At 37.5% G+C, this 60,948-nt stretch overlaps 4 protein-coding genes across 9 annotated transcripts; 2 read left to right on the top strand and 2 right to left on the bottom strand.

Moving 5' to 3' along the window:
• Positions 1-1,025: 1,025 nt before the first annotated feature.
• Positions 1,026-11,456, top strand: LOC311291746 (uncharacterized protein C1orf21 homolog). Of its 2 annotated transcripts, none has more exons than XM_084410970.1 (6): positions 1,026-1,167; positions 5,967-6,072; positions 7,042-7,127; positions 7,245-7,309; positions 7,408-7,468; positions 9,414-11,456. In XM_084410970.1, exons 2-6 carry the CDS (start codon positions 6,015-6,017, stop codon positions 9,450-9,452), a joined length of 309 nt encoding a protein of 102 aa, XP_084267096.1. In that variant the 5' UTR covers positions 1,026-1,167; positions 5,967-6,014; the 3' UTR covers positions 9,453-11,456. The 2 variants fall into 2 exon arrangements, with proteins under 2 accessions (XP_084267096.1, XP_084267095.1); XM_084410969.1 differs by having other exon boundaries at positions 1,051-1,167; positions 5,967-6,105.
• Positions 9,978-14,984, bottom strand: tsen15 (TSEN15 tRNA splicing endonuclease subunit). The gene is made up of 4 exons (XM_084410968.1): positions 14,459-14,984; positions 14,293-14,374; positions 14,070-14,205; positions 9,978-11,914 (listed from the first exon to the last, which is right to left on the bottom strand). The coding sequence occupies exons 1-4, from the start codon at positions 14,528-14,530 to the stop codon at positions 11,746-11,748; spliced, it is 459 nt and encodes a 152-aa protein (XP_084267094.1). The 5' UTR covers positions 14,531-14,984; the 3' UTR covers positions 9,978-11,745.
• Positions 14,985-15,161: 177 nt separating this feature from the next.
• acbd5b (acyl-CoA binding domain containing 5b) lies at positions 15,162-20,997 on the bottom strand (the record flags this gene model as incomplete). Of its 3 annotated transcripts, XM_084412491.1 has the most annotated exons (13): positions 20,940-20,997; positions 20,545-20,640; positions 20,328-20,448; positions 20,076-20,148; positions 19,838-19,979; positions 19,629-19,754; positions 19,351-19,485; positions 19,078-19,136; positions 17,949-18,138; positions 16,929-17,128; positions 16,411-16,458; positions 16,209-16,318; positions 15,162-16,105 (listed from the first exon to the last, which is right to left on the bottom strand). In XM_084412491.1, the coding sequence occupies exons 2-13, from the start codon at positions 20,615-20,617 to the stop codon at positions 16,087-16,089; spliced, it is 1,296 nt and encodes a 431-aa protein (XP_084268617.1). In that variant the 5' UTR covers positions 20,618-20,640; positions 20,940-20,997. The 3 variants fall into 3 exon arrangements, with proteins under 3 accessions (XP_084268617.1, XP_084268619.1, XP_084268618.1); XM_084412493.1 differs by lacking the exon at positions 19,629-19,754; XM_084412492.1 differs by lacking the exon at positions 15,162-16,105 and having other exon boundaries at positions 16,205-16,318; positions 20,940-20,991.
• A 634-nt stretch (positions 20,998-21,631) lies between these two features.
• abi1b (abl-interactor 1b) lies at positions 21,632-45,152 on the top strand. Of its 3 annotated transcripts, XM_084411498.1 has the most exons (11): positions 21,632-21,843; positions 28,882-29,049; positions 32,054-32,230; positions 35,305-35,319; positions 35,559-35,665; positions 35,827-35,967; positions 38,392-38,489; positions 39,677-39,886; positions 40,232-40,318; positions 42,142-42,327; positions 44,505-45,152. In XM_084411498.1, the coding sequence occupies exons 1-11, from the start codon at positions 21,688-21,690 to the stop codon at positions 44,678-44,680; spliced, it is 1,521 nt and encodes a 506-aa protein (XP_084267624.1). In that variant the 5' UTR covers positions 21,632-21,687; the 3' UTR covers positions 44,681-45,152. The 3 variants fall into 3 exon arrangements, with proteins under 3 accessions (XP_084267624.1, XP_084267625.1, XP_084267626.1); XM_084411499.1 differs by lacking the exon at positions 35,305-35,319; XM_084411500.1 differs by lacking the exon at positions 40,232-40,318.
• Positions 45,153-60,948: the final 15,796 nt, after the last annotated feature.

The following is a 60,948-nucleotide window of genomic DNA, read 5'->3' as shown; positions in this document are numbered from 1 at the left end:
CTCAAACTGGTTTCTTGAACATGACAGTGAGTCACTAAACTCAAATATCCTCTACAGTCACCAGATCTCAATCCAGCAGAGCACCTTTGGGATGTGCAGGAACGGGAGATTCTCATCATGGATGTGCAGCCGACAAATCTGCAGCAACTGCTTGATGCTTTCATGTCAATATGGACCAAGATCTCTGAGGAATGTTTTCAGCACCTTGTTGAATCTCTGCCACGAAGAATGAAGGCAGTTCTGGAGGTCAAAATAGCAAGGTGTATAATACTGTGTGTGTGTTTATAAACGGCTATGTGTATGTATGTACTTTTAGGAGAAGGGCTCTGACAACGATGCCATGCAAAGTGATAGAGCATAATTTAGGAATCATAAACCAACAAATTGGCTTGTGTGTTGATATGCGTTACACGCCACAGTGGATTAACAGGTTAATTTCAAACCCACACACATATACAAAGTAGCCTATATATCTATATATATATATATATATATATATATATATATATATATATATATAGATATATGGGCTTAGATCAGTCTCAAGGTTTCAACCAATTATTCACGTATGTGGACTGAGTCTTAAAATTATATTTAAATATTGTTTTATTTGATATCTTTTGAACAAAGAGTTACAGTATGGCTATTATACTATTTTTTTTTACAGGTTTACAGTATAAAGTAAAGGTTTAGAGTTTTAAAAAATAATTATTTGAATATAGCCTAATGCTTGGTTTGGTTTTCAAAAACAATAAATACAGTGGTTACTAAATCTGCTTTTGTGAATATACAACTTGGAAGGTATCAGTAAAAGATTAACCATAAAGTATTTTTTCATAAATAAAGAAAAGTGTTTGGTCATAAATGTACAAAAGTCTTTAAAACATATTTTATAAATGAACAGTCCCACAAGATATGTCACACACATATATTTTAAGTCTTTTAAACCCGTTTCTAAATATGTTTTTGTATTCTAGCAATCAAGTCATCCGTTGAACTAATCGCGCTCGACTGCTTCTGTCTGTGCACACTGATCGTGTCGCTCGACGATTCTGTTTCTGTATCGATTATTCGCGGCTGTGGGCTGATCTGAATTGAGCTGGTCCCGCTTGAGCGCTTTTTTCCTGATCACGAATAGCGCTATTAAACTCTGCATCTGCACTGAAGGTAAGATTAGCTGCATAAAGTGTTTTATCACGCCCTTACCCCATTCTGTGTTCATAATGAACAGAATTCGAGTCAAATGTGCCTTTGCGTCGCGACCATTGTTGTTGTCCTGTTCTGGTGAACATTACCAACAAAACATATCGCATCCGATTTGATTTAATGTGCGTCAATAACAGTTTGTAGCTGTAAGCGATGGTGACGATCTGCAGGGGAAGCGCAGCTAGTTTAATGGCTTTTTGTTTATGGTTTCGTTATGAAGTGTTTATTATTATGCACATTCGCTACTAGGCCACATTGCTCGTTTGCTACAAGATGCAATGTTAGTTTTGAAAGAAAAAAAACGTCACGGGTGCGCTCTGCTCTATGATGAATATTATTAATAATTCTGCTGTTAGGTAATGTTTCGTGCACAAACGTGTCGCGCTGTTCAGGATCAGCGCTTGGGAACAGTTGTCACTTGTTCTGGAGCTCTGTGGTTTGTACGTGGTGTGAGTTAACGGTTCTGCTCTCACCTCGGAGAGCGATTAGTTCTGCCTCGTTGGATTGGCTGCCGCTGCTTGCAGCTCTTTTGATGCCACACAAGGGCCCTTTATGCGCGAGCGAGGCTCCAGCTGGACCTGCTGCATGCGTGCCCTGATTGGATAATTCTCATGCACAAGAAATGACGTCTTCGAATTATAAAAGTCTGCTCTTTACAAGACCAATTTTTTTAAAATCACATTAGTATATATACATGACCCCTTTTAAAGAATATATTCAGATTTTGTATTTTTATTTAATTTAATTTAGTTTAGTTTTAACACTTAGTATGTGTGTGTAAATATATATATATAAATATAATTTAAAAAAATCATAAACCTGTTGTTGTCTTATTAGTTCATCCCACCATTTCTACTATTTCTAATGACATGCAATTTGACTACATTTAGGGGTGTGCGATATGAACAAAATCTTATTTCATAATATGAATTATTTTATTTTATTTTGCAATAAAGAGCTATATTATCATGATATGGTTATCTTTGTTTTTGTAATTTTATAAAATTTTTCAACATTTCCAATATCACAAAAAAACTAATCCTAGCAGTATTAAAACAAACTCAAGCTTACTAAAGACAAGTAAACAGTGATAAAGAAAAAGCAAAGAAACTAATTACAAGCATATAGGAAACCAAACCACAATAGAACAGAGTCAGACACAAATTAAATTTAGAAATAAGAAATACTACATAAATTGTATAAAGTAATCATCAATACTGCATAGTCTTCACTGTGTAAATTAGGCTAAATATACATTTATTCTTATTAAAATGACAAAAGTTATCTAGTGAAGAGCAGTGAGAGAATTTCTCCTTTTTGTTGTTTGATTAACATTAATAACAACAGCCGATACATTTGGAATGCTGTCACTTTAAGACCGACTGTACGGATCCATTATAGTCGTGCGTTTTCTATCTCAACTGTTAACGTTCACTTAAGACACAAATGACTCTGTTTACTAATACATGGTCACTTTGACACATAGGTATGGGTATTTAACCGTTCAAGCCCAATAAGGCAGCAAAAAGCATTCAGTTCAGGTCACACTCTTCATGTGTGCGCCTCAGACAGTTTCTCTGACAGCATACTGCGCTTCAACGGTTTAAAATCACTTGTTTTTAAACCGCAATACTTGAAAAACACATGGAAACGATAAGCTTTTGTGACCGTGTAGCACAGCAACGTCACATGAGCGTAACCGCGATAGAGACGATACTCCAAATTCAATACTGGTCGACAAATTTCTACCGGTATTGACCACCCCTACTTGTACATAAACTAAACAGAATAATATTGGTCATAAAGAGCTGGAATGTGGCCTAGTGGGAAAACTCAAGTGCAAATATTTATTTATTTTTTAAATTATACACTAGAAAAAATTTGGTTTCTGGATTTTCATTGAGAAATTGCCTGTAAATGTCCCAAATAATTACAAAGAAACAGCAAGTAGCACTAAATTAAATGTGAAATTTTGAAGTAGAAAGACTGAAATAGTCCCGAAGGACCACGATTTTAAACGAGGGGGACACCCCCCTCCCAGATTCTGGCGCTAGCTCCCACGAAAAACCTAAATGCCCTGGCGCCGACCCTGAAGCCATATAAAAGTCTTCAGCGTGAAAAGAACATTTCTAGCTAAAAAAAAAATAAAATAACAAATATTTGTATGTAGATGAACTCCCCAACAAAGTCACCCCACTCACTCTACATTGATTCATTCTTTCCAAATATACCTAGTTTCATTTGAAATTTGCCATAAGTAAAAAGCTAAAGTTAGGCTATAAATGAACTACCACGCTTGAATGACTTCAACATCACCATTACTGACACATTTTTTAAAGCTTTTTTTTTTAATTTACAAGTTGTAATTGTAATAGTTTACAAGGCTGTAAAAGTGGCTTGATGAGTACATGAGTTTTCCAATTTAACGTAATGGCGTTTCAGTTCCTCAACCAAGTTGTGTAGCCCCTTTTAGCCACTTGTTAGCAACCACGTTTTCATCGGTGGGGTATTTTATGTCATAGAACCACAGACCTTATTTCAGACATTTAACCAGAAACTCGTTCAAAAACCCACTGGCTTCAGGACAATGCAACCTAAAATACAAAAAATACTAACTCCAGGTTTCCAGGTTTAGTACTCATTCCTGCGGCACTCTATTGGGCATTTCAGTTTCTCCCATTCATTGTAATATCAGTGGTTCTTCTCAGCTATATATAGTCTCTGATTAAGCTCACTTGAATTTCTTTTAGATCATTAGACATGATCTAAAAGGAAACTGGTTTCTTTACCTTGGAAACCTGCCTGAAACCAGTTTAGGAGGAAACATTAATACATAGAAACAATGTTTAGCCTAGTCATTGAATGACTTTCTGGTTGTCAACTGTCCATAGTTAATGTTCTTAACTGCACCTGTGCTTACATCAGAGCCCGTCTACGGAGAGCCTGCCCACTCCCTATTAAGTCCTATTGTACCGAATTTTGGTTGTAGTTCCTCAAGAGTTCCACTGGGGGCGATCGCCATGAGTGCAAAATGAATGGGAGTCTATGGAGCTAGACGGCTAAATGTGTCTCTTTCACCCGATTGCCGTTGAGAAATCTCAGATTTGAGTGTAGGTTTTGCAAGTTCAACATGGGTTATAGGTCGAAAGTTGAACGAACGAGTACTTATGTCCTTTCGATTTCTTACAGGTTGAGTTGTTGTTGCCCATAACACGCTAGCATTCTGCTAATGAACGCTGATTGGTCAGTGAAGGACTGATTACGACCAGAGATACCGCTTGATGGCATCGTGGCATCCGAAGCGGGACCAGAAACAAACAAAACAAAAACTCGTCTAGCACGTGTGTTTACCTGTGTCAGCTGTGTTGTCGATGCCTCCAGAGAAAACAAAGTGCAGAGCGCAAAAGCACCAGAGTGACTGAAGGATTGCCGTAAAGCAGTATCTCTGGTCGTACGATGTGTATGACGTCATTGACACTTAAAAAAAAAAATTGAAGCAAATAAGTGACTCTAAAAAATCTAACACCCAGCAATGTGTAATTTCTTTGCATCTCCTTTCGAATACAACATTCAAATTACTAGACAAAAAATTATATCCTGAGAAAAGTGGATTTTGGTTGGTATAGCGCCATAGACCTCCATTCATTCTGCACTCGTCATGTGAGCGCCCTCTTATGGAATCAGAGTGGAACTGCAACCAGTTCAGAAGCCGGAAGTGTACTGAGAGTGAAACTTCTCGCCTTATTAGACATTCTCTGCTTACATGCAATGACATCATACATTTTGTGGCTTAGTGTCCAAAACTTGTATAAATCTGTATAGGAATTGTTTTATTACCCCAAATATCAGCTATTATAATAGAATATGCGGAATCTCGGAATCCAATCACCATTTTATTTGTGAAAACTATCATCATATACACACAGAAACTTTAAGGTCTTCACTACAACCCGCCGATATAAAAGTTTGGTTTTTAACTTGAAGAAATTGTGACAAGAATATATTACTATTGTACAGTAGAGGGTACTTCTCAAAGTAACAATACTTTAAAACTATTTTTCAAAGGAATAATCAAAAAAAATGTCTTCCATGTTTTAATTTTAACAGTAAACCTCTGTTGTTCAGAGCTTTAAAATCATGCTTTAAAATGTAACACCAATTTCTGTAATTAAGTTGTTAAAGGTTTATGAATTTACTTGATTATACATGCTTCTTGATTATTAAGACTTAATTAAACCATTAAAACTGAAAACAGAATTTGGAAAAAATTAAACATTTATTTATTTTATTTTGCTTAATTAGACTTGCCTTTTGATTGCTTATAAAATTTTATATAACCATTAAAACAGTAGCCAGAAAAATTGAGCACATGAAACCTCATACTTGTTTATGCTCTGTGCGCTTAATCTTCACAAACCTTTTTTTCTTATCAGTTCATCCCACCGTTTCTACTCTCTTTCTTAATTTCTAATGACATGCAATCTGACCTGAGATCAGGCCTCGCTCTTTGCACATAAACTACACAGACGTTACTCACTGACGTCCAAACACACCAACATCCACTGCTGAGGCCAGTGTCCTACTAACCCAAATTCATATCAGCTGCTCAGCACGGAGGAAACATAAATGTGACGCACCCAGATATGAAGGTTAAGTTCAGTGTATATCAGTACGGATAGACTAAGCTCCATGTTAGACTATGTAGATTGCTTTATTTGCTGCAGTTCTGTGCGAGCTCATACCTGTATTTGTTGTGTCAGGTGCAGTAGAGAGTGCCATGCAGGAAGGAGAGGAGAGGAAGTGAGGCGATGGGCTGCACCTCAGCCAAGCAGTTGTCATCTGTACCCAGTGATGAAGAGGGCCGGGGTAAGGCCTACAGCAACGGAGATGCCTTCTCCGGTCAGTGTCCCAGCTGTGCTCCCATCTTCATGTTAAAATAATCTATACGATATTTATGGAGCCAGAGACCGAGTTGAATTTAATTCAAAATTCCTGACTCTGAATTGGCTGTATATATTGATTGAGGTAGCGAACCGAACCGTAGTGATGCCGAAGACTGAGGTAATGGCTGCTGAAAATTCAGCTTTACTATTACGGGAATAAATAACATGAATTTAATTGTAATAATATTTCACAATATTACAGTTTTTACTGTATTTTTTCTATATGAAATTAGCAAATGCAGCGTTGGGGAGCGTAAGAGACATCTTTCAAAAACATTAAAAGCTTTCATTGATGTTTTATGTTGTTTATACATCTACATATTGTACTTCATCTAACTAAATTATAATTATTGTAATTGTAACTAAATGTTGACAACATTTCTACTGCTGCTGTAAATTGATGAGCAAAAAACCGTCTGAAAAACCCAAGTGGTATATATTTAAAGCTCTTAGTGGGGAATGCAGTAAATTACTAGGCAGTTTTTACATTCCTATTAGTGTAAGTAGTGATTTAGCTGGTGCTTTTTACCAAAGTGAATTACAGTTCAGCTATTATAGAGACAATCCCCTCTGGAGGAACCTGGATTTTAATTGCCCTTGAAACAGTGATCACAGGCCATGCCTTGTTCTTGTGGGGCTTGAACACGTAACCTTAAAGTCTATATCAAATAAAAATGTACTAAATGTACTTTTTTAGTTCCTGGTTTTATTGGACATGATCCATTAGGTCCCAAAAAAGTATGTCTTGTTGATCTGTTATCCACATAATCCACTACAAACGTACATTTTGGTCCCATCCTACGTTTTTGTTGAATATCCTGAAAAGTCAATTAATTGCTAAAGTAAAATGGATTAAGAATCCTGTTTCCAGTTGACTCTTTCTGTGTTGTAGATGAGTATAAACTGAAAGGAGTTGAGAAGGTGAAGTACATGCATGGAGAAGAGGAGCGGGCGAACTCACGAAACCAAGAGAACTTGGTAAAGATTGATACATCCTATATATATATATATATGATATATGATACATTATGTATCTCCTCATAATCATTTTATCTTCCTGGAGAACATTTATTTTTCCTCCTGTATGTGTTTCAGGAAAAGAGCACACTTTTGCACAAGGGCAGGCATAAAGATGCCACCGGAAATGGTAATAAGATAAGGTGAGTTTGTGTTTGGTTTCAGCTCTTGAGTATTACGAATTCAGCAATAGAGAGAAGACGACCAATGAGATGTTCACCAAGCCTTGACTGTTCCTCAGTATCCACTCTTCAGAGAGCCAGCAGGAGTTCTTCAAGATGCTGGATGAGAAGATTGAAAAGGTATGTGATATAGCATCACTCATACTTAGGGTGAGGCGCCATTTAGGGAAGTCCCTAAAGCCCAAAGTATACTTTTTACGTGTACACTAGGGCAGGGGTTCCCAACCTTTTTTGTGCCAGGGACCAGCATATTCATAAAAAAAATTCCAGGGACCAGTTGTCAATTTTAAGATGCATCGTTTGGAACATATCACTGTGTAAAACAGTAATAGCCTATCATTTATTTGCATATAATGAACTAGGTGGCAACAAAGGCTACTTGTATGAATATACCAATCTTTTTAAACTTTCAGACCGGTTCACAAAATGTTTCCCTTTTCTGCCATACAATTAGGCTAGGTCTACTTCAAAAGCAACTCACACAGCACTCACTCACTAGCAGGTGGCAGTAATGGCAAATTGTATGAAAATACCAGTCCATTTCACCTGTCAAATCTCTCCAGAACCACTAAAGACAATCACTTCAACAGCAACTTAGTGTTTTCACTCACCAACAGGTGACAACAAAGGCTAATTGTATGAAAATAAGAGCCAGTTTCAACAGTCAGACAGTTTCAGAATACAATAGCAAACACATAACTTAGTGATTTCAGCCAATCATTTTTAAAAGTATAAAATTAGAGATTAAGCTTTAACCTTTAACAAAAAATACCAGATCAGACCAATGAGAACAAAACTATTTTAATGTGAGCATGAACTGCTTATTGATATTACTACATAGCTGTGCACAAGACAAGCTGTTCTTCCTGAGCATCCATAAAAAAACATATGCATCCAAAACAATGCACACAAATTCCAGGATACAATAAAACGAAATTTAAAAAGGTCTGCTTCACAAATATGAACGAAAACCAGCTTACAGTTTTTCACCACAAATAACACAACGGATTTGGCGCCACGGAATCGCCTGTTGTCGTAAATCCAATGTACAGGTACGAGGTATCGTATATATGAAGCTTGACTTTTTTTCTTTTTTCAAGTTGGTCATCGCCTTTTCTTTTACCAGAACGGTCCGCAATGAAATTAGCCATTGAAAAAAAAAAAATATCGCGGCCCGCTCATCTCTCCACTTCCCTGTCACTTCAGGTGCAGCTCGCTTTTTTGCAGTCCGTTCAGATATGACGCGTTGCTAAGCAATCGCAAGGCGCTCAAATAAACACATTTTAATCTATTTATTGTTTAGTTTTTGGATTAAATAACATGACGTCATAGCACTTAAAAAGCATTTAAAAAAGACAATTATTATTATTATTAAAAAAAAGAAAAAAAAGAAACATTATTCTGGGAATATTTCAAGGCCCGGTACTAACGAGTCCACGGACCGGCGGTTGGGAATCACTGCACTAGGGCAGGGGTAAGGCATGTTCGGTCCTAGAGAGCCAAACTCTGCCTCCTTTGACTTGAGGAGAGGTCTGCTATTACTTTTCTAAAGGCCAATTCACACTGCACAGACAGGTCGGTCGAGATTTGTCGGATCAGTGTGTTACCCTGTCTGATTGCCATTGGACGGTGCATGTTTTCGCCTATTCAACACGTTGAATCTGCATTTGTCAGGTCGTGAAATGTCTGAGAATTGGCGTTCTGTAATCTGGTGATTGTCCGCGTTGGTCTGTCAGTGAAGTGCGAAATGGTCTTAAGTGATTTGATGAACGATTTTTGCCAAAGGCACCAGAATATCATATAGAGACTTTGAGATGGGTTATTTTAAATTAGCGCTAACAACCACATAGTCATCAGAACAGAACACCTTACACCGTGTCTAAACTCGGCACAGAGATAGCCTGTGGCCATCTACACTGGATGTGTCAAAGTGACTGTTGCAAATCCATTTGTCCTTTGTATCAGAAGTAGCAAGCACATGGAGTATGTCAGAAATAGAACGAGGCATCAATTTGTCACGTCACACTACATTGCCATTTATTCAGAGGTACTTTTACTTTTACAGGGACGGGACTACTGCTCGGAGGACGAGGATATGACATAGCATGCCGAGACGTTTGATTCGGGCCAACGTTGAGTCAATCCTGTCCCAAAGTTCCTTACGACTCCTTTTCATGCCTCCTTACCCGACGGGTACTAATCTTCAAGAGCGTGGGGTCAAGTGACTTTCAGCCCTGTTATTCACTCCGTTTACAGTCCACACTCTCCCAAATGTCTTACAGGTCAGTATTTGAGACTCTTGAGGACTAGTATTTAAACGGTAGGGGGGCACAGAAAGGCCGTGGTTAAGGAGACTTGGGATTTGGCCCAAGTTTTGAATGGGAAAGCCATTTTCAGACTGTTCCTCGATCCCTTGCCTTACACTACCCATAAGCCTTCTCCTACTCATAGACTACATTCAGTGGAGAGAGCCATGCAGAGAATCCTGGATTTCACGCTCCCTTTGACACGGACACTACACGTGGTGGACCAGCGGTGGAGATGATATCTCCTAAGGAGGACTTATTTACCGAGAGACTTGCGTGATTCTGTCCATGCTGTTGAGACACAGGAAGTGAAAGAATATGGACAGAAACACAAGGCCATTTCTAGCATTCCAGTTTTTTTTTTTTTATTATGTGAGCAAGTATTTTTCACCCACAGTGTTTTATGTACGTGTCTTTTTGACCTTTTTCTTTGAGTTGTTACAACGCTCAGGACAGCAGTGCTGTATGTATCATCACTAGATTTGTTGTTGGATGAGAGCAGTGCAGTTCCTTCAGGGCCGGTCTTGAGGACATGTTGGACAGTGGAGATAGATCACAGCATCTAGCCATGTTTAGCGACGCCAGTCACAGTATCTTAAGGTCATGTAGTTTGCAGATACTCATTTTGTTCTATATAACAGGAAGATGTCATACGTTCTCTTGACATTTATATTCACTTTTCTTTAGTTGTGAACCAGTACAAGTTTCAAAACCAGCCTTCAGAAAGTTTTACACAGATAAGTTTTATTATCAGGAAGTGCTTCTTCCTTTTACAGTATGACAGTAACTTGCCATAGCCTTAAGCACACAGTGTTTTCTTTTCTGATATGAGAGACAACAGTAAGCCATTAATTTCTGTATTTTCACGCTAAAGTGAATAATACCCCACATGTATGCTTAGGTTCTCTATGTACCTACCACAGTTGGGCCAAACATTAATGCCAAAAATGCAGTAAATGTGATGCAGAGTGAAAGAATGAATAAATAAATACACATTGACCAACTAACCAAGGACAAGCAATGGAAACTGGTTTATTGATGTATTTTCCAGCTCTGTATTGTTAAAAAATGAAAATGGTCATTTCCTCACACTGATAGAGCAAATACATGGAGCAAATCAAATATGGTAAACAGAAGCTGAGCCGAGCTTGCTTGACGTGCTAGAACAAAGCTCAGTGGTTCTTGCGTGTTAAAGGGATAGTTCACCCTAAAATGGAAATTCTGTCATCGTTTACTCACCCTCATGTTGTTCAAACCTGCATAAAAGATATTTTGAAGAATCTCTGTAACCAGACGGTTGATGAACCCCATTGACTTCCATATAATTTTCCCCCCATAATATGGAAGTCAATGGGGCTTTGAGCCTGTTTGATTACCAATATTCTTCAAAATATCTCCTTTAGCGTTCAGCAGAAGAAATAAACGTATACAGGGTTGGAACAACTTTGAGTAAATGATGACAGAATTTACATTTTTGGGTGAACTATCCCTTTAAGCAAGTACGATTGAGCTTCCGTTTACCATATTTTATGTGCTCTATGTATGCGTCGATCAATGTTTATATGTGAATAAAATACTACATTTATAAATGATCACGTCTCTTCAGAAGATTTGGATTAAACCCCTTGATTCATACAGATTACTTTTTTGAGCGTCAAAGTTTTGGTGGAATGGACTTTCAATGAAGACAGAAATCTATCAGGTTTCTGCTTGTGTTTCGAAGATGAACAAGTCTTCTGGATTTGGAATGACAGGGTGAGTAAATGAAGATGGTTTCAACAATAAAAACAATTTATTTTGCAGCTTTCTCTGTTTGATTTTTTGGGGGGAATTATGAAATGTGTAATTTTACACATCTGTCATTTCAAGTATTTGAGTAAAACAGAAAAAGCAGCTCATTGGTGTTGTCCAAGTGTAATACTGCAATACGTTGTCTTATATGTCCAAATATGGTCCGTTCCTTAGATTATCTTATCAATTCAGTCTCTCTTCAAGGACAATACAAGTTCATAAATGCATTTAAACCAGCCTCCATCAGTCATAATACTACCCAATCCACACATCAGATCACAATCTGCCTGGGTTCTCATCTCACGTCTGTAACCTCCGTTTGCGATGCTGTCGGCGGCCATGGTCTTGGATGTCCACTGGAGGGTCAGGGGTCAGAAGGCCATCACACAGCCTCTGGTACACCAGACTGGAGTCAGAAGCCACTGCGCACAAGAGCATCGGGACACCTCTGTCCAATATAGTCCGCAACCTATAAAGATTCAATTGTCACATTTATTAAAGCATAATAATCTGATTAAGTGATGAGGTTTATAAAGCAGTCAAGTGTATTCCTGAAGTTTCTGGTCTTTACCTGCAACTATCTTTAATACCTTATGATTGATAAATCTTTATATATTTCTTGTTAGTGATATGAGATGTCCATGCATCTAAAATGGAAAATCTATAAATCAAAGTTTCATTATTTATTAATGTTTGTAAATGCTATGAATAAAAGTTATTATAAAGCATTACCTTTAAAAAATAAGTAAAAAGAAGAGTAACTTTTAAGAAGAGTAAAAAAGAAATGGGAGTTGGTTCTCAGCCAACAGCGTGAGGCATGGGGTGTGGCTACCTGTTTGTTCGACCAATAGCAGACAGGGAGTCTTAATTCCATTTTGTGTTGCTTCTAGGGGCCGTGTAAATCTCTTAAAGGTGAACTAAGTAACTTTTTTTCCTTAACTGAACAGCTTCGGAGTCATTGGAATGGTTATATTACTTATTTCGGGTTGAATGGTGGTCGTTTCGCACCCCCCTGGTGCCCGTGAGCGGAAAATTCGCACTTGCAACTTTGAGCCGGCGGGCCACCGGCTGCCGCGTCAGGAAGTATCGCGTGATATCAGGTCTCGCGATGTAAACAATTGCTTTACGGCCAAAAGAAATCTGCTAAAATGCCGTCATTATTGCACTCCCTCACGCTGTTCGAACCCGAATGAAGAAGACGTTTTAAAGAATGTCCCATCTGCTTTGATGTCGTTGATCTACTAGCCTCTGGTGTCTGAGAATCGCCAACGAGTTTTTACAACAGTGTTGTCAAATATCTATTCCGAAGCTGTGGGGGAGCTCTAGAGAGAAACCTGCGAGCAAAAAGCGAGAATACAGCGAAGAAATCCCGAAACTACTGAGCCCCGCTTTAACAGCTAGTGGTGGGAGAAAATACACCTTTTGAAACTGAATCAATTAATTAACTGTTTCGCGAAACGATTCACTGTTTCGAAGCGCTCGAAAGACCACGTGCTGACAGTAGCTGCTGGTCAAAATGGTGTAAATGCAATGAAAACTAATATGTAACATCAAAATATGTAATAATAATCATATAATTAAATATAAAAAAGCGTTCTTTCTCAGGTCCTGGCAAACTAGGTCAATTAGAAGCAATTAAATATGCACCTTTTTGTATTATATAGCTTACACATAAGCATTAAAATTCAATAAATTAATAAAAAATTAAACCACATTATAAACACTTGATCATAGGTTCGCCAAACCAACACCATCTAGCAGAGTACGGTCCAATCGGAATTATGAAATGTTTCGAAACCAAGGTTCGTGACTTGCGAATTTGAAACAACCCAGCAAACAGAGGCCACGTCCGAAATCGCATACTCTCGAGTAGATACTTATTTTGAATAAGTAATTACTTCACGACCACTAAAAAAAAAAGTATGTTCTATATAGTATGTAGTGTGTAGTATGAATGTAATCCGGATGTACAACATTCGCCATGTTGTCATTATCATGTGACCTAGCAGTACGTTGCTTTAATGCCATTTACAAATCCTCTCCCGTGGCCTCATGGGATAGTAAAGTGTCCATCATATGCACGCTTCAGAATCTCACCAGGAGTAGTAGGTCATCCGGGTACTTTTTGCCTACTCTTGTAAAGTCCTGTAAATTCGGACATAATTCTTTTGTCACATTTCGCATACTAGTAGGGAAGTATGCAATTTCGGATGCAGCCAGAATGTTTCCTCCAATGCTCCCATATGGTTACCATTTTTATTGGAACCAAATAAGAAAATTCCGGGAACTTTCTTTTTTGGTAACGAAAAGCTAACCTTTCCAGAACGTTGCAGGGAGTTTTTGGTTTTGTTTGTGACAACCTAAATGGAACCTATACAGAACATCCCCTAATGGTTATTTTAGGGGTTAGTTTGTTTTTATAACCAAAAATGAACCTTCCCACAACATTGCCATGGAGGTTTTATTTTTGACCACCTAAAGGGGAATTGTTAGCTGGGAGTGATTTTGAAACAAGAGATGTTTTTTTAAGCGCCCTTCAGGAATTCCAGCAGCTTTGATACTTCACAGCCGAAGAGCTGCTTAGTAATGACAATATTACAGTAAATGCTGACGGTGTCTCCTACTCTCTGTGTTTGATGGATCTGTGTGAAGGCAGAGGGTAGATCATCTGAACTGCTTCTCCTTCCTTCTCTCGACCCTCCAGCAGAACCGCCTGTAACTCTGGCCAGGAAACTCCAACCACCTCTTTCCATTTACGCACTTCAAAGGGAAAGACAAAAAAAAAAAAAAACTTATTTAGTCTCTTTTCTATATTCCTAACTAACTACTACTTTGATTTTTCCTCACCCTCCGTCAGTTCCATGTACACCAGGAAAGCAGCATATACTTGAGCACTGTCACCGACATCTAAATGCATCAGGTCTTGGTACTAAAGAGGAGAACAAATGAAATGTCACTTGTCCAAACATGCAGTGCATCATTTTATCATAACCGGAATGTGACTCGCACTTACGACGGCGTGTTGCTGGATCCAGTTCGGAGGATCTGCTCGATTTGCTTCGTCCATCAAACCCTCCTCCTGCATTTTTCCATAAACCGCAAATGTAATCAATGCATGTAACAAAACGTGTGTTTTCAGATTTACCACGTGCACATACAATCTTCTTCACTCGTAAATTACGACTAACTGCGATGGCATGTCTTATGAATATTAAGTACGTTGCTTTGTAACTTTACTGGAGCGTCCAATCACGTGAGGAAGTTAATATTCATGAGGCAATATCAGAGACGTCCATTCGCCAGCTGACTGGCGTTTACATACTATCGTCTGCAGTGTTCTAGTAGTAAACTATCTGTCCTAAATAGTGTTTATGTCCGAAAAAGAAGATAGCTGTCTCGTTAGTCAATGACTTAACAGTTTTTTCATGGACGTCTGCTTTCAGACCACCTTTCAAATCGCCTTTCTTCCCTGCTACCACGTGCACAGCCTGATAAGTTAGCAACAAGCTTTTGAACAATCAGATTGTTATTGTCCTGTCTTTAATTGCGTCCGTGTAGAAAACACTGCAGTATCTCAATGGGCCCACATTAAGTCACTTTGATTTGAGGAGGAATCTTTCATATTTAGTCATCTAAAGATTGTACAGATGCGTGTCTGTCTGACTATCTACCGATCTATTTATCTATCTGTCTTAAGCAGTCAAACATACAAGTATCCTTTCAAATTCTTTATTCACTTTACAAAAGAATTGCCTGCTACAACAACAGACTTATAAGTACTGTATGCCTGTAGCTTATAAAAATAAACTACTTAAATTCTTGTACAATGGTCCACACTCCACATACAAAGTATAGCTATACTCTAGAAGACATTTATATCAGAAATATTTCAAGTCTGTGTTGTTTAGCTTATCTCTTTGGTACAGTGAATTAATCCACACATTTTATTTTTATTTTCAATCCCCCATTTGGAAAAGCTGCAACATATAATCTTCCTTGGCATTTGTTCTCTGTCCATGTCAAAATACTTAATTTTTCCAGCATTTCTCCTCTTTGAAATGTAATCTTTCGAAGCAAATGAAAAATGAGTAATGTGTTGATCTTTTAAAGGCTGAGATGGATTAAAACGACTGTCAACTAACTGCATTGAAAGTCATACAAATCACAAACACAATACACAATAGAAAAGGTACGATTATTATATACACGACAAAATACAGTAAAATCAGTTGTGTGAAATATTTTTACAATTCAACTATTTGAATATATTTTAAAATGTAGTTTATTCCTGTGAATTTTCAGCATCATTACTCCAGTCTTCAGTGTCACATGATCCTTCAGAAATCATTCTAATATGATGATTTGCTGCTAAAAATAAATAAATCACTATTATTATCAGTGTGCTGCTCAACATTTTTGTGGAAACAGTGATACATTTTCCAGAATTCTTTGATGAATAAAATGTTGAAATGAACAGCATTTATTCTGATGGAAAATCATATAACATTATGACTGTACTGGCTGAATACTATTAATTTCTGAGGTTAGGGTGACATCATAGCGTTCACGTTTATGATATATCCATATATATCCAGACCGTCTGAAAGTCCTCATGATGGTATACAGTTGGTATCTGATTCTTCACTTCACTCTTAACCATCTAAAACCACAACAAAGATGCAATGCAGACATGTTTTACTCAAAAAAAAATTCTGTTGAAAAAAAAAGTGTTGACATATAGCCTAGTTAACAGCACAGCTTACCTCCTCCTCCTCAGTAAGTAAAACTGCACCAGCCAGTGCACAGCAAACGGCCAGATAACTGTCAGCACCGCGGCGAACGGGGGCGAGTTTAAAGTCCACCAGGACCATCTCTGAAACACAGATACAATTAAACATTTCTGTTAATATAAAGCGGAATTTCATACTATTGCATTCCATGTATTTGGCGTTCACATAAACAGACCTTTTTTGATGGCTTGGAGTTCAAAGTTTTGAGAGGAGGGATTTCAGTCTAAAACCAAACATAAGCAAATAAATATTTAAATGAATAGCAACTTTAACTGTTCTCAAGGTTTTAGAATTATTGAAGGTGATTATGTTGTTTAATGGTATTTATTTACCATAAAATGTTATGTTAAGATGCTGAAAATTCAGCTTTGTCATCACAGGAAAACAAACAAACATTTGAGCATATATTAATATATATATATATAGATATATATTTCATGTCTCATCCACTTCCAGCTATTTTTTATTTTAGCTAGTTATGCTGCATGATTTTGCAAACTGGTATTTCTTACCATATAATTTTAATGCAATGTTAACAACTTCATTATAAACGCGCTGGTTTGTAACACAAATTGTTTTAACATTTACTATACAGAAAAAAATAAGGTGGATTAAACAGATCCAGTCTTCCAAATCTACAGTCTAGACTTGTGGTTACATGTATTGAGCCATATATTTTGATGCTGGTCTTACTTGTGATGCCGTAAGATGTTCCAGTGTGGTCAGTCTGTGCAGCACATCCTGCATGTTGTCCTGTAACTGTGACAGTATCACAGCAATCTCTTTGTTAAACGCTCTTTTGTCCGTTGTGTCTTCTGTCTCCCAGCGCTGACCATTTCCTTGGAAACTGCACTCATGTTTGTCAGGTAGGCTAGTTCCCATTAACCGATGGCCTGAGAGTATATATATATAAAAAAAATCATCCATTTATGCTTCCACTAATCAAATATCACATATCAAACATAGACACGGTTATATAATTAAACAGTATATACCTAAATTGTAATGACTAAGCATTTAAATATCATCTTACAAAGACATTATATTGAGAGATTTAGAGCAACAACTGATATATTTGTATTTTATGTAAGTCTATACTGTTATAAAGATCGTATCGATTTATATCACATGCTATCAGAATTTCATATTATCTTTCGGCCATATAAATATCAGCAACTGCACCAAATTGAATATTTTTGCTCAATTTGGGCCTCTGAATAAATTGAGGTGTTTTTTTCCTTGAATTTGAGCTCCATATTCTCCTGTATCATACTATATGAGCAATAAAATCTTATACTCAACAAAAAAACACATGCAAAAATAATTTTTCAGATTTTGTATAAAGATTCAATAAACTCTTTCATTTTTTTTAATATATATATATATATATATATATATATATTTCTGACTGTTATTTCATATCATTTACAGGGTTAAAATTATCTGCAAGTGTGTATTTTCTTTCTTCTTATAATACAGATACAAGCCCATGGTGATGAAAGGAAATAAATATCAATGCAAAATATAATGAATGCCACAATGCAATATTAGAGTCTTGCCTTATTAGGAAATTATTTCCTAGGATAAGTATAATAGTATTCACTCCCATTGTAAGTTATACAAATGCTGGTGGAAAATTGGCTTGTTGATCACATTATTGCTTGTTGACGTCATGGTGCTCAAGACTTATTCAAACACTGACTCGAGCCCAACCTCTTCCTCTGCCTGGGGAGATTCTGTCAGTTTGGACGGTTCCAAGTGTCGGCGGGTGGGGGACGGGGGGTGTCACTCCCTGTTGTTTTCCATCCTGACTCCCACACTGAGGCTCTCTGTTTCCCCCTTGTTGCATGTTGGCCCCAACCACGTTCACTTCTGCCAAATGGACCCTGGGAACTCCTGAACCCTAGGGAGAGCATCGCATACTACCATTTATTTAGCTCTGACATGACATGTCATGACAAACAAATGCCTTTCTCCCTTTGGTTCTCTCTCTCTCTCCAAAAAAATGTCACAAGCATATTCTTGTGCTAACTATCAACTGGTGGACTTCAGCTGATGTCACTTAATCCATGTTTTGCCAAGGATTTCAAGTCATACTTTGTTTTTTTGCCAGGAATCACACAACCCTTCCAAATCTCTGCTGATGTATGATGCATCAGAGTGACCTTAAATAGCATGATGGATTCAACCCAGTTATAGATCTCTTAATGATTGCTGTTTCAAGGGTTTGTGTGAAGTTAATCAGCTTATTAATAAGAACATTCACAACTGGAGTGAATCTCACAAAACATGGCCAGGTCACATTGCACGCCAAAATTAAAAGAAACCTTTTTTGTTTTATTTTATTTGATAAGCTTGATGATAAGTCATTTTAGCAGACTTTTACATTGTTACAAAAATTCGTTTTCAAATAAATGCTGTTATTTTGAACTTACCATTCATCAAAGAATACTGGAAAAAATTATTATTGTTTCCACAACTGTGATAATATTAAGAATAATTTCTTGAGCAGCAATTCAGCATATCAGAATGATTTCTGAAGGATCATGTGACACTAAAGACTGGAGTAATGATGCTGTAAATTCAGCTTTGCATCACAGGAATAAATTACATTTTAAAACATATTCAAATAGAAAACAGTTTTTTTTTTAATAAGCTTTAACTGTATCAAATAAATGCAGCCTTAGTGAGCATAAGAGACTTCTTTCAAAAACATTAAAGAATTTTACCAACCTTACTAATAAAATATGTTTTTTTTATTATGCAAAATATAATCTTTTTTGAGGTGCAATATGTTTTTGAGCCTGTGAAAGAATTGAAAACAACAGTATAAAGACTGTACCTTCTCTTGTGTTGCTGGTTTTTCCATTGAGCAGCTGTGTATCTCACCATCTGAGTCATCTGTGTGATATTTGGTAAGAATGATGTCATCAAATAATATTTTTTAAACACACAGTTTATAACAGACACGTTATTTACATTATCTGCCAATGTAATTTTATTAAATGGCTACCGAACCTTTTCTAATCAGAATGCAAAAACCTAAATTAAAAACCTAAACAGTATAACTTGGGCCCGGACACAAAAATGCAAACTAATGCAAACAAAAACATACCATATGCCAGTTCCTCGTCTTCTTCCTCAGTGTTGAGAGAACAATGAGTGTCATTGGTTGAGGAAGTCACACTGTTCTCCTCACTTTCATTAAACACTGGTAAACGTCCTCTCTCTGCTACATGGGTGCTCAAGTCTGCAGAGTACAAAAGTCCTTTAATACAGTAGTATGAATCATTTCAGGAGATTCAAACACATTTTACTCACAAAAAAAAAAAAACAGCTCTCTGTCTTGACAATTGTTTCACAATATAAAAGGCACAAAGTTGTTGCTTGTACCTTTCTTCTTCTCATCCATCTCCATGTCATCTTCTATATTTCCCCCATTACTTTCATTTTCCCCCTCTTCAACTTTCTCATCATCATGATCATCAACAACTTTTCCATCTTTAGTGCTTCCTGTTTCTACATTCATTAAAATGTTAATTAAAGGAGCTCAAATAAGGTCAGATCTTATGGTTAAGGAATTTAAATAATAGGAGAAGTACCTGTGGATAACAGTGCTGCTTTACTGGTCGCATCATCATCATCATCATCATCATCATCATCATCCTCCACTATTTCATAAAATGGATCAAGAGCGTCCAATAATTCTGCCATCCTGTCTGTGACTGGGAGGGTTTCTATTATCTATGATAAAACATTTGATTGTTTGTGGTTTAAACTATTTTTAGTGAAACCTCAATATGAAAGAGCTTCATCTATGCAATCTATACAACTACCAACCAATTGTATTTCCTGAACATATTCCATCATGGCTTGGTCCTTTGATATGTTTCCCAGGGCTTTCCATGCCTCCCTGCAAACAACACGTGTCTGGTTTTAATATGCATATCTGGCTTGTTGCTCAAGTTATTCTTTAAAGCATTCTTTAGATATAACAACATCAACATTTCTGTTCAAATAAACACTAAATTCATTAAGAACATGTAGTTATAAATAATCTGAAAAATCATTATTTCAGTGGATAAGAATTACCATTTAGCCCTGCCAATAGGATCCCAAGAGTTTGGTTTTAGGGTGTTACAAGGTCCTGCTGTAGCTTGTTTGTAGTAACTGTATAACATAACCAGCATATCATCGGACAGGTCATACGAGCCTGTGTGAAATGAGGAAAGAATGATTAAAAATATGTTTATTTATTTATAAATGAAACCATGAAGTTCAATACTTGGCATTCATATTTAGGTATTACCATCCTCAGGTATATTTCTGATGACTTTGACAGCTGCTTCAAACCTCCTTTGAATAGATTTGGGATCTTCCATTGTCCTTTATCTCATGGACAGGACTGCACATCATGATTGACAGATGTCAGCAAATTAGATAAACATTTAACAAATAGACGTGGATGAAAAAGCAAATCACGTTAATAAGGTAGTAATTTAAATGCAGACTTAATTCTTATATGATAAGTTAAATATATTTGATATTGAACAACTTTGGTTAATTAGTTTAATATCAGCAATTTCATTAACCTTTCGCCATACTAAGAAATCACCGTCTAAACTCTGAAAAATTGTCTTCAAGAGTAGGAGAAATGCCACTGAACAGCAAAAAATAACTCTGAATAACTACTGAATAACTCACCTCCTGTGTTTCGTCCATCTGAAAATGCTGCTAAGGTGTCCTAGGTATTAACTGAAACAGGTGCAGTTTGGGTGATGTAGTTTCCTATGAAGCTGACCTCCATAGTAATTAATAGAATGTAGAGTGCTTTAGCCTACAGGTTCCACAATGCCTAGCGAAAGGATATTTAAACGTCTTTTACTCGTGCTAAGATAGGAGCTGCCTCCACTAGATGGATCATTTCTGACAATTCAGAATATATAGTAGTATACAGAAGTGTTTCTATTATAAAACAACATCCTAAAGTTGTCTTTTATTTATTTTATAAGATCGCTATCACCACGGTATAGCAGTATTGTATTAATTTTATATTATTAGCCTATCATACCCGTTAGACGTGGTTATATTAAAGCTTAAAACTCCAACACATTATGTATGTATTATGTGCTTAAATGTTAACTAAAAAGAATGCCCACGAGTCCACGACAGTGGACAAAACGCATTTTTTAGTCTTCATTGTAAATCTGCTTCTCGTCAATATCACAAACTGCTCAGAAGTTGAACGGTGTTCTATTTCGCATCGCTGAGAAAAACGTACTCCTATCCCATTGGTCCAGAATTGCTCCTCAGAGCCAGACACCCAATCACAGAACAGTGCGTAAAGCGCCGCGTTGAGAATTGTCTCACTTCTGAAACAGAGGAGCCAACGGGAATCCCACAATGCCAGGCGAGGGACCTCCTGTCGGAGAGTGAAGCTCCGCTGGTTTCAATGAAAGAGGGGGAGAAGAGTAATGCAGAGGGATGTAAGATGGCAGAGCTACAAATGTTGTTAGAGGAGGAAATCCCGGCAGGAAAAAGAGCCCTTGTGGAGAGCTACCAAAACCTTTCAAGGGTTGCGGAATATTGCGAGAACAATTATGTGCAGGTATGGTTTGGAGAAATTACCTTTGCCTTTCATGTATTGTCTGAATCAGTGGGGATGTGATTGAAATGCGAGCACTGCATTTGTAGCGTTACAGAGGATTCTCATCAAACGGTTATAAGGGCGCATTGAGGCATAATACACGCGATCAGTACATTTAATCATAATGCTAAGCGTTTGTATTTGGATGATATTTGCGTTGTTTAACCCCGATAGACACAATGCACGAATTCACTTTCGGAGGGTGTGTCAGAGACGTGCCGCTTTCTCTACGATGGATGGAGACAGATTAGCTTTTAAAAAAATATATAATAGTTTAATGGTCAAAATATCGCCCAACAGATTGTTAGAAACCAATCTAGTTGTATGTTATCTAATAGCTTATTGTATATGTATCGGCGTCAATGTATCGACTGCAAATGTGTTTGAAGCCAAGACGTCATTTTCCGAACTAATACGTCATGCTCTGAACGTTCCAATGTTTGATTTGCTGAATTCTGCTGTTCGGTTTGTTTCGAGGTCCAGACGGGTGTCAAGCCCCATGGGTGACAGTGTGAATGTGATGAAAGCCCAGATATTCGATATTCATTTCAACCCCTAAACGCTATTGAACTTCATCCACGTTTTGGCAACGCTATAATATATGTCAGTGGAACGTGAAACCACCATAGGTTTGTTAAATACTTGCGGTAATATCTTTTAATATGTGTGTGTGTGTTGCAAATGTGTATTGGCTGAAGTAGAATGGCGAGACGCCTAGACGCGAAATGTCGATGATGGTGTGAATAAGTTATTGCTGACACACCTGTGTTAATGTGTCTCTCGCTGAAACCTTTTCACTCACACACCTACAGTAAAGCACAGAGATTGTTGGAAATGTCCAAATGTTGTAGGATAGCCTTTAAGCATATAGCTAAGTAACTTGTTATGATGGATATATTTAGTAAAATATGGGAATTATGTTATTAAGGCATGTGTGTGTGTGATGCATATTGACATTCTGCTATGATAATGAGTGGGATAAGAAGGAAAGAATCATTTGCTTGTATAATTCAATCACATTCAACAAAGGGACATTTAGAACGATGATGATCAGTGTTCAGTGAGAAATTAAACCAACATTTATTTAGTATTTATTTGTTTTACCTTCATAATGTGTAAGATCATCCCTGCAGTTAATAAGATGCTGTGATTTTGTAAAGGTAAGTAATACAAAACAAGTTCTTGAGAAACAACATTACCTCTTATTAAACATTTTCTCTTTGAAATTCATGATGATCGGTGGGATGTTCTTGACGCAGATGTACCATTTGATTTGATTTCTCTCATGAGCTGTTCTCATCAGACCTCAAAACTTCATAAAGATTAAAATATATATTGAATTTAGGAAAAACAGTATAAATATGTATCTTTTAAAGAAAGATTACTAATATGTCTTGACAGGAGGAAGAGGGTTATTTTAAAAAAATATGTATTTTATGAGGTTTCACAGCTATGTACCTACTTTTTGTCAAAATTATAAATGTGACATTGTTTTTGGGAATGTTTGGTCTGATATTTGGATTTATTAGGAAACTTATAGAAATATAATTTGATGAGACAATTTATTTAATGAAAAGTGTGTATTCAGACATAAATCTGACATTGATTCTTGTAGCCAGCAATACATTATTTGCCAATACCTCAAACCATGGCTTGATACATTTAGGCAGTTTGATTAGATTCAGGGTCCTGCTAATGAGATATCAACAGCTAAAAAAAAGTATTAACTCACAAATACACTGTACATTGAAAATATGGCTAACATGAACAATTGAACTCCACTGAATTAAAATCCAGTATCTCAATTGGGACATCCACAATGAAATATACACTTTAGCTTTGAAATAATATAGAAAAAAAAAGAAAAAAAAAATCAAGATCATCAATCATCTGATGACAGCTCATTATTGGATTGTGCTATGAGATGCAATGACAACAGTACAGAAACTCTTTCAGGGTCTTCTAAAATGTGCAAATAGGATCCCATTAAGACATACACAACAAAATTAGGTTTACTCAAGTTGTTGAAAAATATATATATTTCTGCAGAAAAATGCATGTAAAAAAAAAAATATATAATCAAAAATAAATATATTTGACATGCATTTTTCTTTGTTTTTTTGTGCAAGAGTAATGTTAAATGGGAGATTTAGTAGTGTTTAATGTATTGCTATGCACATACATTGTTTTTTGGGGGGTTACCATCATGGTGACGAGTGGAGCATGAGGTTGGTCTGAGAACAGATATATGTTAAATGTTTTTGTTTTATATTGCCATACTCATTCAGCAATTGTTATGCTATGCTAATGCTATCAAAGCATTGTGTTTTCAAATATCGCTTACCCCACCTTAAAAGGAACACGCTGACTTTTTGGGACTTTAGCTTATTCACCGTATCCCCCAGAGTTAGATAAGTCCATACATACCCTTTTCATCTCCGTGCGTGCCGTAACTCTGTCTGACGCACCCACCGCTAGCCTGCTTCTCAGGTGCTGCGAGCAAATCACAAAATGTTGGCATTATTTTGTCTCTTATTGGGAGCAGTATGCTAGCTGGAGCCGTTTACCTGCAGTCTTTGTGCTAAGCTAGGCTAGCGGTGGGTGCGTCAGACAGAGTCACGGCACCACGGAGATGAAAAGGGTATGTATGGACTTATCTAACTCTGGGGGATACGGTGAATAAGCTAAAGTCCCAAAAAGTCGGCGTTCCTTTAAAGAAAAATTAAAATGTATGAGTACAAAATAAAAATCTGCCAGTTCTGCTTACTTAAACTTTGATTTTCTTAACTTAAAAAAATTATGCAACTGATCATATATTTTGAAGTTTGCCTGAGGGTTTACGCTGTTGCATCAATGCACCATATGATTAGTTATCCATCAATCCATATTATCAATGTATCGTTAAAGCAGTCTCACAGAATGGTTATATGTTGGTACTATAAAGACTTTGTAAAAATGCTTTTAGAAAGCTACAAACCATATGAGATCAGAGATTAAGCATTTGGGAATCTAATGATATGTTTTGATATAAGCCAATGTCTTTGAACCCTCATGTGAGTTCGAGCAGGTGAATCATACTCAAAAAGAGGACCAAAGCAGGGATCTTTGGCACTAGACAGAAGTTAGTCATGTCTTACAATGACTTGCACCTCCATGCCCTTTAAATCGGTATCAAAACCATTTGTGAATGAAATCCAGAATGCTTCATGAGTGAATCATGGATTAGTAATGTGTTAATTTGGGCGTGACAAAGAATGAGTACACTACGATTCCAAAGTTTGGGTTTAATACTTTTATTCAGCAAGGAAACATTAAAATGATAAAAAATGACAGTAAAGCATTTTATTAGATAAACACAGTTTTTTAACTTTCCATTCATCAAAGAATTCTGAAAAAAATTATTTTCAACATTAATAATGATAAAAAAATAAATCTTGAGCAGCAAATCAGCATATTAAAAAGATTTCTAAAGAATCTTGTGACACTAAAAACTGGATTAATGACTTATAATATTACTTTTTAATCAAATAAATGCAGCCTTGGTGAGCTTAAGAAACTTTGTTTAAATACTGTACAGTAAAACTGATTTACCGACCTCAAACCTTTATATGTCTGTGTTCATTTAGAAATTATAGGAATCATAGTCTAGACTTGATATGATGTTTTGGACCTAATAAGTGAAAACCATGATAATTTTAAGAAAATATAATGTTATTAATTATTAAAACTTTATGCTTTAATGTCTTGCACCATCTAAATCAAGATATCACGAGTCATTCATTGTTTTAGAGCTGTTGGCCAACAGTCTAGGACATGGTGGAAAACCACAGGCAGGACGTCCTGTTCATGGGTCATTTATCTGAATCCCCCCGTGGCGACAGACACATGGTCTTAGAACAGCTGAGAAGCACTGACGTGTTGTAACAGGTGGTGTTTGAAGCAGACCTGGGGTCAGTGCTGCATGCTCGCCGCAGTCTAATTGTTAAAGTCCCCATAAAATCAAAACGGACAATTCTTGTATTTGTATGGAATATTTCAGTATTTATTACAAATTATTAATATTACGGGGCTGTTGAATGCTTGAATCTGATTGGTTGATGAACATGATGAAGGGGGTGTGCAATTATTTTCAGGGAAACGCACAGCTAAAGTAGTTCCAGGCAGGTCTTGACCGCATTACAGTTCAATATCACTTCGCCAAATGATTTTAGTCATTTCAAAGGTCCTTACAGACCACAACAGAAAAAGAACCAAAACCCACAACAACCACACTGACCAAGCAAATAAATATAGTAAACAATGGGATAAAACCGACAAATTATTTCCATGTTTTCTGCCACAAAATGAAAGGGTTGGTTCACACAAAAATGAAAATTCTGTCATTACTTACTCACCCTCATGTCGTTCCAAACCCGTAAGACCTTCGTTCATCTTCGAAACACGAGAAATCCGAGAGGTTTCTGAACCAGCCATAGGCAGCAACGTCACTGCCACTTTCTAGGCCCAGAAAGGTAGGAAAGTCATCGTTAAAATAGTCCTTTTCTCGTCACTTTATAACATTAAGGTTGAACCACTGTAGTCACATTACAGTGGTTCAACCTTAATGTTATAAAGTGACGAGAATACTTTTTGTGCGCACACTTTTTTCAACAATTTCTTCTCTTCCGTAACCGTAAACACAGTGCTTGCTTCAGTGTTGGCTGGCTCCTGCGTCAGCATCACACGCATGCGTCGAATTGTTGAATAAAGTCGTTATTTTTGTTTTATTTTTGTTTCTTTTGCACGCAAAAAGTATTCTCATTAGGGCCTACTCATTATTATTCTCGTTACAAAAAGTAAGCCTCCGTTACTAGGTAAAAAAAATTGCGTTTTGGAATTAGCAACGGAGGCTTGGGATTAGATTTATAAGCCCCCCCACACACACACACAAAAAAATAATTCAACTTCCCCTTCCTCTTGCAATGACAGCTCTTCTCTGGTGACGTGTTTACTGGCGGGAGGGCGGGACAACCTGTCAATCACATAACATCACAGCAATAGCAAATCACAACCATCCAATCAATTATGTTATAGTATTCTGACATGGAAACTATTAGTATCCTGAAAGCTAATTCCCTCACATTTTTTAAGTTCATGGAGTGCGAGGAGTGCATTGCTATTTATAATTACTAGATTCAAGACCAGGGCGATTTGGTAATTATGCAGCAAAGTGCTGCTTGCTGTTTCTCATATTTGAGGTTAGGGATTTTAACAAACCCCCAAATTAATTACATTAAATTAGTGAAGTGAACAATTATCATAGAGACTAGAAGATGGGCTTTTTGAGCCAAGAAACAACCACCCAAAACATCCAGAAACCACTTGTGCATATGTGCTAAAATCTACTCAAAATGTTATTTCCATATGTTTATTTGCTTTTAATGGCTTTAAAAGTGTTTAGTGTTAATGTTTGGTCATGCTTGTCATGCTAAGCTATCTAATCTGTCATTGATGAAACAGGAAATTGTTTAATATGTGAAATGTTTTGAATTTCAAAATATGGATTATCACTAAGATGCGGTCTCAGTTGCATCAGGCTCTTGTCTGAATACTGTTTAAACAAAGTTAATTGTTGCCTGTTAATTTCACCAGATTTTTTTAATAGTTTGTCAGATTAGTTTAGTACATGACCAAGGATTTCAGAGTCATTTACAGCATTCCGTGGTCAAGTATATTTGTATAATAATGACTGCTAAATTACATATTTGACCACCTATCTCATATCTTTTGTATCACAAACAATATTAACTCCAATCAATATATCCTGGACATTTATTTGTTTAAGTAGTCCTGATCACTTCACACTGGGGTTTCATCGATAACTTCGGACTTTACATGCTTAGACCAACTGTTATACATGTTTAACTGACCATATTTTAAAATTTGTAAATTTAAAACAAATGCAGCGTTCAAAAGTTTGGGGTCTGTACGATTTTTTTTTTTTTTTTAAGGCTTAATTTATTTGAACAAAAATACAGTAAAAGCATAAATAGTGAAATAATAATAATACAATTGTTTCCTGTTTAAATATATTTTAAAATGTAAAATTGGTATAGCAATTTTATTTAAATTTAGTGATTGCAAAGCAGAATTTTGAAAAGCAACATCATTATTTCAGTCTTCAGTTTCACATGAGCCTTCAGAAATCATTCAAATATGATGATTTGATGCTCAATTTCTTCATTATCATCAATGCTGAAAACAGTTTTGTTGCTTAATATTTTTGTGGAAACTGATACTTTTTTTCAGAACAAATTTCATGAATAGAAAGTTCAAAAGAACAGCATTTATTTGAATTAGAAATCTTTTGTAGCATTATAAATGTCTTTACTGCCTCTTCTAAACAATTTAATGTCTCCTTGCTGAATAAAAGTATTAATTTCTTTTAGAAAAAAAAAAAAACCCATTGGGCTCAATGGTGAAGCTCATATGTGTCTATTTTGAGATTTAAACTGAGAGTTTTGGTTTGTTTTAGGGTAAGTGTATGTAAATGCATAATGGCGATGGAGTAATTTCTGCATCCAGTATGTTTCTAACCCATCGCGCTGTGAATCACAAGCTTTCAATGGCCAGCAAATGTCTTTTTCCACATTTCCTCTGGAGTCCATAACGAATTTCAAGATGCTTTACATAATCATTCACAACAGCTTCAGTAGTGTGAGATGCTTTGGGAAATCATTTAATGTGTATGATTTCACAAGGAGCTTCTTACACGCCGTTATTTTGTGGAACATAAAATAAGATTTTTTTTTTTTTTTTTTGGTCCATGCAATGGAAGTCGATGGTGACAAAAACGGTTTGGTTACCAACATTCTTCAAAATATCTACTTTTGTGTTCTGTAATAAAAAGTCAATAAGGGTTGGACCAATAGGGTGATTAAATGATGACAGAATTGTAATTTTTTGTGTGAATTATCGCTTTAAAACTAGTGGTATCTCTGTTTTTTAATCTTTGTTTAGGCACAAGACAAGAGGAAAGCCCTGGAGGAGACCAAAGCCTACACAACCCAGTCCCTGGCCAGCGTGGCCTATCAGATTAATGCCTTAGCCAACAATGTGCTGCAGCTGTTGGATATCCAGGCTTCACAGCTGCGCAGGATGGAGTCCTCCATCAACCATATCTCTCAGGTCAGCCATGGGCACTGCAACACCAACAAAACACAACCAGGTGTTCCTTACCCAGCATGCTTTGATTCAGTGGTTCTCAACTGGTGGATCGCGAGCCCCTCAAAAGACTACTTATATCACAGTGAAAAATTTTGCATCTGGATTTCTTTTATTGTTGTGAATCCAGAACCTAAACCAAAACTTCATCTTAAACTACAGAGAGTGACAGAAAATACAGTGACAAAATCATGTAGGCTACATTTTCTGGATTGAACATGAATTCTCTAAGTGGCACTGTTTATATACTGCAAATGTGCAAATAATTAAATTGTCATTTCATTGATTCCTTCATTTGTTCAGTTGTGAAAAAAAAATATATATATATTGATGACTGGCAAATAAAATAAAATCATTACGTGTTAACCTTCTAGCAGCTTCCTGTTTACATTATTTAGAGATGTGAAAAACTTTTCCACAAAATTAGTAATTTTCAACCCAAATCTTTACCTTGATTCATGTAATTTTCAATAACAATAAGAAATGTCAGCACATTATAGTAATTTTGTAATTAAAATGAACCCTTATGCAGTGTTAAAAACCCTGTAACACATTTTGTGTTTCCAGTCAAAAATGGCCGGGCCTTTTAAAACTTGCTTGTAAATCATTTATCCAAATATTGGTTTCAATCTTTTTGTCAACTTGTTTTCTTTCAGTTAGGACAGGTTTTGTATTTATAGTTGAAACTGATTGATCACAGGCCTCAATGATCTGAGGATAAATTTCATCTCTGTAAAAAAAAAGAAAGCCTTTAATACTCAAAATAGTTTGTTTGTGGACATGACCGTGTGTGTGTGTGTGTGTGTGTAGCGAGAGTGTGCATGAACATGATGAACATGCTCCTGAACACTAAATGTTTTTCTTATTTTTGATCTCTCCCGTTCGTTTTTTAATGGATGGTCAGTTTTGACCAATGTAAGCTCAGATCAATGAGGCCTACAATCAGTCAGTTTCAAAAAGAAATACAAAACCTGTCCTAATTGAAAGAAAAAAGGTTGACAAAAAGATTGAATCCAATATTTGGTGATTAAAATAGCATAACAAGTGATTATAGGCCGGTCATTTTTGACTGGGAACACCACAAGTGGGAATTTGTGCTATTTTGTACAAGATAGAAGCATAACAAAACTTCAGAAAACTTCAAAAACTATCAAAACAAACTTCCTGGTTGAACACACAATTGTTTGGAAGATTTTTTACATTTTATTCGATATTGCCAAAATTACATAATTAATAAATAAGATTGATGTGCATAAGCTCAGATAATCAATCAGTTTAAAAAAGAAATTCAAAACCTGTACTACTTAAAAGAAAACAAGTTGACAAAAAGAGTGAATCCAATATTTGATGATAATATAGAATGAGACATTCATAAGCAATTTTTTGTAGGCCCATCATTTTTGACCGGGAACACCACAAGTGTAACAAGGTGGGGGGGAAAAATCACAAATAATTACAAAAATTCTTGGGGAACAAATGTTTAGGGAAGTAGTTATACCCTGTGTGAGCAAAGTCAGTCAATTTCGGTCCAATGCGATAATGTTAACTAGCATTTTCGGGAGAAAAGAAAATCCTTTCTGGGTCATCCTCTATATTTCTCAACACTTAAACGACTTCTTGGAAAATCTTAAACTCACATCTCTTTACCAACCAGCTAGTTTTCAGTTATGACAATTATTCATATCTTAATTGTCATTTTAGTGGCATAAAATTAAAATATTTACAATACAACCTTCTGTAAAGCTGCTTTGAAACGATGCGTGTTGTGAAAAGCACTATACAAATAAGACATTACGTTTTTCAATTTACCTGCCATTGAGTGCGGCAAAAAGTTAATCTTGGACCCTTGCTATTGTGTCCCATGTGGAGTCATATTTGCGTGTTGAATTCGAGAGAAACACCAAATGCAAAAATGTTCTAAATCTCAAGTTGACCCCACATGCTCTGCTGTTCCTGAGTGCCATCACTTATGTAATATGCATAAATAATAAGATTTACATGGGCTAGACTATGGATTATGCAGATGGTGATTAACTACATTGAATATGTTAGAAATTAAATAATCATAATGCTTGACGTGCCATAATAACTAGAGCCTGAGCTCAGTCATATCCAATGCCTAGTTTTATTGTAAGCCATGATTTGTAAAGAGCATCTCAGACACTTTTAGTTCTCTTTGTAGATATTTGAACACAATGTCAGAGTGATATTTTTTTCATCCTAAGTGGGGGATGGGGTGTATTTATTGAGGGTAATTAGAAATCGCATTCCCCCATCATGCACTAGAGTAGATTTTCAGAGCCTTAATGGAAACTAGATCTAATGTTTTGCCTTCTACTGAAGTTAAAAGGCTCCTGCAAACTGGTTTGCCACCACTTTTCTCTAAGAAGATAGGCAGAAATGGCAGGCAAATTCTGCTTGGATCCCATCATTGGTGCAGGTGATTTGACTGACTTTGAATATTATTACAATTTTTACCATTACTCCTCGCTTCAGCGTCACATGATCCTTCAGAAATCATTCTTATACGTGTTTAAGAAATATTTCTTATCAATGCTGTGCTATTGTGTACATATTACCTTTCGTATGCTCTAAAAGATGTACACATCAACATTCTTAGATTTGAATTGACCAATTTAAAATGTACAATGGACATGTTTTAAAATATAAATCATTTTACTTATGGACAACTTTAGTGAATCCTCTGTTTTGATTTATAGGTACTCAATTTTGGTTAATAGATACTACTGTATTCATAATGAATTGAGATTCATTACAAATGTTTAATAGCATTCAGCCTCATTTTACATATAGAAATGGCTATGAATATTAATTAGGTGACATTTCATCAGTATTTAGACACCTAATTTGAAGCAATATATATTAGCTAGCCTACATGAAGGCTATGATTGCGCACAAAAATTCTAAAACTTTACCCATTTTCATCCCTCTATTTTTTTTCTTTTAGACTGTGGACATTCATAAAGAGAAAGTTGCCAGACGAGAGATTGGGATCCTCACCACTAACAAAAACACATCTCGCACCCACAAGATCATCGCCCCGGGCAACATGGAGCGACCCGTGCGCTACATCAGGAAGCCCATAGATTACACCCTGCTGGATGATGTGGGTCACGGTGTTAAAGTAAGTCTTTTTGATTGTCAACATTTTTTTGATGTTTGCTATAGCAAGCATCATTATTACTACTGTTCATACTTGGGTTTAGATTTTCTGAATAAATAAAAAATCTAGACGTACATGCAGAAGTATTACTGACTTGTTAGCCTAGCTGTATTTTCATTTAGAGACCCAAAATATGATTTTTTTTTTTTTTTATAAACCAAGAAAACAAAAAGACCTTAAAGGGATAGTTCACTTTGAAATTAATTTTTGATATGTTTTAGCTTACCTCAAGGGCATCCAAGATGTAGGTGTCTTTGTTTCCGCAGTAGTTTCAATTTTGATATTTTTAGGTCAAACCGTTCTTGTCTGTCAGTCATATAATGCAGGTCTATGGTCACTGTCTCAAAACACAAGCACAGAGTCCAAATTAAAACAATTCCCCACGTCCAAATGAAACAATTCCCCATCATAAGTACACATTGATGGCCTAAGACACGAAACCAGTGGTTTGTGTGAGAAAACGAACAGTATTTATATCGTTGTTATCTCTTGAAAACAGCACACGTCCAAATGATCTGACAGCGCGGGCGGGTATAGACATATACATAGAAGTCGCATTGGCTACGGTTTCGTTCCAATGAACTGCAGTAGCGAAGGCGACATCTAGTGTATACATCTATACCCGCCAGCGGGCGGGTATAGATATATACACTAGATGTCGCTTGGCTACGGTTTCGTTCCAATGAACTGCAGTAGCCAAGGCGACATCTATGTATATATCTATACCCGCCCGCGCCGTCAGATCATTAGGACGTGTGCTGTTTTCACGCGTTTCATCAGGACGTGTGCTGTGTGCTGTTTTGGAAACAAAGACACCTACATCTTGGATGCCCTTGAGGTAAGCTAAAACATATCAAAAATTAATTTCAAAGTGAACTATCCCTTTAAGAGGACATGATGGATGATACAAATGCTTCTCAGGTAAAATAGTTTAAGCACACAGAATAGGTCAGATGTCTTAAGAATCCAATGCTTGAATAAAACACAGGATAGTTTACAATAAAATAAGAGAACATGTGATAATATCATGTTACTGTTTAATGTCAGATTTAGTGTAGTTTAAATAGTCTAGACTAGAGAACAAGGACTGGATAGGTATTTATATAACTTTTCCTTGATGAAATGCATGAATTTGCCCAAAAAAACCACTCATCTGATTGCTCTAGATATTAGTATTCAAAGTACTGATAAAGAAATTGATCCTTAGTCGTGTGTGTGTGTGTGTGTTTGTTTGTAGACCCTCTCTGGTTTCCTTCACTATATTCATGTTATTAAATTATTCATGTCCATCAGTCAGCTCTGAGCTGTTATAATGTCATCAGTTTGCTCTCTGAACCCTCGTACCAATGTTATCACATTAGATTGTCGCTATCTGAACTGAGAAGTAATTATGAAAGATGTCTTTGCATTTTTACGTTGACCTTTATGTGTTTTTACTGGCTTTTATGGGATGATGCCATGTTTGGTCTGGATGGTGTGTTGTTATGACATAATGTCAACATTATTCATCACTAGTTGTTCAGCCTTTTCATTCCCGATATATATAACTGAGCCAGATCTTGAAGCCATGTGCCAGCAGCTCACCCCAAGACCTGTTTTAAAAGCTTCATTAGTTTGGTGCTGATGTGCGCTGGCCTTTTCCCCCCTCGGCTGAGTAAATGCCCCGCAGGCTGCCCTCATACTGGCTCTGTAATTAGGACACTTAACTCCTCAAATGTTGCTCTGTGTGTGTCAGTCACCCCTGACTGACATGCCCAGAGGACATACGTCTCTCCTCAGTCGTCAGTCAGAACTTTATTATTGCGATTATCGTAATTGGTGGATGTCGAATTGTCACAATGCCAAAATTCCAATACGAGTATACCAGTACATTTTTATCAATATGAAGTTCATTATTAAGACAAAGCAGGGTCACAGAGTGCTGAGGTGCGTAAGAGTCGCCAACGTTGGTTCCATAGCTTTCACTGCACAAAAACTGTGCGGCGGGAGCTTCATGGAATGGGTTTCCATGGCCGAGCAGTTGAATGCTAGCCTCACATCACCAAGTACAATGCCAAGCGCTGGATGGACTGGCGTAAAGCACGCCATCACTGGACTCTGGACGAATTGCGAGGAACGTTACCTGGCCGACTGGGCTGTTTTTCAGGGGTTGGGCTTCCAGTGAAGGGAAATATTAAAACTTCAGCATATCAAGACATTTTGGACGATGCAATGCTTCCAACTTTATGGGAACAGTTTGAGGAGAGCCCTTTTCTATTCCAGCATGACTGTGTCCCAAAGAAAGGTCCATAAAGACATGGTTGGATGAGTTTGGTGAGGAAGAACTTGCATGGCCTGCACAGAGTCCTGACCTCACCCCCATCGAACACCTTTGGGATGAACTGGAACGGAGATTACGAGCCAGGCCTTGTCGTCTAACATCAGTGTCTGACTGCACAAATGCTCTACTGGATGAATGGGCAAAAATTCCCACAGAAACACTGGCTCTTATGGAAAGCCTTCCCAGAAGAGTGGAAGCAGTTTTTTTTTATGTTAATAAAGATGATTTAATGTCATGACATAGTAACTCATATTAGCCTAGCTAGATGAATGGATTAAATACAAAAAAACAAACAAAAAAACTGCAAGCTATGTTGTAAAGATGGTTTACATAGTTGTTGTACAGCTATGATTATGGTTGTGAGCTTTTAAAATGTATAATTCATATTAAATTAAATCCACATGTGAGCTATTTACTGACCAAATGCTTGAAATTGTCACATCGCTAGAAAAGACATTATGCATAATTTTGCTTATTAGCCTGATTAGATGGTAATTATGACTGACATTTATGTGATTATCATTCAGTTGTTTTGTGTAAGCAGCATTGACTTTTCTGCTTTGTCTCTAGATTCTTATCAGTCAAATTAGATCAGTATTTTTTTGTTCTTTATTCAAAGGTCTTTTGTTTCGCTTCTCCTCTCTCCCTTTTTCATTAAGTTTAAGTAATTAAATAACATTAATTATCTTCTCTCTTCCTCAATGCTTTCACTTAGTGGCTTAAAGCAAAGGTAAGCACACAACCCACAATGCTTTCTGGGTCCCATGTCACAACCATCTTTGCCTTGGTTCTTTATAATGTTGTGTAATGCACATTATAGTTCATTTCCATAATCTGATATGAGGATAAACATATTGTAGCTTACATCATGCTGTATGTTTGATAAACTGATAAGCATTTTGAGTAATCGGATATGATCATGACTGTGAAAGTCGTCTTAATGTTGTTTTCCCTGTCAAATGTTTTCAGCAAGGGAATAACCCGCCAGCTCGGGCAGGTGGAGGAACGTTATCCAGGACCAACCCTCCCACACAGAAGCCCCCAAGCCCCCCCATGGCAGGTAGAGGTACGCTGGGGTAAGTCACTATATTTCACTTATGTTTAAAATATGTTGTGCTGTCTCCTGTGAGTTTTGTCAATTACTGCCACAGTTAAGGGTCTGGCACCTAATAACACAATACTTTTTTTCGCATGTAGTTTGCATCTTTATTAACAAATATGTGTTTGTGTTTCTCAGACGAAACACACCGTATAAGACCCTTGAGCCAGTCAAGCCTCCTGTGGTGCCTAATGACTACATGACTAGTCCAGCGCGCCTGGGAAGCCAGAACAGCCCGGGACGCACAGCCTCACTCAATCAGAGACCCAGAACGCACAGGTACAGCTTCACATATGGATACACAAGACAATGCAGGCCTTCTAAAGCCCGGGACACACCAAGCCGACGTCAAAGAACTAGCGGCGATGAAAGCTGACTCTGTTGTCGCCTCTCGTCGGCTGCGTCTCGACCAGAAAGCTGCGCTTGAACACACCAAAATGACTGAAGCAATTGTCAACTAGCATGTGCGTTTTGCGCCTGCGTGTATGTTAATATCTGTCTATATCAGCAGGTATCAATAGTCTATTTTCGTCATTCAAAAAGGGAAACCGAAACTAGGACTGCAGATGTACGAACCGTAAACAAAGCAGCGCTTGCTTACCATTTTGAACATGAATCACGCTGATCACTTTCTTCATTCCAGTCGTCTCTTGTTATTATGAAAATATTCGTGCATTCGAATGCTCAGGTAAGATTATGTAAAATTATAGCAGCCTTCTGTCTGTGCCGTCCTGACTTCTTCGCTTGCTTTCATCACTTTCGCTTTTATTATCGTGCACTGACTCGTTCGCTAAGCCGAGGCCCGACGTCAATTCAGCATGCTGAATCGGCCCCCAAAAAATGCCGTCCGACTAGAGCCAACGGTGCGGAACACACCGAAAAAAACGAAGCCGACCGACACTCAAAAACGGCCGACCTTCATCTTTGTGTGTCCTGGCCTTAATGGTATGAGACACTGTGCTGGAAGAAATAATGCTTTTATTCAGCAAGGATGCATTAAATTGGTCAAAAGTGACAGTAAAGACATTTATAATGTTACAAAAGATGTCTATTTCAAATAAATGCTGTTCTTTTGAACATCGAAGAGTCCAAAAAAAAAAATCACGGTTTCCACAAAAATATTAAGCAGCACAACTGTTTTCAACATTGATAATAATAAGAAATGTTTCTTGAGCAGAAAATCAGCATATTGGTTTTATCTTACTGACCCCAAACTGAACAATGAATGCTGGTTTTCATGGTGATATATTAAAGTTGTAAGATAAAAGCCGCTATTACAAGAAATAAAGTCTTAGTTGTGAGATAAAGTAACATTGTGAGATATAAAATCACAATTATGAGAATATATATACATATTTCTATATGTTTCTATATGTTTCTAACCTTTAAAAATGACTTTTGTTAGTGTAACATCTCTAAGCTCTCTCATGATGTTGTTAGGCGGTAACAGTTCAGGACCCAAGGACCAGCTGTTTGAAAGAAGACCCGGAGTCAGAATTATAATAAATTAAAGAAAAGTTTTACTGAAGATAGTTTGCAGTTTCATCAGCAGAAGTCAGCTTCAAGACTCACACAGGAGTTCGTAGGACGCCCCGCTTACAGTTACAAAGATCGCAGCAGTTATACCCTTCACCAAGGTTTAAGCTACATCCTTGCTTCAGGTTGCAGTTTCTGATTGGCTAAGAACACATACAGTCTAAGATAATTTCCACACATGGATAGATAGGAGAGTATGTCGCCATTAGTCAAGATAGACGATTCCTAGATTAAGGTCTGCGGTGACCTCGGAGGTCGGAGAAAGGCGTCTTCGGGTCTGTTGTTGCATGCCGAAGTATCCTATAGCTCCTATACAAGACTTGCACAGAACATCCAACGCACACACAAAAGCACTAGGGAATCGCAGTTTCCTCAAGGTTGTAGAGGGCCTGAGCTAACTATCATCAGGACAAACTACCAAAACATAATAATACATTCCCTCCTCAGGAAGAAGTACAGATACTATTCACTTTAGTTTCTAGAGAAATACACATGAAAGAGGTACGATTCTGTAAATCAGGTGAAGTCACGTCTAGTCGGACCCCTGTAACCGTAACTCGTCTGCTAGAAACAGATATATGGACAACACATGTTGAGGGTCACATCAGAATGTACCTAAAAGCAGCTGGTTAACACTCACAGCAAACATATGATTAAAAGTATATTTGAATCACTCATTGAATAAATATAGAAATGATTTATGTAGAAATGCTTATCCTTGATTATTAATCACTCATTACATACACATTGAAGCAGCAGTGGATTCCAATCCACCCCCTTCAATGTCTATCTTTATTTCCATCAGTGAATTTATGGCATTCATTAGACTTTTTGTTTATTCTATGGCACTGTTTAAATATACAAGTATAAAGAATCTGGAAGTCTTCTTCTCTTTCTCATAAACTTGATTCTCCACTGTCATTGCTTTCCCAGTGGGCTTGTTACTAATGAAAGCTGAAGGTGAATAAGGTTAGAAATAACAGTAAACTGTTTCTTAACCTTTGGTTTATCACATTTATTCTCCAAATTCAAGCTACAAAAGCTCTTGATGGTGTCATAAATGACTTGTTTGATAGGCTCAATAAAGGATGCCACTTTGGGAATTTATGATGATGCATGCTTGTTGCTTTAATAGCTCTTTGTAACCCTATTGTCTGTGTGTCTCAGTGGCAGTAGTGGGGGCAGCGGCGGTCGGGAAAACAGCAGTAATAGTATGGGAATCCCTCTGGCTGTGCCAACACCCTCCCCTCCCAGTATGGCACCAGGTGACAGTTCACATTTTTCACATATTATATTATTTTATAGGGCTGGGTTGAAAATATTGATTTCTCGATTTTATTCGATTCTCATTTTGATGAGCTGTTCTTAAATCCCCAGAATCTTTTAGTCTAAGGTGTTTTCAGTTGATGCATGAACAAAGCGATACAAAACATTATTTGTAGCGTGCCTTCCACAAATTGATATGATTTTGATATGAAACAAAGTCTCAGCTTTAAAATTCTATGAACAATAAATACATTTTTGGCGCTCTTTGATGTGGCATGAAAGATCGCTTTTAACCGCTCAAACGAAGCGGGAACTGATCGTCTCTTCCTCTTTACTACTAGTTATAGCACAAAATGAACACCACAAGGAATGTTGAAAGATACAGTACAACTTACTGAAATGTATCATGTCTCATGCAATCGCTCAGAGTTTCAAGAAATACATCAATAAAACAGTTTGTAAACAATGTTATGTAACATAGCCATTCAATGTCTATTGCTTAATAGCATTTTTATTATTCATTCATTATATTTATACTTAACATGCCTTCATTATTTAATGTATGTTTTAATAAATACATCACAAAAGCAATTTTTATATATATAAAAAAAACTGAATTTGAATAGAAACAAAGTTATCAACTGCTTATGTGCGATTTAAATATTTGTTTACAAATCAGATGTTCATTTTAACCTTTGAAGTCAGCATGAAACAGAAGTTGCAATAGACATTATTTCCTTATTGTGATGTATATCTGTGTAAAACTGCTTCGTGAACAAGAAAAAATGTAGGGCGGGACTTGATTTTGTCCATGGGGAATTGATTGGATGGTTGAGGTTTGCTATTGCTGTGATGTCATGTAAGGGACAGGTTGTCCCGCCCTCGCGCCAGTAAGGAGGGGAAGTTATTTTAATTACAGTATTCCATGAAAAAATAAGAATTGTCAATTTTGACTGTATGGTTTACAGTATTGGTTGAGAGAGATGTACTGTACCTGATTTATATACAAATTAATCAATATCAAATCTAATTAAATTGAGAGTGGAATTGAACCAAATCACAAGCTGATTAATCAAAATTGATTCAATACCCAGCCCTATTATTTTGGTCATTCCACCCAGCTCCTAACGGAGTGATCTATTTCGCATTGGATTCATCTTCTGTGACTGTCCTTTTTTCCCTGTAGTTCCCCAAGGTCCAGGTTTGGGCCCAATCCCGATGTCTCAGTTCGGAACAATCTCCCGACAGATCTCCAGACACAATTCCTCCACCACTTCTTCCTCCGCCTCTATGGTGTCAGCCACCGGCACCTACCGGCGCGCCCCTGCTAGCTCCTCCCAGTTCTCTGTGCCTCAACCCCACCTGAACGGGGGTCCCACGTACCCCCAGAACACAAGTGAGTTCAGTTCTACTCTAGGGACTGCTAGTGGCCCCAAAAGTGTTTTGGCTCTTAAAATGCCTGTAAGCCATTACATTAAAAAAACAAAAACAAAGCTAAAGTGTGTAATTTCTTCACCACTAGCAGCACCAAACACTTTTAGTTAATAAATGAGGTTATTAGCAGACCTAGTAACCAATGCTTTTCTGCTATTCATCTCTTCATGTCACAATAACTGCTTTGACCTTCTGTCTGTTTATCTGCCTGTGTGTAACTCTTTGGGCTTGTTTTTGCCTGTTATCCTCTTTCTGTCTGGCTGGATATGTATGAATGTGTGTGTATCTGCGCTCCGTGTGTCTCCAGTGTCTGTCGCTCCACCGCCTCCTCCCATGGTGCAGCTGACGCCCCAGATTCCCCTCACTGGCTTTGTGGCCAGAGTTCAGGAGAACAGTGAGTAACGCTCACATTAGCATAGTGCTTTGATCTTCACATGTGGTCTCTGTTCAGTTGCAGCCTGCCATGTATGAATTATTCTCTGTACCTAAAATGTAATGTTTATTAAATATTTGTATGTATTAACATATGGGTATATTAATAGTTATAATTTAAAATGTGATAACATTTTGTGATATAGTGTTTTATTTTGGAAGTTGACTTATTCTATATAACTATTACTTATATGTAGGGCCAATGGCACACTATTAAAATTCAAAAATACATTTTATACAAACAATGGCTTTAATACACGTCTTCTGTGATTAAGCATGTTTTTAATTTCTAAATAAAAAATTAATGTTGATCTTTATTTGGCGGGCACAAAATGAAAAACAATTCAGAGTGGTACAACAGTTCTAATTTCATAATGAAGAATCAATTTTAATTAATTTTAATTGAAAGTTATTAAATATGACATTTTTAAAGAAGCTTGGGATATTTGCATCTCTTATTATTATTTCTTAGAAGAAGCAGTAAAGCAATTTTGTTAAAATATTATAAAAAATGTAAAAACGTTTCTTGGCATTTCGTTGTACCTGAGAATTATTTGATTGCATTAATTATTTGTTTAAATGGGTCCTATTATGCTTTTCACTTTTTCAACTTTAGTTGGTGTGTAATATTGCTGTTTGAGCATAAAAAGATCTGCAAGGTTACAAAGCTCAAAGGCCACTTCAAAGGGAGATATTTTATTTGAACAGAATCCACTTTTCAAAAACTACAACAAACGGATCGTTCGGACTACAACACGATTTTTCCGGGCTTTATGAAGTCATAATGTTCCTCATTTATATCATCCCCGCCCACGGAATACGCAGAAAAGTGGATGAGCTGCTGCTATGTCAAAGAGACACTGTTTTTTCCACAATTCATTTGTTTGACCTTCCTTAGGCTGACGAACTTAGAGTGGGTCAAATTTATTTTAAATACTGTTCCTGCACATTATAATCCCGATGTTTATCTGTGATCTGCTCATTTTACGAAGAACAGCTTCCAGAACCACGATGCAGGCATGCGTTTTCTATTAACAGTTCTAATTATAAGTTTTATGTTGTTGCTACGTTCGCCTGCTAGCCAACATTGATACATGTTGATACAGTGTTGTTTACTGTAGCTTTTGTAAGCTCTTGCTTTTGTAAGACTGTTTACCGCCCCTTTGGAAAATTAACCATGGTTTTGTGATCGATTACTGTTTGTATTAACATAGTTTTCCGACAAATATCATGATTACCACTCTGAAACGTCCTGTGAAATCCGTGCTTGCAAAGTCCATGCATGAAATCCATTCTGGATGCTCCTCTTGTTTGTTAACATTGTCAGGGTCTGAATCGGGTTTGAAATTGCCGCCATCCTTTATATTTACACTAGAGAAGAACTTGCCATTACGAAGGGCCGGGATATTTCCCGAACACACCCTAAGCGCTGCCAATCACAACACACTGGGCCAGCTAACCAATCACAGCACATTTCGTATTTCTTAAGTAGGGGCTTCATCGAAACCGGAACTAAACAACGCTTTCGGGACGGACTGGGGAGAGCAGAGCTGTAATAATGTAAAATATGTGAAAAATAATGTGTTTTTTGAACAATCAATCACGAAAGCATATTCTAGTACACCCCAAAAACAAAATTAAGACTTTGTTAAAGGGCATAATAGGACCCCTTTAATGCATACTGTGCCATTTTCAATAAAGTATTTCTAAATTAGGTTTCTGTCTTTAAACCTAGATTTGGTCATAGATGATCAGTGAGGTTTTCCTCCCTTCTTTATCCTCCAGTAACAGACAGCCCGTCTCCTCCCCCTCCTCCTCTACCTGAGGACACGCTCATGTTTGAGGAAGCAGCCCCGCCCCCTCCACCTCCACCTGTGGATTATGAAGAAGAAGATGCAGCTCTGGTGCACTACAATGACCCCTATGCTGATGGAGACCCCCACTGGGCCCCAAAATCCTATTTAGAAAAGGGTGAGTGAGCGCCCTCTGCCCTCGAGTTTTCATTTTGAGTTTTCACTGTCAGATTTACTTCAAAGACACAACAATACGACTTATTTTAATTCATTTTTGGGTCTTTTTAATGTAAGAATTTACATTTGAGAATGCCTTTTCCAACTGAGACTGTAATCAGGATGAAGATAGTTAGTTAGTTAGTTAGTTAGTTAGTTAGTTAGTTAGTTAGTTAGTTAGTTAGTTAGTTAGTTAGTTGGCCAGATAGATAGATAGATCTTCTATCTTCTGAAAGGGACAGTGTACATTATTCAACATTCAGATAGATGTAAATATACACAAGTTTTAATGCTGTAAACTATACAGGGAATATGATATTAAAGGTTAAAATTAAATGATTTGTAGGCTACTTACATTTAAATAAGTTTTCATAATAATGTTATAATACATTTTGAATGACATAATTATGTTTCTACTCGTTTTTGAAGTATATATTCAAACATATTAAATATTGAAGAACAGGTAAAAATATAATGAATATGTAATCCAGTGCATATATTTATCAAAATGCTCCTCTCTAGAGTTCTTTTTTTTTAGCTAACTATTGAGTTTATGGTCATTGATTGGCTTTTCTGAGGTAAATGTGACGTTACGTGACATTGTTCACAAGATGTTTTATTGACACCTTTCCACGGTCGAAACACTGATTGAGGGATTACATAAGACATGATTAATTCAGGAAGTTATACTGTATCTTTCAACATTCCTTCTGATGTTCTTTCATGATTATTTGCTGCTGTAACTAGTAGTAAAGAGGAAGAGATGATCGTGTCACGTGCGCTCCGTGCTGCCGCTTCGCTTGAACTGAGGCGCTACAGCACATTAAAGAGCGCCAAAACGGTATTTATTATTTGAATTTCGTAATAAAATTGACAGAATTTGAAAGCTGAGACTTTGTTTCATATCAGAAGTAACAAAGCACAAAGCTTATTGCGATTTATTGGATGGGAGGCGCTACAAAGCTTTGTTCATTCATCAACTGAAAACACCATACACTGAAAGATCCATTCTTGGGATTTATGAATCGATATCGGTTCTTCAAAGCGAGAATCGATTAAAATCGAGAAATTTCTATTTTTTACCCAGACCTGATAGATAGATTGAAAGACAGACGGATAGATAGACAAACAGATCGAAAGACAGATTGAAAGGATGGATGGATGGATGGATAGACAGACAGATGGATAGACAGACAGACAGACAGACAGACAGACAGACAGACAGATAGATAGATAGATAGATAGATAGATAGATAGATAGACAGACAGACAGACAGACAGACAGACAGACGGATGGATAGACATACAAGATAGACAGATAGATGGATAGACAGACAGACAGATAGATAGACAGACAGATGGATAGACAGACAGATAGATAGACAGATGGATAGACAGACAGATAGTCAGATATAAAGACAGACAGACAGACAGACGGATAGATAGACAGACAGACAGACAAAGTTTAATGGATAGATAGACAGACAGACACAGATAGATAGACAGACAACGTTTAATGGATGGATGGATGGATGGATGGATGGATGGATGGATGGATGGATGGATGGATGGATGGATGGATGGATGGATTGACTGACAGACAGACAGACAGACAGATTAATGGATAGATTGACATGCAGATAGATAGATAGACAGACAGACAGATGGATAGATGGATGGACAGGCAGACAGATGGATAGACAGACAGACGGATGGATAGACAGACATACAGACAGACAGATGGATAGACAGAAATATTAATGGATAGATTGACAGGCAGACAGACAGAGATAGATAGACAGACATGGATGGATGGATGGATAGAATGACATAGATAGATAGACAGACAGACAGACAGACAGACAGACAGATGGATAGATGGATGGACAGGCAGACAGATGGATAGACAGACAGACGGATGGATAGACATACATACAGACAGACGGAGGGATAGACAGAAAGATTAATGGATAGATTGACTGGCAGACAAACAGAGATAGACAGACAGACACGGATGGATGGATGGATGGACAGAGACTGATAGATAGATGGATGGATGGATGGATGGATGGACGGACGGACAGACGGACAGACAGAGACTTTCTAATCCATGTCATACTAACTCTACTCCTCTTTCAGTGGTGGCCATCTATGACTACTCAAAGGACAAAGATGATGAGCTGTCCTTCATGGAGGGCGCCATCATCTACATCATCAAGAAAAACGATGATGGCTGGTTCGAGGGAGTGTGTAACGGTGTGACCGGACTGTTTCCTGGCAACTACGTTGAATCCATCATGCACTACGCTGACTAATGCTAAATCCCAGAGACATCATGCAATGCAGCCAATCAGTTACAAACATTGCAAAGTGCATTAGAAAATGGCTGAATGTTTGTTTTTGTCCAATCACAAATGTATCAAGGCATCTACAGTGCTCACTGTTTGAGGAGACAGGGCTCGTATTGCCTCTACAAAGAATATGAAAAGAAACAAACAAGTCTCACTACTTTTTGGTTAGGTTGCCTCATACATTTTGTACATATATTAAAGCGAGACGTTGCCTGTAGGCTGTTGCTAGTGTTTGTTTTTGTGCGTGTTTTGTCATTGTACTGAGATCTGTATTTGCCAAGTGTCAGCTAGGGCTAGTTAGTTTTTTTTTCCCTAAAACTTGTCTTTTTTTTTTACTAAACTGTCAAGCTCTTCCTTTACAGGAGGAAGACATTTTGAATGTCATTTCTGGAATATTATTATGCCTGGAAAACAATTAGGCAAAAAAAAATAAAAATGACAATTACGTTTTTACCTACATTTCACCTTAAAGATTTGCTAATATTTTATATAATTTTACCTCATGACTGTAAGGGAAAAGACAGATGCAGTAAAGTGCAGAGATTCTTCTGCATATCAAACAAAACTTCATATGAACATGTCCACGTTACATATTTCACCCCAAGATTTAAAAAAAGTATATTTCTCCTATACAATTATGGCTATTTTTAAGATTTTTTTTTTTTTTATGACAAGCACATTTTCCCCAAATTATTATTATTATTACCGTAATGCATTTTTTAAAATATAATTCTCATTACTGTAATCTGAATATATATATAAATTTAAATCATTTTTATACATTCTGATAATATTTATTATACTGCCAATAATTTATGCTGATTTAAATATAAAATACATTACAGTAATGATAATCACTATTGAGTGTAATGGGAATTATTTTAAAATAAAACTCAAAAGTAAACTATTAAATGCAGAAAATCTTAGTGGTCCTATTGAAACTGGTTGTTTCCTTTATGCAAAATATATATTTTTTCTTTTGTGACCTGGACATGTTTTCATGAGATTCACCCATATACTGTGAGTTTAAACTGTGCCAAGCTGGTCTTTGATAGTGTTTTCTGTTTTAAACTGCTGAAGTATTGTGAACTTGATTATGTTGCACTGACCGGGCGACACTGGCTCACTAGCTGAACGAGTCTCATTGCCCACAGATAAACATTTGTTACATGAAGTAGCAGAAATCAGTTTCGTCGTTGTATATATTATGTAGAGGGACCATGCAAAGCTGAATTTGTGTCTTTCTATTTAGACCAGTTCAGAAGTTTTGCTGAATTTAGGCGAAAAACCATAGATTTCATTGAAAAAAAAAATCAAGTTTAGTGTATAGTACTGACGAATGTGAGCTCATAACTGTTAGCATGGCACAAACATCAAGGTGATTCTGGTTTCTGGTTTTTAGAAGCGTCTCAAACTACTGTTGAAGGCGAGCGATGTTTTAATTTATTGAATCCAATGAAATATCTGTGAGAATGTAACTCGCATAGAGCTGTCTGAACAATGACCACTTAATGTTAAGCATTGCAAGGCCTTGTCATAAGATGTGCAAGTGATCTGTAATTTAAATGTTCCTTTGCGGAATATCTGCAAACAATATAATCTCTATTATCGTTTTGTATATAATCTGTTTTTCTTTTTATGTACAATCTCTTTTTATAATAAAGCACCCTCCTGTGCAAAGCATTGTGTTAGATGTGTTCAGGTGCTGGATGACAAAAGTATATTGATTTGATGATTTTTCATTTTTAACATGAAGACATAACAATAACACATTTTAAGCACCAGTCCATGACAGAACTCAGTTAGTGGTCAGGAAGAGAATCTATTCATCTTTGTGGACAGCAGAGGGTGATGTAGGTCTGAAAAAGAAAATACATTTCTATCACGTCACAGGGGCTGCATTCGAAATCGCATATTTTTATGTAGTAGGTGTGTGAAACAGAAGCATGTTCGAATCATAATTCGAATTCACAGTGCTCATAAAAGAGAAGACAAAAAGAACCCGGATGACCTACTACTTCCGGTGAGATTCTGAAGCGTGCATTTGATGGACACTTTACTATCCCATGAGGCCACGGGAGAGGATTTATGAATGGTAGTGAAGCAACGCAACTGATGCTGGTCACATGATAATGACAATGGTGAATGTAGTAGGCCTATGTCTGGATTACATTCTACACACATTTATACTAGCCTATAACATACTTTTTTTAGCGGTCGTGAAGCAATTAATTATTCAAAGCAACCTACTCGAGAGAATATGCGAATTGTGGCAAACGAATTTCTTACAATTGCAGATATCTCTAAGACAAGACATGCGCATAAACTACGTTCAAAACACCACATAGCCTAAATCACTTAACATCCAGTATGCGGCAGTCCTGTGGGCGAAAATGCCTTGTTGATGCTAGAGGTCAGAGGAGAATGGGCCGACTGATTCAAGCTGATAGAAGAGTAACTTTGACTGAAATAACCACTCGTTACAACCGAGGTATGCAGCAAAGCATTTGTGAAGCCACAACACGCACAACCTTGAGGCGGATGGGCTACAACAGCAGAAGACCCCACCGGGTACCACTCATCTCCACTACAAATAGGAAAAAGAGGCTACAATTTGCACAAGCTCACCAAAATTGGACAGTTGAAGACTGGAAAAATGTTGCCTGGTCTGATGAGTCTCGATTTCTGTTGAGACATTCAGATGGTAGAGTCAGAATTTGGCGTAAACAGAATGAGAACATGGATCCATCATGCCTTGTTACCACTGTGCAGGCTGGTGGTGGTGGTGTAATGGTGTGGGGGATGTTTTCTTGGCACACTTTAGGCCCCTTAGTGCCAATTGGGCATCGTTTAAATGCCATGGCCTACCTGAGCATTGTTTCTGACCATGTCCATCCCTTTATGACCACCATGTACCCATCCTCTGATGGCTACTTCCAGCAGGATAATGCACCATGTCACAAAGCTCGAATCATTTCAAATTGGTTTCTTGAACATGACAGTGAGTTCACTGTACTAAAATGGCCCCCACAGTCACCAGATCTCAACCCAATAGAGCATCTTTGGGATGTGGTGGAACGGGAGCTTCGTGCCCTGGATGTGCATCCCACAAATCTCCATCAACTGCAAGATGCTATCCTATCAATATGGGCCAAAATTTCTAAAGAATGCTTTCAGCACCTTGTTGAATCAATGCCACGTAGAATTAAGGCAGTTCTGAAGGCGAAAGGGGGTCAAACACAGTATTCGTATGGTGTTCCTAATAATCCTTTAGGTGAGTGTACAATGTTGCTCACAGTCACATGCTACTTGCTCAAAAAGATGATGGGAGTGTATGATATTGATGACATCACCACAGCTCTTCTCTGACTGGTCAAACATCTTACCGTTAGTGAGAGAAAATAACTTCTCCATTATGAGGCAATATTTGCCCCCTTAAGTTCTTTTTTCCCCTAACCTTTTAAAATTTGTCATCTTTTATAGCTATCAAATTCTTAAATTTAGGCTGTTACCAATCAAATGAAATCAGATTCAACAAAATCCATCTTTTTACTGCAGAGGCGGCACAGGAGCTGCATCTGAAGTGGTATCATTAGTGTAATAATGTAACCTGAAATCACTGAAAAATCTGTCTAGAACCCGCACGCAGAGGTAAAAAGTCCTAGTGCTAATGGTGAAATATCAGCTCACTTGCAAATGCAATGCCTCTCGTCCAATCAGATTTGAAGAATGAAATGAACTTTGTGAGTGCATATAAACCTCAGTGAGTTCAGCTTGTGCTCCTAATACACTAATTACATCCTCAAGTTTTATAAGCAAACCTTAATCACACGCTTAAAGCTTGGCTGATTTTCTCATGAAAGCAGTGGGAGTGGTCCTACTTTGATGTACATGGAGAGGAAGCTTTATAATGTGTTTACTTTTATGAATCATTAGGACATTGTTTTCATTAGACAACAAAGAGCCTGTCAAATGCATTGCTAGAATGCACATTTTCTAATATAAAGTAATGTTTTGTTAAAATTTCAAATTTTCATACGTCGAAAAGTACAAAATATCAAAGTAAGATGTACAATTTGGTACAGTGAGTAAATCAAATAGGGAACAGAATACTTTTTATTGCATGGCACAGTACGTGTAAGACCACAGAATATTATATAATATCAAAAGAAACCAAATGCTGTGGATCAATGGAATGTATTTGATCATAGTTGATAAAGTCAACTGAATTAGGCTATAATCAAGTATGAAATGTGGAACAAACCAGTTAAGGTCAGTTCACTTAAATAATTTCCTGTAAAATATGAAACAGTTTTATTTTTACCATACAGTCATACCAAGAACACATGCAAAGAATGCAAGAGAAAACAGACATCCATTAGGTTTTAATGATTTCTTTTAAGAGAAAGGACAACATCTATTGTTACCATATGAAAGTGAAAACAGGATGTAAACAGCCAGGTCTGGTTTCTCCTGCGTTGCCAAGAGCTCGGCAGCCACATCTGTTTGTTCTAGTGGGGAATCTCTGAGATCCTGGGTTGAGGTGTTTAGGAGCCTCTGTTGACCGCATGCATTGTGAATAAAAATGCATGTATTTTACTGAGAAATTATGAAAAGAATCATGAAACACAAAAAACAATCATTTGAATTAACATACAGAAAAATATGATTATATTACTAATCATTTGCAGTAGTGTGCCTGTGTAGGTTATTATATGCAGTGCATCTGCCAAATCAAATGCATAATGAAGATATAAGCATATAATATATACATATAAACATTCACTTCACAGTTACACATTAGTTGCATTTGAGATGTGTGCATGGCTAGTCGTATGTGTGGGAGCTGCTTCTAACTAACACCAGAAGCTTTAAATGATCCCACAGCAGGTAATGGCTGGCAGATGAAAACAAACACATGTCAGTTGTAATTAAAGATGTCGGTTGTAATTACAGATGCTTAAGCATAGAATTAACCCTGTACTAACGTGTGAAAGGGCTCAAACGGTGATTTATTCTCATTGATGTATTTCTAGAACACGGTTAACTATATACATTTATAATTTATGTTTTATTTTTGAATTTTTTTACAAGGGAACAGAATTGGGAGACAAATATATCAGTGCAAAAATAGTAAAATATACTACATTTTCAGTTTCATCTGCTTTAATAGATTGGAATAAATATTTATACATTACCAGACTGGAGACTTTATGACCTTCAGTTTAATATTTGTGAGAATTAATGTGATTTCCAATTATTCATTTAAATAAATGAATGTAAAACCTAAACAACAATAATAACTGATGAGAACGGTGATGATTTAAATTCTCCTTTGAATCTGTGTCCATCACACACCATGATAAAGCTATGCTCTCTACATTTACCTGTCTAACATGGAGCAGATTTTTAAATTCTTAAAAAATCGTACATGTAAAAGTATCATGGGAACTCTATGGGTTAACTGAGGCTTGGAGAAACCTGTTGCCAATTAAGTGTGTGGAATGCCACATATAGACATTTCCTCAGAACTTCCACCACAGGTTGCAGAGCACATGTTCCCTTCCAGACAGAAAATATTACTGCTTTAAATCTTTAAAATGTTTGTTTTATTCAGATTTTTTGCTTTCACAGTTTGGAAACAATTGTCGAGACTCACCATGTGTTTGACTCCGTACTGATTCATTCTCTGGATTACAAGGGACCCAAGTTTAAGTGTCTTTTAGCATTTTCCTTTACACAGTGCACGAGCTGCGATGGAAACTCAAAGGTTTTTGTTTCTCATTTGTCTGATGATGAGTGGATTTTGCACAGGAGTGCACTGCCATAGGTCTCCATTTAGATCAGAAGATCACCAGAGCAGATATTCAGTTTATGCTCCAAGACGCCCATCGGTTCCCTACACAGTAATACATCCGCAGAGCAGCAGAAGTGGCAGTCCGAAAGAAAACCCAAGGACCATCACGGCTGAGGTGTTCACCCCACAGGGATGCACGGGAAGAGGTTGCCATGGCTCGCCCAGACCAATAAATAATGATACTAAAGAGTGCAAAGGAATCGGTTGTAAACTGCCTGCAAGGATGCGACAAGATCCCAAACAGCATTCCTGTGTTGGAGATGCCTGCATCACAGGGTCAGATGTTGAAAGAAGCAGACTGTCTTTTGTCCATATGCAGGACAGAGCCGAGCAAGTATTGGGGGAATTTCCGGAGTTGGGAAATCGAGGGGGGCCGTCAACTGGAATTCAGTTAACATGCGACATTAAACCAGGTAAACAATGATAGAATGATTTATTCCAGGATGCTGGGTATTATGATACCAGTCCTGTGTTTTCATAATAGTGATATTACACTTGCATGCATTCATGGCCATGCAAAATTGATCACATGTTGGATTGTTGCCTACTTCCTCAGACAGTTTGTGGAAGCATGTCAATTCCGTTACAATATTAAAGCATGCATGAAATGTGACTCAATGACATGTTTTTCCTACATTTTGACCAGGCACAAATGAGGTCCATTCTGAAGATGCATTGGTGTTGCATTTGCATTTGGCAAAAGGTCAAGATAAACTGGTGGCCCAGCTGCAGGGACAGCAAGCTGAGGTTAAGCAAATTCAGAGCACACTGAGAGAACAGCAAAGTGCTCTATTAGCCCACCAAAGGGAAATACTGGACCAGCAACGGATTATGTTTGAAAAGATGGAGGAAGTCAAGACCCAATACAGTTTTCTTCTCGACAGTGTCAAACAGTTATCTGTACAAGGCCCGCAGGGAGTCACTGAGAGCCATTTGCATGGTCTCCAATCCCAGGTTAGAACCTATTCTCCGGAGGCCTTCACAATGCATAAGATGAACATGGATGCTAGTGTTACGGATGCTGACAGACCTCTACTTGGCTGTGGATCCTGCCGAGCAGATGAGTACTGCGACTTCAGTGCAGACCGACCGCGTTGTGAGAAATGCACTGTCTGCCCTCCAGGATTCTTTCTGGTGGCTCAGTGTTCGATTCATGCCGACAGGATTTGCCAGGTATGTTGTTATCATTGAGGTTTATGTATATTTAAAAAAGCTCATTTTGATCAGATACATAGTGCACAGGGCTTGACATTAACTTTTTTGCTCACCAGCCACTATGACTAGTGGTTTTTCAAAGTTACTAGCCATTCCGCATTTTCACAGGTCACAATTTTGACATCGATACCATGGGGGAAAACTGCCATATAGATATTTTTAATATTATCTCATAATTTGGCAGCAGGTGTATTAGGCTGCTGTCACTTAAAGACATGCCGCACGGATCCATTATACCGTTACACTTACACGTGTTTTCTTTCTCAACTGTTTACGTTCACTTATAACATATCTGAATGTGTTTACGTGAATACTCGGCAAGACCAGCATTTTGACATTATTTCGTGTGTATTTGACTGTTTAAGCAGCGAAAAATAACTCATTTAGTACTGAGAAATGGCTTTATGTGCATGCACTTTAGGTGTGAGCACAAAATCTGCAGTAATGAGTCAAATTATGTGCAATACGTGCAATCCCAATGCGAAATTCAAGCCCTGTAACACCAACAATATTCATCCGGAGCAAATGAAACGAGTGAGGGGAGGCGGGTTTGTGTGTTAACTCGCTGTCGGAGAGATCATGAGAGAGCGAGAAACCGCAGCTGATATCAAGTACCTATTCTGTGAGAAATAAGTATTGGAAATGTTTTTGATATTTCAGTATTAATATGTATCAACAAATCTATATTTTTGACAACACTACATTGCACTTAGTTTATTATTTAAAAAAATATATATATTAAATATAAAATTCAACATGCCAAAGTGGCTAGTAGGACTGACTACGTTACACGCCACTGCTGGTGATTGTTAATGTCAAGCCCTGATGGTGTGATCAAATTAAATTGATGTAATTTATTCAAACAAATAAATGTGTCAACAACACTTGATGTCAAAGCTTTTAGTCAAATTACAACTTAAAAAATACAATATGACAACAAAAATTGTCCAATAGGACAGAGACGAATGCCTAGAGATGCCAAACATATGTAAAGAACGCAACCAGTGCCTCAACACACCAGGTAAGCTGCCTACCAGACTTCCAGATTTGTTTAAGATTAACTTCAAGAGAATAATCATAGTGCGTTGTTTCAGGAGGATTCCGCTGCTCCGGCGTGTCGGAGAGGGAAGCAGCTGCTGGGATGTGTGGGCACTCTTATTTTTACAATTCTGAGTTGGAAGAGTGTCAAGCCTGTACAGAATGCGATTCCCAGCCAATGACGTCCCCATGTTTGGGCACGAGTGATGCGGTGTGCGCCAACCCCTCTGAAAGCAGACTCTCTCTTTTCTGGTCTGGTAATGTTGACCTATCCAAGGGTAGTGAGTTTCCTGATAAGCAACTTCATATCCGTGGCAATAGTGACGGAAGCCTTCTTTCCAGCACTGATGGTTGGATAGTGTTCCACCAGCATGGTCTTGTTTGGGTCGACCATAACCTTGCTTTAAGACATGGCTGCCGCAGCTTTGTCCAAGCATGTTTGCGACTGAATGCCAGTGAAGGTGAAGGTCGGGATCTGAGTGGCATGCGTTTGGAGCAGCGGGAGGGGAAGTCTCTCCAGAGTGCCAGTGTGAGTGCAGCAGCCGCTGTGGAGCCAGGTCATGTGCTCTACCTTTCTCTCAAGAGTGTCACCAACCAGTGTAGCCAAGACAATGAAGATGTGCACCTTCATAGCAGCCTAATAGCACCATTCAGCCTGCTCTGGTTGTCCCATGACACAGGTGCAGTTGCTATGACTGCTCAGGCCGTTGCCTCTGCGCATTACCACACCAACTACCGTCCTGCCTTCCGTACCTCATCCATCTCCGACCCTTACATGGTCGGCTTGACCCATGACAATCGTGGGGTGCGCTTCAGGGAAAGTGGCACTGTGAAGTTCGTCCTTCAGCAAGCATTGTACTCAATGGGTCAAGCCTGCATCTCAGAGGGCTTCTACTTACTTGCATACGTGAACCACAACGGAAGCAGTGCTGAGCTGACCCGTGCATTCAAGCCTGGTGTTCATTACAGAGATACGTCTATATCTCTGTCGGCTGCCACCACCGTGGATTCTGGGGATATGCTCACCTTCGAGATCCTTGCACCCGCGCAGTGCAATGTGCGCTACTTTGGCGACGACTCTGGGATTAGCATGCTCAGTCTGGTGTGGATCCCTTCGGCTGTGTCCACTGCCCTGTCAGCCTCCGTGTCCAGGAAGAGTCTCCCCTCTGGTGCAGTGCGGAATAAGGCCTTGTTCTTCCATCAGACAACTCCAGCAGTTCCACAAGTTGCACTTGCTGGAACCAAAGATCACAGAGACTTCATCTTTCGGGAAGCAGGGACAGCAAGTGTGGCCTTAGATCTGCGGCTTATCCACTCATGCAGTTTAATCAAACTCACCTTGCTCCAACTGAGTGGGTCTCAGGAGGTTCAGCCAGCCCCTGTAGCTCAACAGATTAGTGGACACATGCCGGAGGGAAGTGTATGGGCAAGCGTGGGACTGAGGGGATCATTCCAGGTGCGTAACGGCACTGTAATATTCGCTACAGTGGACTGTGTGAGAGGGCGCATCAACCAAATCGCCCATGATGCAGGAAGTAGCATTTCTATCCTCTGGACAGCTGCATGATCATAGCATGATTTAGCTAGCATGATGTCAAGCTGCCATGCTGATGTTTTTACTGTCTTTATGCATTTAGCTGAGGTACTTTTGGATTATTTAGGCATCAATTAGTCATTGATTAAGCTAAATTTAACCTAACCTGTACAACCAAATAGTACAAAAATAAAAGTTTGCTTCAGAGTAGATTTCTGGGTTTTAAGTGGCATTGTGTCATCACGCATGCTTTAAAAAAAAAAGTTGAGAAAATATGATTAATTTACTCTTTATTATTATTATTATTATTATTATATAATCTTTGTGTGATAGGTTGTTGTATGGTTTAATTTTAAAATGTTATTAAAATGTTTGCATCTACCAGTTCTGATCAGGTATTTTCTTTTTATTATATTTGCACTTCATAGCATTCAACAAATTTATTATCTACGTATATTTCCTTAATTATTTGCTTAAATGAGGGGACATCTTACAGCATGGTTTGTATCTTGCCTGTATCTTTGAATAAAACTTTCAACTATATGTTGTTGTTATTTTATTTTTTACCAGAAAAAGGTGGTAAACATTTTCTGTTGGTAGTGGGAAACAAATGCAGGTGTCTGTGGCACACAGAACCAGATGTCTCTGATTGTGCTATTTAATATGCAGGTTTTGTTAAAACAGGTTAAAAGTAGCCCTTTGGCCTCCTTACTTTTTTGTGTTAATATGACAATAAAATATGACATTTAATTTATCGCAAATAATAATACAACAAATACAAATACACCTTAGTTTTTTAAGGTTTCTATAAAAGTCCCGTAATAGAAACCGTATACTGAAGCCAAACTAGGGCTGAAAATAGGTTTATAATCTTAGGAAGCATGTACACAGACTTGCGGTTTTCCAAGACATTTGGTTAATATTAAAGCTTTACTGGGAGCAGGGGATGACGTTGATCTAAAGTTATTCCATAAGGAGAAGAGTGTGATAAACTGAGCCCTTCAAAGGGCTAACGTGAAGCACTGAATTACGGCTACTTTAACAGGGTCGGGTCAGTTCTCACAGATGGCCCTCACCATACAGCCCAGCCCCCTCTAAAATTTCACACAGATGGGAATTAATCAGTGGTTAAAAAGCGAGAAAAATATGCTTAACATAGAAAATCAGACATGCAAATATCTTTGTTTAGCTACAAATATCTACCTCACTTAGAATATAACACTGAAATGTTAGCAACATAATGTATAGAGATTTAGATTGCTAACCTGAGAAATGTGAATCAAGAGTATATTTTTCTCTCTGTCAGGACAGATGAGATGAACTTTAATCCTGTCTCTCAGTGCAAGGGTTAAATGTCTGGCGAAGTGACAGTTCAGGTGTTCAGTGTTAGAGGATGTAATAATACTACTGTTGTGTTGAAGCCTGTGCTTGACTTAAAGTGAAACACCTGGAAACATTTAAAGTTCATTGGGGGAGCTTAAAGCTTATTTTTAGACTATTCCTATACATTCCTATACGTAAGACTGAGAGTAGATTATTAAATTATTCAAATATTATTAATTTTTTTAGTTGATGTGTCAGAGAGTAGAGGCTTTTAAAGTGATGCTTCGTCCAAAACTAAACATTCTATCACAATTTACTCACTCTTATGCCATTCCAATCCTGCATGATTTTCTCTCTTCTGTGTGACACAAAAGAAGATATTTAAAAATATATCTCAGAGACTTTTTTGACAGTTAATGGAGTATAGTGTTGTTTGGAAGGAAAGTCATACAAGTTGAAAATTAGATGAAGCAGAAATTTTCATTTGTGAACTTACATATAACGTAATGAATATAATATTTACAGCACTGTGCATCCATACAAATGTTTTCCCATGGGATCTCCAACTCAAACGCTCAGCTAACCCTATTTGAAAAGAGTTACATTTGGTTAAGCATTATTTTGATAGTCCGCTTTAGACATTCTAAGTAACTTTGCAGCTACATCCACTAACTCATTCATTTGCAACATGTCAACTAACTCTCATTAGAGTATTAGTGGACTGTTAGGGTTCAGCTTCGGGTTAGTAGAATAAGTTGACAAGTCGTTGCAAAGTTACTTATAGTCAGAATTTTTAAAGTGGACCATCAAAATCAAGTGTTACTCTACATTTTACCCTAAATTTTTAACTTTCATTTGTAATATTAACAAGCATTATAAACATTTATGTTATGCAAAATATATAATTAATTAATGTTCATATACCTTTTTAGCTTTGAATTTTATAAAAAAATAATGTAGGCTATATTTTTTTATAAATGTACACTGCCCCCTATGCTATCTTTTGCTAGTCTCAAAGTATGAATAACGAAATATTTAAATTAAGAAGAAAAAAAAACACATTATTTCTAATTCAACATGCTTTATTGATAATTCACACTCAATATGGCAGGCAGAATTGGCATAGCCAATATGGTTTGACTATCCATTAATATTTCTTAGTTAAAAATGTATTTAGATGAGTCCTAATTATAATTTGACTAGTCAGAATGACAATTAAACATATCTACAATTATAATTGCACTAGTGAGAATTTCAATTCGAGATATCTCTAAATACGTTTTAGCTAGTCTAAATACTATTCAAGATATCTTTAATGATGTCATAGAAATCTTCAACTGACATGTCATACATACACAAATGTGATTAGACAAACTGTATCTCTAATTCAGTTTTGACTAGTCAAAATTATATTTTCAGATCTGAATAGTACCTGCTACTATGGCAGGCTGAATTAGCATATATGGCAAGCCATTTTAGTATTAAAAACCCCTGGCTCTAGTAGTAGTTTTGACTAGTCAAAATTCCAATTCCAGATATCTATTCTGTAACATTAAGCGGATCATCTCCACACATAAGCTGTGTCCCAATGCGAAGGCTGCATCCTCCGAAGGCCGTATTTGAAGGCTGATTGGCCGTATTTGAAGGCCGATTGCGTCACCGCGGCGCTATGAAGGCTGTCCCAATTCAATTCTGCATCCTTCGAAGGCCGTATTCGAAGGCCGGTTGCGTCATCACGGCGCAACGAAGGCTACCCTGATTTAATAGCGACGCCAAATGCACCCTTCGTTTCCCCGTTAAAGGAAGGATACATAAATGGATCCTTAGAGGCCTATCCTACCCCATAAGTCATTGCGCGCCAGTGACGACAGCATTTTTATGTAAAAAAAATTGCGGCCGAGAGTTCAGTGGTGGACGGCAAATTCACATTTAAATGTAAGTATTATGTTTTCATTTACTCAAATAGCTAGCGAAACCACAGTTAAAAGCCACAAGTTTTTCTTTATTTTAAACTTCATCTTAACTCCTTCATCACCATTGCGTGGTGCAAAACTTGTGCTAATATTAGTTTAATAATTGTTTCAGGGAGCAAGGAGCAGACAGCTCAATTTATTAAATTGCGGTCTGAAAATTACCATTTCTGAAAATTACCAAAACTCCACCAGCGTGGCTTGAAAGCAAGACAACAACCTATTTGTAATATTTGCACTAGTCTGTCTCACTTGTGTATAATAAGAAATATCACTCACCCTATAAAGCCCACAACAATAAGAAAAGCAGTAGATAAGGCAATGGGGTTTCACTTTTATGTGTTTTTGTAGTGCTGTCATGCAAGCTATGTCTACAAAGGTTTTAACCAAATTTGAGTATCCAGAAATATGATTTCTGAAGTATTTTGTATGCATGTCCTGACTCCTGATGTGTCATATTTTGCAGTGTTAACAATGCACTAATGTAAAGATTGCACCTCTGTGTTAATATTTTTCTGCTTTTTTAGAGCAATTCTGGAGAAAATGGGTCTGCTGGGGAGGGTAACTCCCATACAGGCAAAAAAAATTATAAAAAACATGGGACAATAAAAAAAAAAAATTAAGAAAGTTAATACACGCGTCTTTGCTGAAATGTATTGTGCTGTTGTTGTTAACAAGCCATGCCATGGTTAATTTGCTCTGCCTAGGATTGCAAGTGTCCTGGGACATGTGAGGGTGTGAGTGGGAAACCCACTGCTGAAACTTGGCCCTGAGGTCCTCATGGATTAGGTGTTGGGATAGAGGCATTGAACCAACCCCCCGTCCTCATTGCCTCAATCCCTGAGTACACACCAGGGCAGAGTTCAGCAGTGGGTGCCCACGGTGCGGAGGAGCCAGGGGCAGCACCACCAGAAGCACCAGCAAGAGCACCAGCAGCAGCACGAAGGCGGCGAGACAGAGAGGACGAGGTTTTGGACTTGATCAGAGAAGACGAGGAGAGGAGAGTAGGGAGAGGATGGACAGGCTGTTTTCTCTTCTTGAGAGAATAATTGACATTTAAAAAAAATTCTTGTTGAACTTTTTTTCACTTATTTTTTAAAAGGAAAGAAAAATGTACATTATTTATTTTTATGCAACTTTAAATGTGTAAATAAAAGAGAATGAATTGTTCTGGACATTGTTTATTTTTGTAACTACAGTCATAATTTCTACATGAAAAATTCTCCTTTAAAAAAAATAATAATTGGTAAATGAAAATCATTTGTTCTATAGGCTATTTACAACATAGGTTAAACATATCAAAATCAACATAAACATTTAAATTAACAGTACATAAAATAAGAAAAAATGTATGTAGACTTTTATTCAGCTGAGCAGGGAAGTGGTGAGTGGTGCTGCTGGACCGGGATGGGCTCCACAAGAGACCCTGGTAAGGCCTCTCTGCTGGTGGAACATCATCTGGGATGGTCTCCAGAGTGTTTGAGTGCATATTTCCACTATCCACTAAGTTGTCTACCAATAGGTTTGCAGGGCTGACTCAATCGATGGCTGCCATGTCACTGAGATTTTTTTCAGAAAGAGTATATTTCTGAAATTTTTTTTTTTTAATAACTACTAATACCGCATTGAGGAAAAACTACAGCTGCGTCCCATATGAAAGGGCGCATCTGAAGCGCTCGGACCGGTCTAGACTACGGAGGAATTATTCTTGTCGCCTGGCAACTGTGACAGCTGCCGATGACAGGCGTGAGTAATATTCAATATTCAATATTCGGTTTTATATTCAAACAGGGTTGAAAACCTGTATGTTCACCATGGTCCATTTGTGTACATAATAAAAAGAATACACTTGCCTACAAAATCGCATGCATCAAGGTAAGATATAAGTGAACATTTGAACCTTAGACAAAAAAAAAAAAAAAAGATATATATATATAGGCCTATGTAAGTTTAATTTTATTTTCATATATCATTACATTATTTACGCAAGTTAACACCCAATACTTGCACAGTTTAAAGTGTAATCCACCAGTTCAGGACAGCCTCTGAATTGGGACGCAGCAAACCAGCTTAATTTAGCTGGCCATGGTCTTGGCTAAGCCGAAAATACATGACCCGGCAGCGCTGAGGCTGAAACATCCTCACCATGTCCTCCAGTAAAATATAAAACATAAAAATGACAATAGCCAATTCTGGCTCCATAGCTGTTTACTCAATTATATCAAATTAATTATCAGGATGGCAGCTGTCCTCTCGCACCGTTGCTTGGCGCCAGGAGTGGTTATCGGGAACACCTGGTTGCGCAATTAGGAAATCCTACGAAGGCTACATGATGCGTCCTTCGAAGGACGCATAGGCTGCATCCTTCGAAGTCTGCGGCCTTCGAAGGATGCAGCCTTCACATTGGGACACAGCTATTGTATACATTCATCAAATACTTTTGCTTCAAACCTGCTAAGATCGTTACCAGATATAATACCAGAAATCGTTGGCAGAAACCTCTAAAATATACAATAATAACACTAACTTAACTTAACTACAATTTAAGATTTAAAGCTGCAGTTCGTAGTTTTTCCTCTTTATCGCCATCTCTGTTTGAAATCTGTAATTGCAGTTATTCACAGAATTTTCAACTTTACATGGGTTGTGCCTCGGCACGGCACAGCGCGGATGAATCCGATGTTTTGAGGACAATGTGCGTCTGTCAGTCACCTCGCCGGTGTGGATACTGTCATTCGGAATCACAGATTCTACTTTTTTTGTATGACCAACATAATAATTTTCACCGGAAAATGTCATCTAAAAAAGTAACATCCACTTTTGTTCTGACCAACTAAGGGAAAAAAAGCATAGCAGTAAATCGTGCTGATTAAATCTAATGATCGCTTATCATATCACGTCAAACTGTGTAAATTATACTTTGTTCTCAAGTTGTTAATGTGTAACAACATCAGCATTGCGTGACTACATTTAATGCCCTTCCGATATTTATCCCTGTTTTCGCATGGGCCCGGTTGCAGTCTCTTTTTTTCTGTAGCCACTCCGAAGTCCGAAGTCTTCTGCATTTTACAACGGGTGAATCTCCAGCACAAGACTCACTACCTGTTACTTATCTGATCTACCAACCTGAGATACTCATCTTCATTCTTCATTCCGATCTGCCATCTCCGTTGATCATCTTCATCATCCGTTCTCCACTCTGATTTCCACTCCACCTGCAAAGACATTCATATTACTATTCAGCTAAGTTCTATCTTCATCTCAAGTTTGCATGACCTACTCACCATTACATCTG

This window comes from Rutilus rutilus (assembly GCF_951802725.1).
Source record: "Rutilus rutilus genome assembly, chromosome: 6".
NCBI lineage: Eukaryota > Metazoa > Chordata > Actinopteri > Cypriniformes > Leuciscidae > Rutilus > Rutilus rutilus.
The sequence above is the reverse complement of the archived record's forward strand: the minus strand, read 5'-3'. Positions and strand labels throughout refer to the sequence as shown.

Bases quoted from the DNA above. Each gene is read 5' to 3' on its own strand.
- LOC311291746 (XM_084410969.1), top strand. From the start codon at position 6,015: ATGGGCTGCACCTCAGCCAAGCAGTTGTCATCTGTACCCAGTGATGAA. The intron at 6,106-7,041 runs GTCAGTGTCCCA...TCTGTGTTGTAG, and splicing joins CAACGGAGATGCCTTCTCCG to ATGAGTATAAACTGAAAGGA. The intron at 7,469-9,413 runs GTATGTGATATA...TTACTTTTACAG, and splicing joins TGGATGAGAAGATTGAAAAG to GGACGGGACTACTGCTCGGA.
- tsen15 (XM_084410968.1), bottom strand. From the start codon at position 14,530: ATGCAGGAGGAGGGTTTGATGGACGAAGCAAATCGAGCAGATCCTCCG. The intron at 14,206-14,292 runs GTGAGGAAAAAT...TTCCCTTTGAAG, and splicing joins GTACATGGAACTGACGGAGG to TGCGTAAATGGAAAGAGGTG. The intron at 11,915-14,069 runs GTAGGAGACACC...GAATCTTTATAG, and splicing joins AGATCCATCAAACACAGAGA to GTTGCGGACTATATTGGACA.
- abi1b (XM_084411498.1), top strand. From the start codon at position 21,688: ATGAAAGAGGGGGAGAAGAGTAATGCAGAGGGATGTAAGATGGCAGAG. The intron at 35,666-35,826 runs GTAAGTCACTAT...TGTGTTTCTCAG, and splicing joins GCAGGTAGAGGTACGCTGGG to ACGAAACACACCGTATAAGA. The intron at 42,328-44,504 runs GTGAGTGAGCGC...CTCCTCTTTCAG, and splicing joins AAAATCCTATTTAGAAAAGG to TGGTGGCCATCTATGACTAC.